This window comes from Dicentrarchus labrax, unplaced genomic scaffold (genome assembly GCF_905237075.1).
Source record: "Dicentrarchus labrax unplaced genomic scaffold, dlabrax2021, whole genome shotgun sequence".
Classification (NCBI taxonomy): Eukaryota; Metazoa; Chordata; class Actinopteri; family Moronidae; genus Dicentrarchus; species Dicentrarchus labrax.
Genome location: NW_026136718.1, coordinates 4,460,241 through 4,532,329, shown reverse-complemented (window position 1 = coordinate 4,532,329; position 72,089 = coordinate 4,460,241). Strand labels below are relative to the sequence as shown.

Genomic DNA, 72,089 nt, shown 5'->3' with positions numbered 1-72,089 from the left:
ATCTCTTCAGAAATAGATACCATACCATAAATTTATAATCTGTTTCCAAGCTATTTAAGACCTGTCCCAATCTTGCAGTTTGAAGGGTCTCTGTTCCCTGGCATTACCTCTTGTTCTCTTGGCATTTTTCCCTTCTGTTTTGATCAATATTTAATTTGGCCTGCGCTTTAGAGTTTCAAATGTTGAATTTGGCATTTTGTTACTTTCAGAGAGTAAATCTCTGTAAACAAAAAAAATGGTAATTCTTAAGATTACAGCCTACAATGTACATAGTGATTACTCAGGAGTTAACTACGTAATCTTTTGTACTAATTGTGTACCTTGTGTAATTGTGTGTATAGTAATACTAATGTTATGTAATAAGAGGGTAACAATTTGGGCTCTTACAAAGAATTTTTACTATTTTTTTAACTACTCAGTATTTATTTGATTACAGGGTATGTGTAACCATAAAACTGACCAGAAATCTGGATGTTTCATGACATTGGCATCACTAAATCTGATATGATTTTATTTATAATTTTGTGGTACAAAAATAACTATAGTTTACATTTGTGTGCTTACTTCAGAACTAAAGTTCTGGGGACAGTGTATAATGATGGATACTGTTGGATTCAATCAGATAAAAAGGTAAAATCTATGTCTCATACAAGAGGAAGGAAGAAGCTACAAGTATTTTTGGGTGGAAGCATAAATTTAGACCATCAATCTCAGACGATCAAAGGAATAAAAAGTCTTACTGGCTGTAAGAACAGCAGAGGCAGAAGAGTAGGTAATTTATTCACAACTGAATAAATCAACATCTTTTTATTTTCTATTCATAGCTATTTTCTATCACATTTCTATCACAAAAGTTCCCATTTTCTTTCAGCTAACAGGTCTTTTCAAGGCCACATTGGTTTTGTGGCACAACATCTTACTTCCTAGGAATAATGAAAACAGTCAGAAATGTCAGCAGGAAATATGTTAGGGCCCAGCAAATTGAATAAATGAAGAAAATGTTCTCTAATGAAATGATTAAAATCCTATCAGAATAATATGTCAAGTCAAAACATTACATTTTGTGTGTTTGATGCAATTTCTCTCATTTATTAATGCTTGAATATGATACGTGAAAAAGTCCTCTTACTAAACCACACTGGTCATTCTACTACATTCCCAAACTGCCAATGCCCCGTTGTCTTTTTGTTTAAACAGTCTTAACTGTTGGACTCCTAGACCTGCAGGGGTTACCCGAAAGAATTACAGGAACTATATGGCTCCAGAACAAATGGGGGGACTCAACCTGTGACACCCATGAAAGATGATACTTAGAGCAGCATATTTCTTCCAGACATTATAAGGGCGATGATGAATGAAAGGGGACACTGGACAGGGAGCATTTTCAGGGTATAGATGCCTGAACCTGATAGCCTTCAGGGCCAGCGGGGACATGTGGGAGTCCCATTATTTTATTCGCTGAAGATAGAGAGACACTCACCTCTCACTAACCTCTGGTGTCAAGGCCCCATGAAGAAGTGGGGGCTCACCTCGAGGGAAAGAGTTTATGATTTTGATAAAATGCCTCCAAACGGCAGCTCTTTTTCCAATATGGCTGCCATTATTATGTTTTAAGGGCACAAATGGCTGCATAGTTGTTTGAGATTCACCAAAATTTATAGACCAAAATAAAGGACTCTAAAGCATCCACATCCTCATTTTACATTATATTATGACATATATTGTATACCGGTAAATCTGTGGTGACCTCACATCTCTGAAAGGCCAGTTACAGACCACAATGCCAAAAAATGTCTGAACATTAAAATTCTTTACGGGTAATTGCTAAATTTAAAGGGTTCCTTTTTACGGTTTCATTAAAAAGCCATTAAAGCGGATATAGAAAGCACAACATTGGCATTGAGGTTAATTTCCATGGGGATTTTAAAGACAATCTCTCTCCGCACCAGAAGTCATTCAGTCATGTTGTAATGCCAGCTGGTAAAGGTCGATGTCGAAAGACCCGAGGACCCCAGTGCCAGAGAAAGAAAGATTAAGATCCAGGGTATTGATAAACTATCACTGACAATACAAACAACCTTCTGGGAGCTTGTGACATGTTTTCACTGACTGAAGTCTCTTTCACCATCCACAAGGGATGGCAGAGTTTAATTATAGCAAACAATGTGATAGTTGTGAGGCATGGATTTAGTCACACTGCTCTTTCCTTTTTTTTCTACCCTCTTTTATCTGGTAAAATACTTTAAAACATGCAGCGCTGTGACAGGTCAAGAGAGTCGTCCCTGTTTTCATTCTCTCCTCCTAATCAGTGTGTAACGATATACTGTATTGTCAATTGTTCTTGATCTTTGTAAACCCTGTCCAATAAAGTGACTACAAGTAGCAGTGTGTGTTTCTCAAAATAAAGATCACATTTCCTATAAACCTTGATTTCTGTCACAAAAGTATTGTGTCCTCCCAGTAAAATAAAAACAATTTGGCATGTGACAATACAATCATTTTGGTTTGGTTTAATTAAAAGGCTACATGGTTCACAGTTAGATATGTACAATAGTTCAATTCAGTTCAGTTTTATTTGTGTAGCACCAAATCATAGCAATAATTATCTCTAAATTCAATTATCTAAAGACAAACCAAAGATGTAGAAAACTAAAGTTGTATGTGCTTTCTTTATTAATAATAATAATAAAAAAATAATAATAATAATAATGTTTGTGTGAATAATACAGTGATTTTGGTAAATTCTTCAAGATTTAAAGGGAAACATACATTTTAAAGTTTTCTAGTCATGATGAGTGCTACTCAGCTGGTGGAAACAGTTGGGTAACATCCTCTGTGGCTCTGGAGAGCGCTTGCTGAAGTCTGTGAAAATAGCCCTTGATGATGTCATCAGGGGGTTATCTCACCTTGGGTTTGGACACCACACATCATAACCGAGACCCTGTGTTACAAACAAGGAACATGGAGTTTGTAAGATGATGATATTTCCCAGAACGGAGGATCATAGAAACACAGGCTACTGGTAGCATTATGGCAGTGCAATCCTTCATTCCTGGAGTACCTATTTTAATATGTACAATATACTTTAATGTTGTCAGTGTTGGCACAGCAAAAAGACCAAAAAAAAAATGCACATTAAATAGGATTTTTATTTTTTATTCTTAATTAACAACCTTCACACAGTGCTCGTACAGAAGAGTCTCTGAACACATAATGAGGACCAGTTCATTTTCTTCCCCGGTGTTTCATCTGTGCAGCCTTGGTTTGAATATCTGATTGTAGATCTGTTTTTTTTTTTTTTTGTTGTCCTTTGTTACATTTGATACTATCAAATGGTAGTGGTATTGAAAAAGTATCAAAGCACTGATACTTTTGACAACCGTAGTATACTTTTTGATGAACAGGCTGCATGGATAATGTCTCCTGTATTCTTACATCTTTTTCTCTGAAAGCATTTTGAAGATAAAGCCAACTGGCAGTTTGAAAAAATAAAAAAATAAATAAAAAAACTAAAAGGAAAGGACCTCATGAAGAGCAACAGAGAATAGGATCCAGCAAGACATATAGCAGTAACAGTAGGACTGGAGCCCACACAACCTCCTAGAGGACAGACTTTTCACCGAGAGGGAGAAGAGACAATGTGAGGCTGAGACTCCTGGAAGATGAAGATCCAAGTCAATGGCATCTGGAATAAGATGGTGTTGATCAACACTCACAGAGAGAGAAGGAGAGGCCCCAGAACAGCTGATGGTCCAGTAGTCATGCCTTGATACTGAAAAGAGAAGACAGGGGAGGAGACAGAAAGAGAGAAAGAGAGAGAGTGTTGTCATTCTGGTTATTTATTTACTATGTAAACCACTTTTACATAACTATATATAACACATTTTTATTTTATTACGCCTGCCTCTGCTCTCTTCTTAGGTTTAAGCATTGTGATTGTTGGCTTATATGTAACTGAGTGTCTGCTAGGTGCAACACTCGTTATCTTATATGGATGCAACTGTGTTTCTATACTGTTTAAGTGGTGTCTACACTGGGGTCATTTTGACACTGATGAAGGCTAAGGAGTATTTTTCAGCTTGGAAAAAAGTGACTTCTTATCATTGAGGTCAACCCTCGAAAGAAAACGACAACATCCATTGTTTGATTATCATATAGACTTTGGTGCTCTCTCTCTCCTTTCTTTCTCTCTTTCTCCCTCCCGGTCCGACTTGGTAATATGAAGTTCTCCTCTCTCCCAGCATCATTTGGCCCCTCAGAGCCCAAACACATTTGCGAGAACAACTTCATTACGCTGCTGTTAGTGTGACAACACATAAATCACAGTGAGGTTCAACTATCATCCTTAACACAAACACCCATACACAAAGACACAGACACACACCGCCGCCGCCATACAACAACTGTGATGGCGGGGGAGAGCTTCGCCTCTAAAGCTGGCTTAGCTCTAATAGAGGGGGAAAAAATCCTTAGGTCAGCTCTTTATGTCTTTGGGGACAATCAGGAGAGCAAAAAAGCAGATTGTTGCAGACAATTTGATCATCCGCTCCTGGGCATGGGCTCTCCATTACCTGACTGAAATAGGCCTCTCCCAGGAGGCCTCAGGCCTCATTGAACAGGAGAGGTGGGGACGGTAATTATATCTTGGGCCAACCCCAAATCGCTTCCCATTAGTCTGTTTCCAACATGTAGCCGCAGTATCCTCGATATGTCGCTCGCGCCCCCACCCTGGGCCATGTTGACATGCTGTTGCTGTTAACTGTGTCCTAATTTATTAGGGCCTTAATTGTGTGTTGCCATGTTGGTTTTGGCCCGTGCTCACTCAAACATCAGCCGTTGTGTGCTGAAATAGAGAGATGGTGCTGAAGTGATTCTTCTATCCCTCCCTCTTTTCTTTCCAAATACATCTCTCTCTCCGTCTGTTGGAGACCTACACCTGTCCCTCTTCCAATATTGTCCACATTTGTCTTGCTCTTATACTTGCATATTTTATGAAGACACAAATATTAAATCCAGCCAAGAAAAATTTTGTATAAAAGTAATTTACGACTCATAAATAAAAGACAGAGAGAAGAAAAGCAGACTGGGGAAGCCAAAGGCCTCTTTACAGCTCTCTTTGTAAAGGACACATTGGCAATGCAGGGGAGACTGGCCAATCAGAGAGGCTGCACTACAAATGAGGTCGAGGAAGCCTGGTTCCAGGTGTCGCACAAAATCCCAAGTCGTATTCCTAACGTCCTCCTGGGGGTGGAAGCATGCACATACACATGCACAGGACAACGCATATATGTACACACACTCACAAAGTGTTGCTCCCCACTGAAAGAGAGACACCTGCCTTCCCAGGGCAGTTGACCTGCAGGAGAACAAAGTGTCGGACTGAAACTCATCTGCTCAGCCAACCACGAACACCGTCCTCTTAGGGCAGCAATGCATGGTGGGACCTCTACACCTCTGGTGGATTGGCTTTATTCATTTATTCAATTACCTTGTAGCCTCGGCATGGGATGAAATTGAATGCGGAGAATGCTGACCACAATGAGCCTGTTCACAGGTGTTTTATCTGTAGCCTTAGCCTCATTTAACTCTGGCAAGAAAGCAAAGATTTGTATTTCCCAAAATAAATGGGTCATAAAATGTCTTTTATATGAATTTAACTGATGAAAACATAACTGTATATTATATTCCATTTCTTCCATATTCTGTAAATAGAGTTCCCTAAATTGTACTCACTGGACAGTCATTTAATTGTTTGATTTTATATAGATATTTATTTATTTATTTATTTATTGTGTTCAGTTTGCTCGCCTTGTAATTAAACTTTTATGAAAGCTGTAGAGAAAAAACCCCACACAACTGAATAAGGCCTGAGTTTTCTTTTTCGCTGCAATAACATGACATGTCACTGACTGAGGAACATTGAGTTAATGGTAGAACAGTGAAACACAGGTGATACAGTAAGGCGAGTGTCCCTTGTCCGTTGGCAGTAGAAGCATGTTCGAGCTCAGACTGACAGCTCCCGCACCATAGAGAAATAAAACTCATCCAGTATTGATGAGTCGGGCTCCGCAGTGCTCCAATGAAGGACGGCAGAACACTGAAATGAAAAAAATATGCAAGTGGCACACAGTATGTTCGTATCCTGTGTCCGCTTTTTTCTTTTTCTCTACCTCGGCTTCAGTTTCTCCCTTACTTATACTGCTTCTGCTTCTGTTTCCAACCTTCATATATACGTACCCCCCCAAGAATCATAGTAGGAAGTAGCTTTTTCACATCCCCCTTCAGTCAGTTTTTTTTACCAAAGCTTCCTCTCATATAATTGCTTTCCAATTGTCAGCACAGGAAGCATGAAAAAATCCTCCCACCCTCCACTCTTTCTCTTCGCTTCAATCCTGACAACCATCTGATGACTGCTCGACAGTAAAAGTTATCAATAATTGAAGCTGTGATCACTTTGGGGATGTTGTTTTTGCAGTTGAGATGACATGATTTTTTTTTTTTACTTCCATAGCAGCAGAAGTCAAAATGAGTAAAATAAGCTTGTTTATTGTCCCATTTTCATCTGACACCATTACAGTAAAGACAACGTGGATTACTAGATACATCATTGTGGAGACCTGCCAAGTATCGAGGGGCTGCACTGATCAAATAAACTCCGCTTGCTCCCTGTATTACCTCCCCCTCATGAGTAATGTGGATTCTGTATGAATACTGAATGAAGGATGTTACTCATCTGCATCCATACAAATTCAGCTGGAGTAAAGCAATGAAGAGATAAGATTCTGGTCCCCTCTCTGTGTGAGAGATGATTTGCTGTTTTGCCTCCCAACTAGAAGCACACCACAGGTCACAGGTGTGCTGAACGGGACCCATCTAATATTTGAAACCTGGGCCCCCGGACCCTTGCTGAACTGAGAAAAGCTAGACCTAAACCCAAACAGACCTGTTTTTGAAAGCTGGGACCCACCCATGCACAACTGAGAATTCTTGGACATAAACCCGGCTGGGGGACACAGACCTGTTTAGCAACGATTTTACAAAAAACAAGTTGAAAAAAAAAAAAAATGATGCACGTAATGCATCCTCCTTGCCATAAAGTTGGTAAAATAATTCCAGGTTTGCTGTTATTCCTCTCTTGCTGATTGAAACAGCATGACTAATGCTCATTATTTCAACTCATGAGTCCACTTGCTTTCATGGTGACAGATGACAAACACAGCTCGAATAGAATCAGCTTTGCACAGCGTTTCGTTTTTCTCGTCTTTGTTTAAAGTTTGCATGAAGGAGGCTCAGACAGAAGAGATACTCAAACTGTGCTCTGACGTCACTCAACTTGTTGTATCTCTGTGTTTTGTTTTTTTTCCAACTTATTTCCTGGCCCACATTTCTCATCCTAATTTTTAAAATGTACAATACACGCACAGACACACAGACACACACACACACACACACACACACACACACATACACACACACACACACACACACACACACACACACACACACACACACACACACACACACATACACACACACACAGCACTTCCATCCACTCATATTTATACATTATGTTAAAAGGATTGCCACCCATGATAATGGAACAGGACCTGTGTTCCAGGGTTTGGGTGGACCCATAAAGACCTCTACTCTCAAATGAAAGGACCAGTGTGTATGATTTAGCAGAAATGGAATGTTTATAATAATGTTTTTATTAGTGTGCAATCATCTGAAACTCAGAATTGCTGTGTTTCTATTAGTTTAGAATGAGCCTTTCATATCAAAATAGGGAGAGGGTCCTCTTCCATGGAGCCCATCATGTTGCACTGCCATGTTTCTACAGTTTGCAAGAACATACAAACCAAACACTAGCTCTTAGTTGCAATCTGCAACCTCACCATTGCACCATGCCAGTAAATCCTACACACTGGTCCTTTTAATTTGGCCCAGCGGGTCTATGTTTATGTTTGTGTGCATGCAGACTTTCATGATGTGTGATGCATCTGCATGTGTGTGTTTTGTGTATGGATATGCATTGTGTCTTCATGTATGCCTGTGTGTGTTTGTGTGTGTTGATGCTGCAGATGTACGGGCTACAGCAGGTGTGCTTGTGGTCTGAGTGCATTATTCAGACTCTGTGGGCAGGTGCAGCCTCTGACACCATCTCTCAGGACTCTCATTTTTCAGCCCCAGCTGCACTTTAACAACACTGATGGTCTTAACTGGAAAAATCACAACCTGGCTATTCAGCGTAGTGCTCAGCAATGCTGTTCTTCTCCTTTTTACTACACGTTCTCAATCTTTACTCTGCCAGCGCTGGGGAAAATTTTGCAAAACAGTCCCAGAAAAATCGCAGACAAAATTGAACAACCAAGTAGGTGAACTGGCTAAGTGATTAAAAAGGTCTAACAGATACACTCGTACACTCAATGAAAACCACATCCTTCACTCGTTTTAAGTCTGTGTAAAGTGTTGCTAAGATACAGGAATGTCTCATGGCCCTGGCTCCATTAATAACATGATCAGGGAAAGAAACACATGATAATACCTGTTGTGTCTTTCATGTCCGTTACTACGGCAACTATGGTAAACTGGAGCCCATGAGTACGCAGGTGAATGACAGGTAGCAAGTGTACAGAGTACATGCAGTGTGTGCACGTGCCTCTGTGTATGTGAGTGTGTGAGTCTGCAGGTGTGAATGTGTTTTGGGATCAGCTTGCAAAACCGGAGCAACAGAGGAAAGCTTTTACCGAGCTGGTCTCAGTGGAGGGCAGATTTGCACATACACTTTAGTTTTTAAAACCACAGTAAATGAAAGTAATTTAATCATTTCCCCTGAAAGAATGTGTAATTGCATTGGGCTCAGCTATGGCATAGCAGCTTTGTTGAAAATCTCAAAGTGTGAATTCTATGAATTCCTATACCTCCAGAGATGAGAGTAGATATCATTTGTTCTTGGCTAAGACGAGCGCACGGGCTCAACAGGCTTTTTAAATGATAATATTGTCATGCATCAGTGCCGTAAGATTGCAGTGGTTTTGGATCATTACAGGGTTGTTAAGGTGCAGTGGAGCCCCAATCACTCTATGTTCAAGGAGATATGCAATCAGAGAATGAATACTTTATTTCATGCAAGATTTAAGCAGGTTGTTCAGCTCATTTTCAAAAGTCGCGCACAATTGCGTCTTTTTTGTGCTTTAATTTTTAAGATTCATCATTGCTCAGTCAATCAAAAAGCAATCATGCATATTCAGAGCCAACCAACAGGCCTAGGCAGGGGGACATCGGTACACATTATTATTTTCAGCACAGAGTTTATTTCCCATAACACCTAACAATACATTGTAGGAAGCTGCTTTGATATAGATTTTCACAGATATTCTCTGAAGCAGATTTTTTAAAAGTGACTTCCAGAAATAACCCTGCTATGCAACGCAATAAATAAGACTGTCAGAGACTGTTACCTTCAGAGAAGTACATTAAAGGGAAGGGTGCCCAAGAGGTGCTGGTGATAGAGAATGAATGTTCATTATCATAATGACGCTCAACGCAAAATGCCACCATTCTATGACAACCTAAACCTCCCGCTTTTTGATATAGCCTCTCTTCATGCTGTTCTGTTCAGTTCTGACACCGCTGTGGAGGATAGCAGTGTGGGAGCTTTCAGCGAGCGTGTTTTTGACGTGAAAATTTTCCATCTCATTTGTCACTCTAAAGGAAAAGAGACACATCCAAATTGAGTATAGCACACGCACGAGATAAATTCAGCTCATAAGATAAATATGCTCATTTCATTCCACACAGGATGTCAGTGGTGGCAGGTGTGTTTGGAAGTATGCATCTCATTTTGAACCCTGCAGTATAGCAGCGAAGGAAGAGGGGGTAGGGATATACTGTAGGTTTAGGAGTCATGTGGTGCTTTGGGCTGTGGCAGCTGACATGAGAAGTCCAGTCTACTGGAGCAATGAACTTGAGCTGTGTAGCTGAATGTGACCTGGAGTGTCCAACCTTTAAACCTGTCCAGAGGGGGTCAGAGAGCAGGGAGCAGTGCTGACACATTATCGCCTGCCACAAGGGTGATGACGGCGAATTTACTCAGTCGAATCAGAAACCTGCAGATTCTTCACAAGGCAGATCTGCAATCTCGGGCAAAGGGAACAGATAACATTCAAAAAGATTTCATTAAATTGAACATAAACATGTACGTTATTTCCGTTGCGGTTGCCTTTGAATCATCCAGTTTCCACTGCACTGACTCCAAGGGCAACATGTAAATTAGACAGCAGGTTTGTGTGTAATCTATCCATGAGAATCCATTTTGCCTGTTGTTGCTGCCTCGTCTTGTTGTTTTCGCACTTTAAAGATCCAGTGTGTAACATTTAGGAGGATCTATTGGCAGACATGGAATATAATATTCATAGGTATGTTTGCATTTTGTATAGTCAATAAATGAAAATAAGAATTGAGCTTTCATTACCTTTGTTACTTTAGACTGAGCCGATTTTATCTACAGAGGGAGCGGGACAACCTTCCAAGGATGTGAAACGGCTCATGTGCAGTCCAGATTACCTCTATTGAGCTATTGGATCTCAGTGCCCCCTCAGTGCGTCTTAGAGCTCCAGGTATAAACAGGGCAAGATGACCACTGGCTTTTTAATGAATTTAACAATTAATTTTAATGAATTTCTAGTGGAAACCAAATTTCTTGCAGTACATTTTACAGACGTTATAGAATTGGAATCATCAAACAACAAAATGGATTTCAACCAGATTATGCAAACTGCGAATATTCGATTTCCTCACTTGGAGAAAGAAAGTGGTGGAACATTGTTCCGGTGCTGTCTGGCAGCACTTCACCTCTGGATAGCGATATCGGAAAGGCCTCCAATACAGCCTAAAATATGGATTAGGTCCGCCTTTATTTTCCCTGGCTGGCAGAGTCGACTCTGATTGGCTTACTATGATAAATAAATCCCAAACCAATCTCTCTCTATTCATGTCTAAACTTCAGTAACCCAAACCAACAAAGGCAATGAGTGCTAGCCAAGTAGGGCAGGTAATATGCACTGTGCTGCCACTGGGCACTGGCAACTATTATTTCTACTGCTAGTGCAACGTTAGCCAGAACTAGCTAAATGTCAGCAATTATACTGACTGTCAAACTACATAATAAAAATTCCATGGTATTCATTCTCTATGTATTTGTGCATGTTTAAACAGAGTTTAACCAGGCCATTCAACAGGTTAGTAGTAGGTTAGCAGTATACAGCTGTTAAAAAATAAATAATATATATATATATATATATATATTATGTATAATTTCAGCATCAGCAAATACACAAAGTTCAGGTATTGGCATCTATAAAAAAAATATTGTATTGGAACATCTATAGCAGTTGATAGACAACCGAATGTACATAAAAGCATGACAGAGGCTGGGGGAGGAGGCCAGCCTCTGCCAGAAGAGCAAGCATATTCCCTCCGGTAACTCCAGCGTTGTCTTGTTTACATACATTGTGTGTTCTTGGCTTGCTTGCCAACGTTAGTCACTGGTAAGCCTATATTCGTGAATCCCCAGGGTTTTGTTTAGTTGGTAGAGTGTGTGAGCCCTGTGTCTTTACTATATGGATCAGAATATAGTGCTGCAAACAGTCACTAAGCTAGCTGATGATGGTCAGTAAATAGAAATGGCTGAGTGTTGAACCATTAAGTCTCATTGCAGAAGTGGCATGTGTTAGGGCTTTGGAAATGGGCTGATCAATGGAAAGTAATGTAATGACTAATGTTACTAATTAGTTTTTTAGTCCAAAGAACATGTCAGACTTAACAATTTTACATTTGGTGAACTATGATATCTTAACAAAAAAGTTATGAATTTGTATTTAGAGGCCCTTTAAACAGAAAAACCTTTTCTTCATTTTTTTTCTTCTAAGTCTTTGCCAAACTAGTAGGAAAAGAGCAATTATTACACTTGTTAATCCTTTTAAAACTCAGCAGCAATGTTCTTGTGGTTGTCAGTCCAATTTGGTGCACTGCCACTTGATTTAAGAGCTTCAAATGCTTTTGAGTGATAGAAAAGATGATGAAATATTCTTGTTTTTCTGCTTGGTGTCAGCCGGTGGCATTCTCACAAAGCACATTTTGGAATCCATCACTCCATCAGTGCTATCTACTCTGATGGAAAGCGAGTGCCAAAAAGGATAAGGTCATACTTCTAGACAAATTGTCTCACTCTATCAACATAAGAAAACAACTTCCAAGTGTACAGCTGTGCGCATGAGGAGCTCCTAATCTTCCTCTCTTTCACCCACAGGGAGTGGTTTCTGGGCTGCTGCGCTCCCACTCCAAGGGATAAAGAGATGAAATTTATCGGGGGAGGGCATATATTCCAGACAGTGCAGAGTCAGGATATCATCCTGTTACAGCAGCAAGCACAATAACTTTATGCTGACAAAAAGTATCACCTCTTCCACTCATAAAACCCCTCACAAGGTCAGGAAAGGCTCACTCTTGCTATCTCCATGACTGCTTTGACCAATTCTATGGCCTGTATCCTTATGAAATGTTTCTCTTTGAGGCTCAAGTCATCATGGCATTGTCAGCTTAATAAGTATTATGGCCTGTCTAAAGTGACAGTGCAATGGTTTGAAGTGATGGGGAATTTGCCCTTACATTTTGGACTTGAGTGGCTTTTAGGTTTTGTTAGCCTGTGCTCTTTCTAATCTACACAAGACACTTGTGGTACTGAAAAAGGCAATAGCATTAAATTCCCAAAGCAAATAACAAATGTCAGGCTGTGCTTGGAAAACGTTTCAAAAGAATTCAGCAGGACGGGCTTGTTGAAAGCAGCCTAGGGCTTGTGAGAGAGACGCGATGAAGTCAGTGGCTAAATGCAATGAAATAACCTTTTCTGTTGCTCTAGTGCTCTGTCGACCTTGGGAAGTGTGTGCTGCCAATCTGTGTTGAAGTTACTGGGGTCATTGTCTTTCCCTGGGATATGCTACAACTGCCTTCTCAGCTGTCAGAGAAGATCGAGGTTCCAAGTCACTTTAGGTCATTATGAATCATACATTAAGATGCAATGAGCCAGGCAACCATGTTAGTTATCTCATTAATATTCTCTTGTCTTCCTTAGCCAAACATTCCCATGATGGGTGTACATACTTCAAAATGTACTAAAAGTTCTGGTAGGTTGGATGTGTGATTGAATTTAAATGTACTGTCTGCGAATTATGTGGTCACTTCTCTAATATGCTCTGATGGTTTAATGGGATTCTTTAGCCCCCTATGGAAGCACTCGCCTGGTTAAGTTGTTCTCGACACCAGATTGAAATTTCATTTTATTCCATTTATATGGTGGAAAGGTCTTTTTTTAATTCATGATTTACATAGTTTAGAATGTTTTACTTGTGAAGTTATTTATTGGTTGTGGAGTTTCCCAGTGTTGAGATGTGGTCCAGTCAACAGTAGCTTTAAAAACAGAGGAGAAATAAGATATATTGGTATAGTTTTGATAATCTGTTCAATTTCTTTGATTCTTTTTAGTATTTTTTTTTTTTTTGTCATCAACCTACCCTTACCTGACTTAAAGTAAACAGAACAGGGTTACAAGCAAGAAAAATCTCCTGGCTAGGTACAGTATGTTTACATCTTGTTTTACTTTTGTGATAAAGATATATACAGATATTTATCTGGGACGTGCTGAAACTTAATGTAACAGTAGAACAAGAAGAAAAGAGCAAAACCCCTGAGCACACTGAACTGAGCAGCATTTTATTCCTTTTGAATTTACTTTTATGAAAGAAATAATATGTTGTTTCTTCTTTCAAAAAATACATAGTCACACCTTAGGTTGTATATAGTTATTCATATAGTGCGAGAAAGTCAAGCGACCTTTTAGCCAAGTATTGAATGGTAAATTGAAGAAGCTGTATAGAAGCTTCCAATACCATTAAAGGTCCAGTGTGTAACATTTAGGAGGATCTATTGGCAGAATTGGAATATAATATACATGGGTATGTTTTCATTAGTGTAAAATCGTTGCATTTCCGTTTCCTTAGAATGCACAATTTATTTCTACAGATGCTGTGGTCGCCTTCCATGGAGTCCACCATGTTGACCGCCATGTTACTACAGTAGCCCAGAACGGACCAACCAAACACGGCCATAGTTCCTCCTACACACTTTATAGCCCGTTCTCATTCCCAGGTTGCCGAATACAGACGCTAGCGTTGTTCAGTTAGTTGCAATCTGCACCCCTAGATACCACTTAATCTTACATACTGGCCATTTAAGTGTGCTGGAAAAAATATTGTTTATGTAATTAAAAAAGAATAATAATAATGACAATGGTCCTAGCATTGAATGCTGTAGTAGCACTTTATTTAGAACAAAGATGCTGACACCGTCACAACAGATAGTTTGTGCTCTGCATGAAACCAGCTCTGAGAAAGACCATCCAATTCCAAACACTAAATGGTTACGTAAAATTGAAAGCCTATTTGTAACACATGAGGCATTTTTTAAAGTTCATTTTCAAAGTTCAGAACATAATTTTCTTTTATTCAATTCCCCTTGCAACCATTTATGTGTCAGCCTCTCTCCTTTTTTCTCTTCCTTCTTTCCCTGCATGGTTCCCATCCCTTCTCACAGCTCAGAGTGGTGCACTAATGGCTTTTTGGAAGAGTGAAAAAGGACATTGTCCCTGCTACTACTCTCTTCGGTTTTGTTCAGTACTAATAAATCCCTTGGCAGGGGTTGTTTATTATGTCTCTCTGATGCAACTTTCATAATGGGGCAATTTTACAGTGCATGTGCTCTCGATCTCACAGTTCAGCTGCTCTGCAATCCTGATTTCTCCTCTGTGCTAATTTACCGGACTAAGATCTAATGGAGTATGCCAGTGAGGTAAATCAAGCAACATTATTTTTTATCTTGCTGCCGTTATAGTGTGGCAGATGTATAATGATCCATTATAAAAATACATTTTGTATTTTTATTACATGGAGACACCATCAGCTCAGCAGTGTCTGCAGGACGCAATGTTTCTGAGATACAAAAACAAAAAGCTTTTGTGGAAGAAAAGAAAAAGAATAACCCCCATAAACAATGATAGTGGCTTCTCTGCACAGATCTGTGCTCTTGGTGTCTTTGTCGCTGGCCATTTATTGTCATGTCATTGGTGAGGAAATCAATGATAACAATGTGACCCTGTGAAGTCCTCTCCTTATGCAGTGATTGAGCCGTTGCGATGACAGTGGTTGGAAATAATGATGGAAACAAACTTTAAAGTCCTTCTAGAAATAGCTTCGGGTCAACTCGGCGCAAATGGAAAGCATTCTTGCATGCCCCGCACAGCAGACAAAAGAGGGACACATTTCCGTATCTTCATCCATATGCACAGCATGTTATGATATCCAACTGATAGCTCTGTTTTCCATGAGTTATTCAGTGATCCGTCTCTGCATCTGATATGATAATCTATTCTTTAATCCTTATGTAAATCACTGTCAAAAGAAATGCTTTGGAATAGCTCATCGAAAACAACTGAAACACACAATCTATCAGGTAGGCTACAAGCAAATTAAGGGCATTAATCACAGAGGACAAAAGGACACCTGGTCATTTACGCGGTGTCACGCAATCACAGGCAACACTGGAGAGTCTGCTGGTTTATCTCCAAGGTCAACCATCCTTGAGCTGACATTGGTCATTTTGTATTTTCTGTGTTAAGTGGTAAACTAACTATAGAGTGTTGCAGCCAAGACATGTTTGCGTCGTGTGTATGTGTGTCTTTTCAGGGGCTGCTAGCTAGAAAAGATTCTGTTGTCGTTCTATGAGATACTTCTACGGTCTCTACCCTTTGGCAAAGTGACAGATTTATTAAAATGGCACTGCCTGCTTTTATGACATCCATTATCAAAGCTAATCCAATCGTGTTCCTGTCTGAAATCTTGAATATTTTACAGCCAGCCGTTGAAAGACAGATCCTCGTGTTATCGATAGCCAGCACAACTGCACGGCATCGTCAGCGGGAAGAAATATATTTTAAGTTTGATTTATATTTGTTTTCTGCCTCTAAATGGAGCAGACACAGTGTTAGTGAGATATTCAAGGGCACCTGATTGTCATTACAGCACCATCAAACTCTGAATCATAGCACAAACACCTAATGGCTTATTACAGGAACGTATGCTAAATTAAACATTACTGCATCAATAAATGTTGCATGACATTAACCTGACAGTGCTTCATAAATATTGTGCATTTTCCCTCCAACCCTCCACCCCCTTCACCCCCGACTTCCTCTGTTTCCTTCACTCCTACATGCACAATAGCATCCAATAACATACAGCACATTCTCGTCCTGTTTTTCCTAATGCGCTGGAATTACATAAATGAGCATTAAATCATTTTCAATTCCCCAAATAATCTTTCAAGTATTTTAATTAGCAAGCACTTTGCAACATTGCTCACCTTCAGCAGATGGGTGCTCATGTCAGCCAATTTAAGCAACGAGCAATTAGACATTGCACATTAGCATTACTATTTTCATCACCGAAAACCCTTCATTCCTCCACTCAAACCCATCTCACTTGCTTGGTTTTTCGCATTTATTCCACAGAGGGTTTGACTTACAGGTGGTGGAAAGGGCTTACTGTGGATGTGGAGCCAATTTCTGAGCTAAAGTGGCTCTCCTTGAAAGGTTAAAACATCAAAGGGATATTCCCAAAACAGATTTAATGGTTGACACTATTTCAATGACTGCAAAATATTACATAATGACAGCTCAACCATACAACAATCAGTATTAATTAGAGCACAACGTAAAATAACATTTACCACATGGACTTAACTACTGTATGTAAATTACCTTGGGGATTACAGTCAACACTAATTGGATTTCTACATGCACAGTCATTATTTCGTTGTTGCTGTGATCAAATATGACAAGCGTCCTTTTCTCAAGAATTGGTGACTAGCTCTTGTATCTCCTATGGTTACTAGGAAGCAGTGTAGGCAAACCTTTTCATTGCCAGTCTACAATATGTTCTTTATGTATAATTATTGTGTAAACCACTTTTCACTTACTGCCACTCCTACTCCTTTTAGACATTACTGTTGCAAATAATACAGTAAGACTTTTAATATTGGACTATTATATATAATGTTTGTCCAATGCCAGTGCAGGAAGTAATGCACTTTATATGCCTTAGATGCCCTGACAACCTATTTCCTCAGTCATCTTCTTAGCCATGGGGTCCTATTTGGAATTATTTGAAAACAAAATGATCTGCTAAAGTTAAAACAATTTTTCACTTCAAGAGATATTTCTGTATCTGTGTTTTGTCTTTGTTTTTCTCAGTGCTTTCGATAGATGTGGGCTGGAAAATGGGGATGTCACATATTCCCTTGCATCAATGAAGATTTTGCAACATTTGTATCAAAATCTGATGACAGTTGTGTGGTTGTTTGCCAGACCACACTGTCAATCACATCTGTTCAAACCCCCCACACACAATCCCACACAATCCTGATGAAGCAGATTTTTTGAGTGTTAAACTCTCAATAAAAATGTTTATTTACTAAACTTAAATCGTTGCTTTTTTTAGTGATTTAATGTGATGCTGTTGAGAAAAATGTTTAACCAAGTTTTCCGGGGCTGTAAGAGTAGAGCAGCATCAGCTGGCAAGAGTATTTCAAAATGTATATATGTACACTACTATGAACTACTGTCATCTGTAATGTTTCTTTTTCTGTTTCCTCCCAGGGGACTACAGATGTGAATTAGCATTTTTGCTAACTCCAGCATGTTTACATCCTTTAGTCTTATACTGATGACCATGTTAACTAACATCAGTGTCCCTATCAAATAAACAAATATAATAAATAACTGGCAAAACACAAGTTCACTTTTATTATGTAGTTACAAGAAATGCAATGTTTTTGTGCCAGTGATCTTGACATTGTTCACCAAAAATGCATCGACAATAGGCATTATGACATCAGTTTGAAATAATGCAGGGAGAAACGGTACAAGAAGAAGCAGCCACAGTGAGCTGTTAGATGAAGAACGGCAGGAGACAGGCTGCACAATACCAACTTCTCAGACAGGTAACAAACCACGTTCACTTTTTCGTAGAACATAGACTGTATACTTAAAAATGGACATTCTCTCCATGACATCACCCACATGTTTCTGGAGAACTGTTGTAAAGCTCAGTGTGATCCGCTCTGGCCGTCACCATCTTGGCAGTCCTAACTCTGTCAACTCATAATTCCAAAAGAGCGTGGGTGTAACTATGGTGGACTGAATGAATACTGGTTGCTGGAAACAACCTGTGACGGCTCCGGTTACCTTAAGTGACCCTTCCTTTCATTATACATAACTTTAAGCCTGGATTTAAGAAAGATTTTCCCCCTTTACAGTTTTTTGTACCAGGCTGTAAACATGTTTATGTCTGCTGTAAAGTTGGGGATTTTAATATGGGGCCTTATAGAGATTGATTAACTATTGTAGTCAGGCTGAAGTGGCTGTTTCAATAAGTTTTTGTTAACTTGTGCTGGCTTCATTGTCAGACATGTAGGATACAGCAGAATGATTTAAAAAAAAAGGTCAATTATTGCCTGACTTCTTTATTAAACAACAATAGTTTATTTTGATGCCGACAGAATTCCGGGGAAAACAAATGGGCAGCGTGAGGATTTGAACATCTGAAGGCTGGCCCGTGTGGTCCGATCCAACAGACGAGCTACTGTAGCTCAAATTGCTTAAAACAGTTAATGCTGGTTCTAACAGAAAGGTGTCAGAACACACAGTGCAGAGCATTCTGTTGTCTGCTGTATGGGGCTGCATATCATCATGACCACCAGGGCGCCCAGGTGCTCATAATGCCATGGCTGATTGGTGTATATGAGGATGACCGAACAGATAAAACTGTCTTTCTCTGCAATTCCCTGCAGGCCTGCCATTCTTCACCTGTCCACCAGTCGCTCGCAGTGTGTTCAGCTCATTAACTGACTTTACTCCTGCCTGAACACCTGCCCCTCGTCCCCTCATTAGCTCCAGAACACAGCCACCTTAGCATTCCCCTTTGCCAGATGATCTTTGTTGCATGGTGCAAGGTGATCCTTTTGTCTCTCTGTTTCTCTGTCAGTTTTGGAATCACACCACTAGATGCATTTGTTAGTTACCATGCACTTTAAGCCTGAACAAGCATTAAGTAAAGATGATTGTTTTCTCCTTGTCTGTAATTGTCTGTTGAGTCTTACTTTGGCTACCCATCTTACTTAAGTTTAAAAAAGGGTTATAATAAAAACATTTGATTCATGAAGGCATTAATTATTTTACTTGTATACCCCACTTTAGAAGAACCCCCATGCAAAATAAACTCAGTAACGCCAATAAGTTGAAACAAGAACTCCCATGTCCAGCTTCACATGTCCTCTTTTCCCTCTGCAGAAAAAAAAGTCAAATACGTGGGGTCATGACAGCTGCTCAGGCATTCATCCAGTACCCCGAAGCCCTGCCACCACTCTAACTGACTTTTGAGTCCAGGCCAGAAACATTCACCAGTCTGGAGACAAGCAACCCACCAGTGCTCATTATGTGTGGAGATGCTGTGTTCTTGGGCAGCCATGACAGTCCTCCAGCCCCCGTGGTCTGTGTGCTCGGGTCATGACTGTGAATTAGGTGGCACTGCTGTCCTGCAAGCTACAACTCCACCACAGTCATCAGTGTCAACATACTGTCCGCTCAGATCTGTCAGCCCCTTATTGACCAGCCGGCTCGGAAGTGACAGGCATTTCTTCACTTAATTGCTCCATCAAGCAAAGCATGTAAAGGCAAACTGACACAGACAGTGTCACCTCTCAGAAATTGTGAAACTGTAATAATGAAAGGCTTGAAAACAAGGTCTGAAAGGTTGGGAGAGGCTGAATTATAGTTTCACTAAGTTTTATCTTATTTCTGCGCTGACATCCCAGGATGAAATCCAGCTTTTAGCAAATGATATAATATAGCAATAGCACCCAAGAGGCAGTTCACTACAAGATGATGGGAATGCTGGTGATCCGGTAGGTATGAGGTACAGCTGAGCAGTGTCAGCAGCACTGAAGTGCCCATAATCGCATCCTCAAGTGTACTGTCGCTTTCATATAAAAGCTATAAATATTTGTGGGCTGACTGGAGTCTTGGTATACATTCATAACAATGACTGAGAAAATTAGAAAATAATAAAGATTGCTACCTAGCTCCTCAGTTAGCATTACAACTCATAAAGAATGTGTGGACACTGTTGCAACCAGAGCCTGACTATCAGCAAGTCAATATTACTGGCCAATATTAGAGTAACTTTTATATATTATTGTTTTTCACTTCACTTCACAGACTTAATGACACGCAGATTATGTTTTCTATCGGCATATCAACAGTCAGAATTTGTTTTCCCAACAATATTTGCTCCATAGAAACTACAGCACTATTTAGTTATGATTATGTTTTAGGGAAATAAAAAAGTTTTTTTATTGTGTTTTTGGTTTTGGTTAAATATTGAAATTTTATATTTACTTGGTGAACATAATTTTTTATTGCAAATTAATTGTATATGAATGTATTTTAAACAAGACAAAGTTGATCACATATATAGCTATACACTTGTTCTGAACATATATGATAAATGGTTATAAAGTAAAATTTGGTGAAAAAAATTTCTGAAGAATTTCAGCAATCTGAGCATTCTGAACAAATCACCCTTCAACATATGTGAACATTAAATCTTAGTTAAGTTAACAGTAGTGACAATTGCCAGCTTATATCAGCCCAGTTGTGCACCTGATTGAATATGATTGAATGTTGCTTGTTAGCTGGTAACCAAACAGCTTATGATGAGTCACTGATGATACCAACAATCTAATGCAAACCTAATGTCATTTCCAGAATACAGTAATTTTACGTTCTACTTGTTAAAAAACTTTAAATAATGTAAAAACATCACTGTTACATATGTGTATTAAAAGTTTGATTTATATTGAACTATGTTTTGTATGTCAGCGACTGGTACAGCATACAAAATCCTCACCATGCGTTTCTGGAGTTAACAAACATGGCATTCTGTTTTTCTGTCCTGTAATAATTTTTTTTTTTTTAAAGAAAGAGAGAGAAAGAAAAAAGAAACTGGAGCCAGTTCCGATTGTTCACGTAAAGGAGCTGACTCATAGAGCCAACTTGTTCATGAATGACACATCACTACTTTATAGTTGTTATTCATAATTATAAGTACTAAAATGTATGGAGCAAGTGTAAAATTACTTTCATTGTCACAACTGCTCACTTCTCCAAATTTAAAGGGTCAGTGCCAAAAATGTTGTGAATGAAACTGCATGGAGAAACATTTTTTCTTCTGTAAAACACTGATATTATATCAGCCTCAAAAATCCTATATTTGTTTGGCTCTAGTTAGAATGTGTCTTTCCCACTTATATAATTGCTTCACTGAAACTACTGTCACCTTGGTGATTATATTATATTATCTGGTCAATCGTTCCTGATCTTTGTCACTATAGGTGATACTGTGACATTGTCTTTTGTCATTGACAGATGTTCTAGATCAACCTTATCAGCTAAATATGTTATACTGTGCGGAAAAACTCTAATCTCCCCAGATCTTAATCCAATTTACTTGTGTACCAAACACGGTTGAAAGGAAGTTAAATATGCGTAATATACTGTATGCTTAGCTGAAGATAACAGATGGCTTGATCAGCATACTATGTTACCACCATATCTGTCATGGGGCGTCATTTGAGATGGTGAATGATAATGCAATATTAAAAAATAAAACTGGTTGACTTGATGTAATCCCTACAATGACAGACTGTAATTACAACTGTCTTTAGATGTTCCTTGTAGTACATTAGAGGCAGTCAGGAGAGAATATGGGAGAGATTTGTTCCTGATTTATCTAATGAATGCATATGGTTGTGTTCTGTAATGTTTTTTACATTGTCCTATAATGTTATACATTTATCTCCAACAATTATAGTAAAAATATAGTAATAGTTGTTTATGGGACAAGCATAAGTGCTTCAACGAACCACAGTGGGTCTGTCAAGATTCATTAATTTCAATATAGTCAAGAACCCAGCACCACTCCCCAACCACAATCCTCTTAACAATACTTCCTCATCAAATATTAAAGGTTAACCTACAGCTGTATGTTATCATGCATATTTATTCATTTCATCCTTACTTGCATCTGTGCAAAGCCTGATCTAAAGAAAGGTTAGACCTCCACCACTGCAGATAGGGAAGGGTGAGAGTATCCTTGCATCTTTCCAAGGCCTTGTTTAGTTTATGCAAAGCCGCTGAGAGCTCCTCCTTTGTCCAGTGTTTGTGCCCCCTTTATCTCCCTTCCTTTTACGTGCTCATTTGTTGATTCCTATCAAGGACAAGATGAAGAGATAAAGGTTTTTTTTCCTTAGTGATAACATATTTTTTGTGCAGTTTGTCCACTTTTATATTCTATATGGCGAGCCTGCAATCCAATACAAAGAAATGCATTGCTTTTTTACCAGGCAATAATGGGAAACATGTTCCCAGAAAATAGAGATATTGCCTTTTGACATTCCAATACCATTTTTGGTTGGATTTAAATATCTTTATATACCAATAGATCTCTCCATATATTTTTTGCACAACGATATATGTGTGTATAAGATATGCGTGCAAAAGAGAACTACCTTTAATATGTAGCCTATTGAATCTTCATGGAACACACTTCTTACTTGTAAAAAAAAAAAAGCTGGAAGCAATTACTCGCAGTGCCCTTGCCTAGTTGTCTTCAAATACTTGAGAGCCATTTTTATAGCTGATGGCAGGAAATAGTCTTATTAACATCCCATGTGGGAATGGCAATTCTGTGTGTGATGTTAAAGCTGTGATGATGTGCATCAATTGCTGTTGCCCCCTCCATTTTAAAACTAGGAGCCAGAGAGTCGGTTTTTGCATAATTGCTTGAAAGCAGAGTTACTAGACTGTTATTTTCAAGTAGACACTGACTATATTGCTTTGCCCTCTGTCTGTTTTCAGGTCACTGCAGTAACATGGGAGACAGCAAAGCCAAGAAGCGAAAGAAGACTTTTGAGACACAGCCTGTGCTTGATTTACTTCACGTGGAGAGGCATCCAGAGGCCCCAGGTTGATTGGCGTTGTTTGTTTTGCGCTGGCTTCGACTGAGGCCCTGGTGTGTTGTACCAGCCAGCTGTGCAGCCACAACCACCGCCTCAGTAAAATATGCAATCATCAGCCATATCTCTGCCCCCCCGAGCCCTCATTTGATGGTAGCCTTTTAATGAGGAACAAGCCAAACGACTTACACCCGTTGCGTCCTTGCCGCTAACCTTTATGCAGAATAGATGCACTCCTGACATACAGTGTGACTGGGGGACACAAAGACACAAGCCATTGTGGGAGGTGTGCTCCCTTATGAGGAGTGTTTAAACACCAACAGGGTTTGGTCTCACATGGACAGAAGGCATAGCAGGTGGAGGAAGCAAACCTTTTGACCAGTCAGCACCCCTGTCGTCCTCCCTTCATCATTCTCAACCTTTCTCTCCCTTTCAGAGGCTTTTTCTGTCTTCCCCCTCTGCATTTCTTCCTCTCTTATCCCTCACATATAGCTGTAAAAAGCTCATTTGGCATACATTAAAGTTCTGCGGATAAGCTTGAACACTCGACACAGTGAGTGACAAGGACAGATTGCCACCTATTGGTAACAAACTGTCATTGGTGGCAAAGCAGTAAATGTAAAGGTGACATACTTCCAAACAAACTTGAGATCACTTGCATCTGTAAAGTTGTGTGTATGTGTGTGCATAAGATTTTAGTACCAACAAATTTGCTGTTTCACTTTGTAATTTAGCGACCTATCTCAGCTGAGACCACACAAAACACAAATTAGCATAACAAATCATTTCTCTCCAAATTGATCTCTTTGTTTGCAAGCATAGCAGACAGACACCATCGCTCACAACTCGCTGAAATGTCATTATATTTCTATATTAGGATTCTCCTCTACTACAACAGCTCTCTCTTCTCTTCTTACACTTTCAGAAAGTATAGAAATTAAAAACTTAACGGCTCTCCATTTAGCTGTCCTATTTCTCATGGGGACCTTGAACTAATCTGTAGCCTGGGTGGATTTTTCTACCCTGGAGGAGTGTGTCATTGGACTCTCATTTGAATAATATTACAGTGGATAAAGAAGTGCCATTATGAGCAAAGAGAGCCTTAATAGCACACCACAATCAAATCACAACATTGCAGGAGGCCACAGTTGGCACCGTGGTGCCTGGACTCATTTAGCAGGCCTTTTAACTCGGCTTCTCTCCAGCTTGCCCGCCGTAACCTGCTAAGCCCGTCCGTCCTGCAAATCCTTACTGTATTTCACACATAGTTGTGTTTTGCTGTTTTGCCATTTTAGCTGGTGAACTCAAAACACAATGTCACCTAGCTCCCAGAGTTCCTGTTACCGTTTTAATCCTGTCTCACCAAATCATTGACTACAAACAGCTTTACAGTGCGTATCTACCACCAGTTCTTACTGTATATGTGACACTGCAGTTCATTCTTTACTGTGTTATTGTGCACACAATATGTCAAATTGAAGCATAGGATTTCAGATAGTAAATAACTACTTCATGGAAAAATAATCCAGGTTTTAACTTGACTCTAAAAACAATTGCAAAACATACATTTTCACACATTCAAAGCCTTGCATTTTCCATGAGTACTTTTTGTAATATTGTTAGTGGTGCAAAGTACTTATTTTCTCAAATAGTTCCTATGTTTGATGTAGGTGTACTTCTACATTTCTTCTACTCATAATATGTGAATATTGTACCTTTCTTGTTGTAGAAGCTCTTTGACTTGCCTTGATTTTGAAAGAGGCTATTGAAATGAACCTGCCTTTTCTTTTTATTAGTAGTTTGAATTAGCTCCACGTTGAAATGCTGCTATGCTATCAGTAATAATGTAACTCTTTGAAGATAATTAAATAAATTGTAAATTTCCTTTTTTCCCAAGCGTTTGAGTTTTCATCCATTTTGACTTCAAAGGTCAATCTTTGAAGTAAACCTTTCAAAAATAGTTTTACCACAAGCTCCCTGGTAGCTGTTCAGTTCTATCAGATGTGAACGCAATCTTCATGTGATCATTGAATGAAGATCATGTGATATGATTAAAAGCTCACAGAGCTACTAAAGAGACCTTGCAGTGAGATTGTTTCCAAATTGCTTTGCTGAGTCAAGATTGACCTTTGAAGTCAAAATGGACAAAATGGCCTTAAAATGTTCAAGGAAAATTGAAATTTGAAATTGTTCTTTCTCAATTGCTGCTTCCAGGGCTAGACTGAACTTTATACCTCAGGTTTAACCATTGTGGATTTTGTGATAGAGCAATTGTCCATTAATGGCAGGATTGCTGGTTTGATTGCCAACTCCTCTTGGTCACCAGTCCAAGTGTCTTGAGCGAGGTACTAAACCTCAAATTGCTCTAGATGTGTGTAAGGGACACATGTAAGTTAAAATATTTGCCATTTTACTGTAATTTAATGTTACTACTTTTACTTAAAGTAAATCAGTACTGAATACTATTTCACCACCACTAGATGGTTAATACAAGAAATATGCATCAGCTGCCCTCTTCTAAATATCCTCACATCTGACATGATGTTAAATTGCTGTAAAATGATCCCCGGAGTGCTGTCACACTTTCAGAAATATAGTCCGGACAAATGAAAGAGAGACTGAAAGCAAGACAGAGAGAGAGAGAAAATGTCAAGGATACGTGCCACACATAGTCCAAACAATCAAGCCACAAGAGGCAATATGCAGGGCAGATTGCAGCACCAGTTTGAAACAGCATTAACAGCAAGAGCCCCCCATGTTCCAACATCACATCAGACTGTGGCATATTTACAGCTGTTTGTGCATGTGAATGTGCAAGAGACAGAAGATAGAAAACAACAAAAAGAGAGGCTTGCAATTGACACTCTGGTGAACATACTGAACAACCCAAATGGAATTAAAGAGATTGTTTATTCTATGCTGTGATTTGAACTGAAAATATGATCAATTTTGTGTTAAGAGTCCTTGTAAGTTATTGAGCTAATATCTAACATCAAGCATGGTAAAACACCAAACTCTATACTATAGCTATAACTATAACCTAACTATATGGTTGATGGCAAAACCTGCTGTTGCCAGGAGATATATGCTAAAACTCTAAGGCCTGTATAACCATCATTGGGGGGAGGTTGGGGGTGGTGGATCATTAATGACTCTCCCATGCTCGCTCACTAAACACACGTCTCTTTGGTATTTAATAGTAAATAGGGAAAAAAAGGCATGCAGGTTGGCCTGTGGGAAATTGGTGTCACTCCCTGAAATTAGCCGGTGCTTTGTGAATATGAATAGAATAATTTGTGGTTGATCACTTCTGCCAGCAGGTTTGTTCTTTGCATAATTTCCTCCCATCTTAGGACACTACGCCGGAGTCATTTGACATTTCTGGGTCACGTCTTGCTGCTGAGGCATTTTTTAGGGTTCAGTGGGAAATTGATACATGAGGACGACATGTTTGCATTTGCTACATAATAGCTCCATGGTTCCCGGGCTGGAAAGATGGAGCAATGTTGAATTCAGCATCACAGTGTGGAGGCAATAGGAGGATGCCCCAGGGCAGTGTCCCCACTCTTCTGTCTCTATTTGTTTTCCATCTTTTTAAAAATACACACAGAGACACCACACACCAAACACAACAGACAACCCTGTATCGTCTTTGCTTTATTAAAAATGCAGACAGGACTTTCTCTCAAAGCCTACCTTCCAGTCAAGGATATTCACTGCAAATCTCATTCAAGGAAACAACAGACGCCACACAGATACACAAACCTTTCTCTAATGTGAAGACAGTAAGGCTTTATGGCAAAATTATCTCAGTATCACAGATACTTTAGCTAGTGGTGTAGGGGGAATGGTTGAGATGTGGTAGAAGAGAAAGGCAGATCAAGCGGTTGTAGAGAGAAGAGGAAAGGTCAGTCCGTCTCCAAATTGCTCTTTTCTTTCTCCACAGCAGCAGGTAATCAAATTGCCATTGAAATATTTCATTGGAAGGAAAGAAACAAGTACAGTAAAAGCCTTTTTCTTAGGGTCAGAAGTGATCTAACACTGAGACCTTTACTCAGTGAGTTGCTGTGTGATATAAAATCAGAGTAGTGTGAGTCGGCTATACACAGTAGTATGAGGTCTTGTAAGACTTTACTTTTCCTTTCCCTTAAGAGAGAAAACTTCAAAGTAGCACATTACAATTTCAGACATACTGGCAGTAGCCCAAAGGTTAGACAAAGCGTGTTTGTGACCACAAAACTGTCATTTAAATCCCCAAGAATGGCTGGGAAACGTCTGGACCACTGTAGAACCATTGAACAAGGCATTTAATTCCAAAGTTTTACTGGGGCTGCTGGATGGAAAACCGGAAAACATAATTCCGCCAACAACTTTTTGACTTTTTTCACATATTCTTGTGTTGAAAAATACACAAATGTAAAAGTATGATCTCATAGAATTGTTGTTATTAAATGGGCTGTGTGGATATAATGTGAATAATAGCAGTAAGGGGATATTCTTGGTAGCACTATGTCCCAATACACAGTGAGTCAGAAATCTCCCATCCCCTATTTTCAGCCTGACTACACAAACTTACGGAGGCTGCTGCCGGTGCATCTTCCTGCTGTCCATTTTGGTGAAGACAAGACTAGTCCCAGACCATGCTGTGGATGGTTTACATGACTGTTCAAAAAAATTGTCTAATTTTCTTTTAGCCACGTGAGTAGAAATGTTTGAGGAAAGGTGACTTCCACCTCTGTTCATAAGCATAAAAGAATCACTCTGTTATAGAGAGGGATGAGATCATGGTTTGCCAATAAAACACAGAAGATGAAAATGCTGGCGTGCTACATTCAAACATTAATGTCTCTAAAGGATGTGCCATTGTCCTCACTATCATCAATTTAAAGGGTAAGTTAGGTATATTCCAGCTGTATTTCCTTGTGTTTTTGTGTCAAAGTGACAAATGGGGAAAACAATTTTTGAATTTGGTCCAGTATTGAGTGAGAGCACTGCAGCCTGTAGTGTAATACTTTTGGGAAATTGCACACCGTCAAAAAAACGTCCAATGAAAGTGCTTGGTTTTGCCACTGACTGACTTAGATTGGTAGTATAAGTGTCTGACAACATTAAGGAAAGGACCCTAGAGAGAAATTAAACATTTTCTGTACCTTTTGCTTACTCACTTTGACCCAAAAACATGTTAAAATAAGGTTGAAAAATACAAAAGTTGGCCTTTAACACTATTCTGTTTTGATTTCCAAACACAAAGTGCAAACAAAGGTGAGCCTTTCATGAAATTACTATAAACATACAGCAGATAAAATAGTGTCATATATCTGCCATTATTATAGAAGTCGATGATAGATCATTATTGTGTAAACACTGCCAACAGTTGTTGAAATTAAAACCGGCAAGTAAATTGTGATGTTAGTTTTATTGTGGCTTTTTCATTATTTTGTCTATTTTTTTTTTTTTTTTGTGTGCTGAAGGATGGATACTGCAGTAGACGGTTTAGATTCAAAAAGGTAAAAAGTGGAAAATTCACATAAAGCATTTTTGCTCAGGGCTATATTCACTGACATTGATGTGATCTGTCAATAAGCACAATACCAGAAGTGAAAAGAATGAACACACAGCAGAATCTTCCCTCTATGGTGTGTATCTGCAGGAGCCTGGTAGATAGAGTCAAGTCATCAAGTAGATTCAGTTCACCTGATTATCTGCTACTTAAGGTGGTGACAGTCAGTCAATCTCTGTTCCTTACTGATTGTTTGTTTGTCTCTGGTTACACAGACAAAACTGCTGTTGCATAGAGCCATCCCTTTACATTATTTTCTTTTTCAATTTCAGGTAGACAAAGAAGTAATGTTTTAGTTACATTTTGTGTGTGGTCTTGATACAAACCTGTCTGCAATAAAAAAAAAAAAACAGGCGTGCTTAGGTGTAAAAGCTGAGTTTTGAATGTTACAGAATGTCCAAATCCATCCTTAATCTCCCCCGCCTCCCCTTCCATGTTTAACAATATTCACTTTAAAGCAAGCCGTGTTAAGGGTTATTTGTTAAATTACATGATAAGAAATATAAGTAAATATAATATGCTTGTTGAACTATTAAAACTTCAAAATTAATTTTGACACACTTTACAACATCTCTTCCTATGAGACTACGAGCATAAATTGGTTTGTTTTAGATAGAAAATGACCAAAGTTAGCCACTTGCCAATTGTGAGGTTTTGCACTGTTGCTTCGTTATTCAGAAGCTGGCAGCAATTTTTATTCAATTTCACATTTAAAATAATGCTTAGCATTTTATTAAAACATAATTTGTAAAACAGATTTAAAGCTGGAGTGCAGGGCTTTTACATATAAATGAACGTCCATTACATGCAATCCCTCGCCAAATGAGCTCACCAAATGCTGATTATCACCGCCAGGCAAATCTCTCTGTATTTCCCAGTATACCAGAAGTTTTATTTCAATCAGCAATGACTGGTTTGCCAGTGCTGAAGGGGTACAAAGAATAGCGTCGGAGTAGGCTATATCAACTAGGAGTATGCTGGAAAAGAAGCGTCCGAGAAATGTTTCTGATGGTCCAGATAAAAAATAAACTCAGAGCAAGGATTGTAGTCAAGATAACTTTTAAACACAATCCTGGGATTTTCACCTGTAAGCGTAAGCACAAGTCAACAGTGTTGTGTAATTACTCCCACTGCCATAAGGGGGAGACAAACGTTTCACAATGCAGGTTTAAATGCTAATCTGGTACCAAAAGTCCATGTATGATTTTATTCATTTATTTCACACCATCTGGCTACTATTCATCTGGACAACTACAACTTGAGGCAGCCATCAACACAATTTCACATAAATAAAAAGAAAATTAATATGTGTAAATGACTTTAATTTACATGAGCACATCTCACCCAAAGTGATTTAATGTCTGTGTTGCAGTGTGAATGATCAGCATTTTAATTTGATGGCTTTTGAAAGTCTGGAATTTTAAATCATCAGAATATTAACTTCATGAAAAGAACTTAATTTTAATGATTATGAATCAGGCAAACCTATTCATTCAGATTAATGTCTTTTATTGCAGTATTATTCTTTTCTTCCTTGCTGTTTCCTCTCAAGAGCCAGTTCTCTGCATTTCTTCAAAATACTATTTTAATTTTAATTTATTTCTACTCCCCTCTCACATCACAAAACCAAAATTAAATTAAATTGCTTAAGTCTAAGAGAAGCATCGGTGGTATGTGTGCATCTGTGTGATACGAGTCAAAGAGAATCATCTATAGTATTTTCAGCTTTCTCTATGTACAGTATTCAGAGCGAGTGGAACAGACAAAGGGTAGTTTCAGTAAAAATACATTCCCTTTCACTAACATGATGCCAAAAGTACACTGTCTATACGCTATTCAGCCAGTACTTGGCTTAGGTCTTCGTTTTCTGCCTTTTCATTACAGAGCCCCTGCATAGTCTAGAAATAGAAAAAAATATTTCAGAGACCTGCTATATTTTGTACTTTACAATGTTGAGCAGTGATGTTGATAAATGATGTTGATGATGAACAGGCTAAGCAAAAGGGGGAAGAATGTACTGCTCTCATGTATTTACATGCTTGTGTCAGTGCTGCACATCATCAGGGGTTCACAGCAGGGTTCTAGTTTTTGTTAATACACTTTAAAACACTTGCTCTGCTTGGGCTGAATAATGGAGTACTTTTGGTTCACGCTACCCTGCTATCTGATGGAAAAATTTATCAATTTAAAAGCTGCTATACTCGTAGAATAGTAGAACTATCACCCACGCCTGGTAATCCATCAACAGGTGAGTGTAAAACATTCTTATAGTTCTGTCAAATTTACTTTATTTCTGTGAAAATGAATCCAACATATGATGGTGTTGTGATGGGGTGAAATATAAGACAAGATGAATTGATATGGCTGAACAAGCTGATTTTATTATTCATAACCAATTAGAAGTGAATTATTATTTTCATAACTGTGCCCATAATTGTTTCTTGTTTAGATTTTGTTTCATGGAAACATAGACTGGATAATGGATAAAAAAATAAAAAATACACTCAACACCTTTAGAAAGTTGTCAACAATAATAGGATTGATATCAATAATTTAAGTTCAACTTATCACATTCGTGGCTATTTCTGGCCTTTTTCTTAGAGTAAATCGGTAAGTACCACTTTTCAAAACTGGCCACATTTGTTTTAATCTGGGGTTTTTTCGGGTTTGTGGCTGAAAAAAATCATTGTGTGATGTCTGATTGGGTCTGAGCCAGATTGTTCAAACTGACTGGATGATTAGAAGATTTTGACAATGGTAACGGCTGCACGTCAGATGCTGCGACAGGAAGGCTAGCTACTACCGGGAAACTACTGGGAAACAAAGTGTCAGGGCTGGTGTTAGGACCGGACCCAGGAGCAGACACCCAGACAGTATGGAAGGTTTAAAGGGGGTTTTATTCCACGCACACACACATACACAGGGGGAATGAGGGGCGGCCACAGCAGGAACGGGTGGGTGAGATGGCGGAAGAGACCGGAGACACAGAGGCACAGGTGAGCAGACACAGGAAGCCAAACTGCACAAAGGGACCCTGGGGCACGGGAGAGAAATGGTTAACCGGGGGACAGGCACAGGGAAAACACAAGAGGGCTTGAAGTTGCCTAACTTAATACTGAAGAGCCACGAGAGTTACCAGCACATAGGCTGAAACAATCTGGCAATGAATGGGAGGAAGACCGGGGTTCTTGAAGACTGAGGCATGATGAATGATTGAGAGCAGGTGAAACAGCAGGCAGCAGGTGAGGAGAATGGAGGCCGCACCCTCAGACACACAAGGAAGGGGGAGGAGCAAAGGGAGCAGGAGGGGAGCAGAGCCATGACACAAAGTTCCCAGTAGTTTTCTGTAGCTCAACCATTTCCTGCAGTAATGGGCAATTTAGTTAACTGCATTCTTAGAGTCATATTGAGCAATTACAAAACTACATGCAATTAAACTGTAATTAATAATTACATCTTGTCCCTCCTGAAAGTTGTGATGTCGCGATCGCAATAACACATTTTCTTTCATCCTGACTGCTGTGATGGCATGCTCATGCAATGCGTTTGTCAGGCAGCCACCACCACACACTTGACCTTTGTGCAGTGCTTGTGCAAAAGGGCGGGTGTTGTGCTTACAGACAGACAGCATCATCATGGCTAAACCTCCTAAATCCCAGCCTTAGAATACATGACCCTAGCTCTACCAAGACCTACATTTAATTTGTAAGCTATGCTTGCACCTGTGAACAAGTTAGCACATTTTTTTTTTTAGATTTATTCTAAAGTAGCTTTAGTTAACTAAACTAGATTTCTCTCTAGGGTGGCTTTGCTTTAGTTCAATTATTCCAGTGTGAAGTAATAGGGAAGCTACTTTGAAAACATAGCTTTGCAAGAAACCAAACACCGGTGGGTGTAACTGTGTGTGTGTGTGTGCGTGTGTGGGTGCTTTATGCCAAAGGCTGCTGAAATTACTACATTTTCCTTTTGACTGCTGTGTGGATGGAGGCAATTCTATCTAAGAACACCAGAGTGGGTTGAATTGAGATATTAAAAGAGCTCCAACCCTCACGAGGTATGAGTTCAAACTGGAAGCTGGGCCACACTGGACCCATGTCTAATAGAGTGGCAAAATAAAAGTGCTGCCGAGCGTCATTACAAATCTACTTCCTCGTTGTGTCTTTGTCAGGTGAATCGACCAGGGCAGCGCTTCTTATACTTCACACAAATATGGCAATGGCCTCTAAGTGCTTGTTAAGAATTATTGCAACTCGTGCAGCTCTATCTCCGTTAGATCTATAAATAGTATCTCCTGACAAATTGAGGTTGCTCTTATCAGAAAATTGAGATTTCACAGCTTTGAGGGTGAGATGTGAAGTGACACATCAAAGGGCTTTTGGGCTGGGTTGAGCTGGGCAGGGGGGATGATGGCAAAAGGGGTAGCACGTCTTGCTCAGAAAAAGGAGAGTCAGATGAATATTGAGCCCAGGATGCACTGCTCAGCATCAGCTGGTAACATGTGATGATAGAATAAATATGAGAAGTTGTCAGGAGGGGGAAAGATTCATTTTAGAGCATAAATTATAATACATTAATGTTACCAGATGGAGTCCAAGTCAGATATTTTATCAGCTACCATTGCAGTTATAAATTATAAATGAGCCTGCTTTTCTGATAATATAACCTTTCCTGTTATACTCAAACTACTGCCATCTGCTCTTGATTTATAGAATATAGAATCCAGTCATTGTATTGTTTGTTTTTCACTTAATGATGGGACCAAAAACTGTGGTACCTGTTACATAGCAGGATTACGAAATAAGCTAAAAATCCAAAAAGCATACTTGTATTTAGCTAGGAATGCAGGTTTTGCTCAGCACAGTTAATAAGATAATGCAGTAATCCTGCTTCATGAGGCAACCCACTGTTAACAGACAGATGACATCTTGTCAGCTTGGCACTTGTCGAGGATGTGGTGACGATTCTGTCCTCAGCACTCTTGAGACTGTCCTCATGTACCTCTCAACCTGCTAAAAAGATGGCAAAGACGAACAGAACTTCCATCTCTGATGGCAAATGTCAAGCCTCCGATACAGACTGCAGGACTCCTTGTGGCCCCCTTACAGAAACAGCCATTACCTCTTACCTTAGAGTATGTAGTATGGCATGTAAATCCATCTCGTCGTTGTTGTTGGTTTTTTGTTATTAATTCAGTCCTAACCAAAGGTGGTGCAGTCCTGCAGCAATGGCATGGCTAAGAATACTTCTTGTATATTTTGTGATGCATGTATAGAACAATGTGTCCACAGAACTCTTTTTGTAATATGCATAATACCTGTTATCTGCTGCTCCATTTGACTTAGACAGATAAGAGCTGGAAGTCTATACCTATGTCAACAGAGGTCCGGTATATCTTTGCTCTATTCTATTCACAGTGGCCAGTAGCTATACCCTCTACACTCTGCTGATAGTGGAACAATCTTCAGCCTTCATCTCTCCTGCTCTGTTGGCCAATCCACCCCGCTGTATTAAAAACTGCTCAAGCAAAATAGAATCCAAGGCAAGCAGTTGTCAGTAGCCTTAAGCATGTGAGATGTATGATTATACTAACATGTACAGCAGACACATCTGGAAAGTTTGTGTTCAACAGAAAAATGATCAAAATGTTCTATATCTTTTATGTGTTCTGAATTATGTATGAAGGAAGGCAGGCTATACTGTACCATCACAGATAACATTCATGCACAGAGATACTACAAGTGTCATCTAGCTACTAATTTCAAATGAGCTTAGTTGGCTAACTAGCACTTTGATGAAATGGGATCCCTGTGGGTGGTGTACTCTTACAACTAATGAGAGCATACAGCGGACAAGACAAGTTTTCGGTGGACTATACATTAGTTTGCAATCAAAGGCATGTACATGTAAGAGGCTTTTACATGTGGCTTCTGTATAATGTGCTCATATTCATCTACAGTACTGTGTTAGGTTCACATCCTCATTTTAACAGCCCACTAGATAGTGGGCCATCTAAAAATACTTCCATTTTGGCTAAACCTTGGATTACATTTTTCACTGCCGATGTTCATTTCCAAGAATATCTACGCAAGGATATATTGTGTGTTTTTTTTGTTGCTTATAGGTCAGTAACCTGACTTGGGCCCCCACAGGATCATCAGGTTTGACAAATGTATCTGAACTAACCCACAAAGTATACAGTGTTAATGGTGAATTTCAGCCTATGGTTTTGGCTACCCTGTTGTGTATCAGTAGAAAATGTATTCCATGAAAATAATGCAGAAAGAATAAAGCATAAGCTTTTCTGTTTACTTATTCTTTTGTTTATTTTTGTTATATCTCATACTGTAGACACAAGTACTGTATAATAATTTAAACTTTATTTTTATTTCAAGAAATATATTATTTTCATTGTTGGGTCAGATTGCACTGGGCATAAAATATGTCTTAAATAGTTAATGCTATTTGTTTTGTTTTGTTTTGAACTTTATTTATTCAGGGAGGGGGGTCCACTGAGAGCAATGCTCTCTTTTTCACACAGTTACACATTGACCCCTGGATGCTGCCCACTATAACCACAGCCTGATCTGCTGGCCACTGAACAGCTCCACTGGAGCAGTTGGGGTTAAGGGCCTTGCTCAAGTGTACCTCAGTGGTGGTAATGAGGAAGGGCCACCACTGCCCTTATTACTAGGCAGTGGCGTGCACAGACTTTTTGAAGGGCAGGGGCGGAAAGAAAAAAAAGGGCACATATAGCGCGTCCTCACCACTGTAGAGAGCATTTTAGCACGCGTTTTTGCCTCCCAATAGGGCACTTTAGCGCACGTTTTGGCTCCCAAAAGGCCACTTGAGGACAGTTTAGCACACGTTTTGGCTCCCAAGAGGACACTTTAGCACGCATTTTGGCTCCCAAGAGGGCACTTGAGGACAGTTTAGCACACATTTTGGCTCCCAAGAGAGCACTTTAGCACGCGTTTTTCAACAATTGGGCCACATGCCCCCCCCCCGTGCACGCCACTGTTACTAGGACAGACTGAGACAGCTTCAGACAAGTTAAATAGTAGGCCAGCATGTATGTCTACTGTAACATCTACTAGTGCACTAATGTTTGCATGTTCTTACTTTTACTTCTTTATTAGAACTGTAGATGTGTGCTTCCCCACATGACTATCTTTAGTGCCAATGAGCATGTAAAACCAGAGGGAGAAAGAAAAGCACAGTGAGGGAGGAACCTGAAAAAACTTTACCTTAATCAATCCTTAAACATCATGGAATTGTTTTAATTTCAAAAACAGCAAGGTCCTGTCCGCCACGCTGATTCAGTCTGTACCAAGTGACCAGATCATGTGATTGTGTTACTCTTCAGCTAGACTGTTTTCAAATTTGAAACATGGATGTTAATCTGAACTCTATTATTATTCTCTGTTTGAGCTGTTGTAGCTTAGGGACCCCTGGTATCTTAGCTGATTTAGAAACAGAGATATCTAACAAATCAAAGACTCATCTTCCAGCTTACAGGAGGACACTTAATAATGATGGAAAGTACAGTTAATAACACGTCACTTCGGGTTTTTAAATATGAAGGTATGAAGGCAGGGCTTTGTCCACATCCGACTCCGAAAAAAAGTAATGACTTGATGATGAATTTTCTCCAGTGATTTGATTGGTTAGTGCTCACCTACTAACTTCTAACTAATGAGCATGATTTCATAAATTCCACTGAACTTAATAACTTTATATGTTACAATGTCCATATATTGAAAAAAAATATTTCAACAGAAACCCTGTTATGCATGACAAAGAAATCAGCGTTCACCAGGACCAGTCTAGCCTGGGAAATTAGGTTTCTCTAATCCGGTGTCCCAATTACCAAAACCGTGTTTTTTGTTTGCATGACATTTACAAAATCGGACTGATTACCTGTTTCTGCCTTCGGTTTTTTGATTGCTTCACCTGTCCTGCCTCTGAGTACACATCGGTGTGCAGAACAATTGCATGTCCCACTCGGTTCAAGCTGATCCAGTGAGTACAGATCAAACATGAGAGCTCCAAGCATCAGACAGGCTGGAAAATATGCACACAAACACACGTTTGTGTTGTGTCATTATCACTGTTCTCAGGCACTACCTCAATGCTGTAATTCAGACATTAAAATGCATAGAGTCACTAAATGATCAGCATCTTTGGCGGGGTAGATAATGTCCTGTAGAGTCATTGGTGCTCAGCAGCAATCAAAGAGACATGGACTCAAGCCAGACAGGCAGGCAGCTCATGCTGATCAGAATCAGCTTAGACCTCGTTGAAATGGACAGATTAATAATTGCAGGAGAAAATGGACTGGCACTACTCTATAAAAGAACTGAATATTAAAGCAGATGTAGCAAAATATCCCCTCTCTCTGCCCTTCTGCTCAACTCCAAACTAGTGCCTCCCTCATAACTGGCTTCATTAGCAGCTGGTGAGAAGCAACATTAGTACTGCCCCTTCCCTCTAACACTAATAAATGTTCACCACGTCTGGATTAACACTTCTCTCCCTGCCCTTCTCATCATCTTACAGTATTTTACATCGTTTTCCGAAAGCCTCAAATAGGGTCACGCTGTCTAGTCCCTGTGAACGACCATTTCACGCCCACCTCACATTACCAGAAAAAGTGGCGTTGCCATAAACCTACGGCCGTATTCATCATAGTTATGATTCTGTGACAGGGTCGTCTCCCCTGCCTGAGATGCCGGGCTTGTAAAGACTGCCTTGCTGCCAGCAGGCCTCCTGTTATGGAGCCTGTAATTGGCTGATTGGCGGTGAGGAGAATGCACTGCTGTCTTGTGAATAGATGACCAATAAGACGCAAGTGTGGTCCCTGGGGCAGGCAGGTACCTATTAAGGGCTCCTTTCCAGCTCAACGCCTCATTGTCATTGTTATACACATCGAACCTTTGCACACTATTCTTTTTTTCCCCTCTGAGTGCCTTTGCCTCTGCCATAGACCAGTAAACTATAACTTCTAAATCGTCTGTTGTTCAAAGAAAGTACATCCTGGCCCAGTTTTCTCTGCTGTGGGGTGTTTGATTGCCCGGCTCGGCTGTATCACTTTTCCTGCGAGTAGTTAGACAATGGTCCTCGAAATTGCCTGTGTCCTTAAAAACGTCAGTGTCAAACGGTGGTAATTAAATTCCAGACTCTCTCCATAGTGGATAATTCACCTCACCATTCATTTTGTCCATGCATGTCATCTCTATCCGCACAGACTGTACTTGGCAGCAGATGTTTGGCTTTCTGAGGCACAATAGCTCAAAGACCATTAAGCAGAGTTGTATGTAATATTTACAAAGGCTGGTATTTTTAATCAGTCTTTATACACCGCAAGAGCTTTTCCCTCCATTACCATGCAGAATGCTGTGCAGAGGTAGAGGGTAAGGAGGGTAAATACTCTGTCTTCATGTCAAGATTATCTATGCACCTTTTAGGCAGTGCTGGAAACTGCTTTTGTTTAATAAAGGGCTGATTAATGAATGGAGCAACAGAGGGAGATGGGAAGATAGAGAAAGAGAGAAAAAAAAAGAGAAACACTCCAGAGACTGAGCCATCTCAACCCCCTGCATACACATATGTGCAAGGTTCCTGTCTGCTTTTGTCTGAATTAAAGCCTATTTTTCCCTATCTGTTTTTTCTGACAGGAGCAGGCTTCTCAACATTGCATCATTCAGCCACACCTAAGGTGCTTTTTTTCAAAAAAGCATCAAAGGAACCTGGAGCTTTGAGAAGGGCTTTTTAATCAGAGGAAAATGTGAATGGGGGAATTGTTGCTCTGTATAGGACCAGTCATCTGTATCCTTTCAATATGTTTTAAACCCATGTGATCAAAGCTGAGCATTCACTGCAAGACAAAAGCCTACCCCAGACAACTCCTCAAGAAAGTTTTTTTTTTAAGCTCACTAATTAATAACACACTAACCGCTAACATCGTTGTGCTCTGAAGGGGATGTGAGAATTAATGTACTCCAAGAATAACTGCAACTTGTGACTTTTCAGCCCCTATATTCGCAGCTTGCGTGTTGGCCCAAAGGCAACAAGCTTTATTACACTAAATTTCCTAATCAGATTTTGTTATTCATTCGCTGCAGTTTATATCCCCAAATCTCCCTTACACAACTGTAATACATTTGGCATGTTTTTGTTACTGTGCCAATACACTAACCATTGATCCAGAGTGAATATACAGTACCACTGAAAAGAGTGGATTCTGTTGAATCTTGATAAAAATAGACCCTCAGAAATGACAGATAGCAGTGCCCAGCTTCCATCCACTTTGCGGTTTAACAGCCCATAATTTCACTCACTGTATTCTGCTGCCAGTTAATTACCCTGTAATTATGAAAATATGAGATCTGTGATTAAAATGCTTACCAACATATCATGATGATGGCACTGTGATTCCAGACTATGTAGGCCTTTTGGGAAAGCTCACACTGGTAATGAAACAATGTTTAGCAGATAAAACATAATACTATAAGAATATACATCTTCTTACATCTGTGATATACATGTTAGTGTGGTGGGTGGGAGGGTTCTTGCTGTGTGTGTGTGTGTTTATGTTGCATGTATGTGTACGATGTGTCTGTTGAGATAGAAGGGGAACCTTTAAGTTTAACAATTAAAGGCTGTCCATGTGGAGGCAGCATCCAGAGACAGAGGTCGGGGCAAATTAGACAGCCTTATTGCAGACCGTGCGTGTGTGTGTCTGAGAAAGAGAGCAGTGCTTTACTGGTTGTCCTGGCAACGTCTTCCTTCCCTCACCCAAGAGCCAGGAATCAATTATTCATCACATTGTGTTATTTCATATAATCTGACTCCTGTCTGCCCTTTACAGTACGAAAGCATGGCTAAATGTTCATGAGTAAAATTTGCATTGCTATGGAAACTCTTCATGGATTTTCACCACATGTGAAATTCGATGCAATAATAAAAATGTGCACATCGTGCTGGTCAATAAGGCTTCATGAGGCAGTTAAAGTGGCTCTGACAGCTCATTAGAAGAGCTTGTGGACAATTTATAAATGGGATATACAAATGGTATGTTAATGATTTAATGTGTGCATGTTTATTTTGAAAATCTATGCCAGCGCTGATGGGAATCCAGCTTCAGCATGGACTGTATGGGGGTTTGCATATGCCTTCTCACCATTTAGAGCAACAAAATCAATTAACATAACATGTAGGTGCAAACAAATAACTGTTGGATTCCTCAGAGAGTGGGATCACGCTGTCTCTTGAGCACATAGCCCTGCGGTACAGTCAGCGCTGTGGTGGACGGCAAATGCCATTTACTTATCTTTTTTATAATAGTTTACTCACTGTCATTGCGCAGTTTTTAAAAGTTTGAGTCCAATTCAACTCCATTGTTTACTGAGCATTATATGACAGTACAGAACCCAACCTGCCCCCTCCTCTCTCCTCCTCCTCACCCTCTCCTTAGTGGACAGCGTGGCCTCTGTGCTTGCAGGCTACAGAAATCAAAGTGCTGCAGTATGCATGCACACCCACCGGCAAAGACCTGTTAGTCTTTCACACATCCTCCAAAACCCACAGCTAGAGGTTGCAAATAGGTAACCAGTGGTTGCTTGTTTATCAGTTAATAAGAATAACACATGAACATGCCCAACACTATAGTTGTTATTATCAAGTGTAATGAGCTTGATGTGCAACACTATTATTATCAAGTGTGATGAGCTTGATGTGCTCAATTAGGTTATCCAATTACAAGATACCGGTAGCTGGCTAAAGTTATTCCGCGTTAATCCAGGCAACCTATATGAATGCTAAGGTTAACATTTGGAACTCTTTTCCAGTTATACTGGGTGGATATTAACTTAATCATTGTCATAAATGCACTTTGTATATATCTATATCTATATCTATAGATATAGATATAGATATATACATAAATTCTAAACAATTGAATATTTATTTTTGATTATTTAACCATAATGACTTGTACCCCACGCCAGTACACCACTGTTTCACCATTACAGCCCTGGGTACAGTGACTGTTACTGCGAGTAATTTCTTTATTTACAGAAAACGGCCATGGACCAAGTGTTTCTTCCGGACCCTTGTCTGCGGCTGTGCAGCTGAGATAAAGGGATAAGAAGCAGAGACTATCTCTCTCTCAAGTCAGCCTCCATGAAGATCCATTGATTGTTGGTCAGCTATTATTTATAAGGTCTCCCAAATTCTTAAACCCACTGGATGCAGCCTCTTAGTCTTGGTAGTCCAGTAGATTACTGAATATTTTATATACTGTCTACAGCTGGTGCAGTCATTTGCACGTTGCATAGCGAGTGCGTAATTTTGGTAATAAAGCGGTGCGTGTATACATTTTACATTGAATACATCTCAGCACAAAAGGTTGCACGAAAGATCAAAACCCATGTAATCATTGCACTGAATTAGAGCACTAACATTTCATTAGAGCATAAATTTCTATTTTATTGCTTGATCTTTATTCGAATATCAAATTTCCATTTTTTTCAGAGCACTTCACGTCCATGTTGGTGTATCAAGGTTCATTCTTGACCTCACAAACAGCAGTTGACAGAACAACCTCACCACAAGGTCCATTAGCTGTTCTAGAGATATCGATCATATCACATGATCTTCATCTGCAGAGGATTTTGTTGGGGTTATTTTTTTAATACAAATACATTGTCAATATTTGTTGTGATATTGTAGTTAGAGGAGAGAGTACACAACAGACTTAAGCTCTCAGACTTTATTAGATTGAAAAGGAGACATTTTGAGCCTCACGCTTTTTAATGAGGCTAATAGCTAACACGACAAGTTGCAAGGTGTGTGTGTATGTTGGAACAAAACTGGTGACATCGAGTTGATGTCATGATCAAACAATAACCATAGAAATAATAAAAATCATCATAAAAAAGGATACATCAAAAACATAGAACGGGCCAATTATCATAACACAACCATACTGTAGCGACTGCATAGACCCCAGTCACCAGTAAATGGCGAAGTGATAAGAATCACCAAACAACTGAGGTCAAGTATGCTACATGGTAAGATAACAAAAAGACAACAATTCTTATTTTCAGGTGATTCTACCCTAAATGTAAACCAACCTAATAACATTATATTCAATTTCTGCCGGTAGATCCTCATAAATACACACTTGGAAGTAAAATCTTGCGTAATGCCCTACTAGTATTGGGCATTATTATAAACAACACTGCATTATATTTGTAGCTGTGTATATCATTTTCTTAAAGGAGCATGTGCCTGTTTTTACTGATGTTGGTTCAAAACTGTCTCCAAAGCTCTTCATGATTGTATGATTAATTAATTCTGTTATCCCCATAAGGACATCCATTCACAGTGTAGGCACATAAAGAAGCATTCATATATCCAAACAAATTAATAATGCCAATTACAAGCACAGGGCGTTGCCAACACATGATTAATACCAATATCATTGACACATCACAAAAAAACAATACAGAAATGAATAATTCATTTTGTCATGCAACAGGATAAGTAAAGAAATCCTAGAGAATCCACTGCCGGTGCTGGAACACCTGGCTGGCCTCCTCAGCAATCATCCTAATACACCAGACAGTGTGTTCTTAACAATTTAGCCCTCGGGACATTCAGTTTGAACTTAAAGTAAAGCCAGGTTCTTTGACCCTGTGATCCTCCGGTAGTGAACAGGACCTGGGGGGAATCTGAGTGCTGCTCGACTTGCTGAGCTAAATCGCAGCCTGTGGCCAAACAGGCTCAGAGGAGGGTCGAAGGAAGGTCACGTACACCATGGAGAGCCGACAAGACAACAACGTTCGACCCAGTCCCGCATGTTTGACTTGAGTAAACAACAGCAGATGAACATAAACAAGATGGATGTCAACATGATCGAAACTGCACAAGAGAGGTATGTCCGCAGGTCAACCAAAACTAAACTAAACAAACCCAAACAAAGTGTTTGAGATTTTATCAGCTGCATCTCTGTGATTTCTCTTTAATTTGGTCACCCACGCCTCCCCACTGCTGCCTCACCCCCGACTTCCTCCTATTTGCTTGCTGGGTTTTCTGGCCACTGTGCCATCAGGATGTCGCTCATATAGAGAGACAGAGCAATTCCAGGGCGACTGGTGTGAAAATAGGGAGTTTAACCAGAGGGGGTTGGAGAAAATGGCTTGTTCTGTCCTGTCTCGTTTACTCTGGCCGAGGCGGGCACTCGGCCACACTTGGCCTCTCTGGCCTGACCGATCACATAAATACACACACAAAGAGCTTGTCATTGCTGGTGAGTAGAACTGCTACGTATTGTCATTCTCTGGTAGAGTCAATTGCTGCCTGTGGATGGTCACACATCACGACACAACCTAAAGTGAGGGGCTGTTTCTGTGTCACAGACAGAGAAACACAGCCCAGTGCACATTTGTGATACTGTATATGCCATGCAGGAGGTGGTGAAGTCCAGCATCGACCTAAGCTGGACATGCTCACACTGTCAGTGTCCATCATCACCCTAACCCTCTGTGGTGCATTGTGGGCTTGTATAACTGAACTTTATGAGTGCTAATCTGAATTTTTGTGTTAATCTGATGTTTGAGCTCTGTCTGATGAAGACAGACATTAATGTCAGACGGTAACAGTGTGCGTCCAGCCGGCTGCTGACAGCCTCTCACAGTGGACGCAGTAGAGGATGTTGGACCGCCGTCCAGACAACATGTATGAATACCTCAGGAACAACGAACAGTGTGTGGTAGAGGACTGCTGACTGCTGGACAGCCAACGCCACACTGAATTACAAAGGGGAATATTATTAATAATGTGTGGAAGGGCTGGCGCTGTACTGAAGCACTGGCTTTAATTTCATTCTAGAAAAGTCTATATAGTCAAATACATGTGCTCAAGATCTTAAATATTAGATTTGAATTTAGTTTAAAGTCTGTTAATTTTCAGCTGTGTGTTGCCATGGTGACGGTACCTGCCCTTTAGCTGAGGGGCAGCTCTCCTGTTTATGTTTCTACTGCAAGGACCATCCCACCACCAGTGGGGATATCGACACTGGCTGCTTCTGCTTCACTCCTGAAACCTCCTCTTCCGTTGATAATGGAGGTTAATGAGGCAGCTGGTCGGCGCTCCTCATGTCAGTGACCACATTTTGATGTAAAATCACGTTCATGGAGTGAACGTCGTGAGTGAGAGCGAGTTGAAGACAAACATTTTTAGATGATTTTAAATATTTTGCTGGCTCTGAACAATCCATACTAATGGAGCAAGTTATGAAAAAGCTGAATTAATGCCAAAAAGTCCTTCTTGTTGTTTGTGTGTGAATGTATGAATTTGTGTAGGTGTGGGAGGAGGAGGAAGAGGAGTGGGTTTGAAGGCTTTTCTAAGCATGTTATTCACAAAATGATGATGATGAAAAAAATATAAAGGCACCATTAAACAAACAGTTTAAACTTCCTACAAAACTGGATCTTTTAAGGTGACCTCAGCCTGTGACACAAGATGTGAACATAAAATGGAACCACAAAGTCTTCACAAGTTTTCTTCTCTCACTAAAGTTGGATTTATGCTTCTGTGATGATACACATAAATGTCTCTGGGAACCTATGCAGACAAGGATGTTGTAGGTAACAGTAGGTTGCAGAGAAGCTGCTTATAAGTGCAAAAGAAGCCGGGAGAAGCATAATTCAATTTGACCCTCTTTTCAAATCGCCTTTCCTTCCTTAACTGATATTAGATTAGAATGATTTCTCACTTGTGTGGGTTGACATCCCACATCAACATCCTGTTTCAAAAGGCATTGCATCATTTTAAGGAAGTAAAGAGCCTATTTTATGAGGGAAGGCAAGATTTTCACCAGCTTTGCAAGCTTCTGCTACTGTAAAAAGTAATCAGTGATAATATAGAATGGACAATACATAATGAAATAGACAATGTAATGGCTCTAAAATATAAAATGTATTAAAACAGTTTTGCTCAATTTGATCAAATGATCTTGCGAAGACTCTTTTCAAGGTGTCTTTAGGAATAATCTGGAAACATCTTCAGACCAAATAAGGAATTGTATAGAAATACATATGATACAGGTAACAAATCAACCAATGTGCACTGGCTCAACTTTCACAAGTTTTAAAAGACAGCTGCAGGCAGATACATTACATTTGTAAGAAGGGAGAATGAACCAGAGGGAGGGAGACAGTCAGTGAAATGCTCCGCAAGAGTTTTGGCTACAAGGGACTGGAAAGTGAAGGAAAGCCAGAGTTCAGAGACTGCAAAGTTAGTTAACTGGCAGACTGAGAAGATGGCACAGATATGAAGGTTGGAAGCCTGAGGGTGCACAATGTCAAAAGGGGGAAGCAGAAACCTTCTGAGCACAGAGGGCCGTTAGACACTCAGATTTAATCAGAGCATCTGTCTTGCAAGTCTATAAAACTTTATGCAAGCACTTCTAATTTCAGGCATGCATTCATTAACCAAACGGAGTACACTCTGTAGAGAAAAAATAAAAGATATGCCTATGGAGATGGATGCATGAGCAGGACAGCATTTAACTTGCACTATGTTGAATCAAAGGCCTTTATCCCCATTAATTAATCAGATATCTGCACAGTAAAGTAATAATAATATGGTTAGGGTTTGACACCTAAGGATAGGCAGCTAACAATGGTTAAGGGATTTAGTTTAGGGCAAGATTGTGATTATGGCACATAAACTGGTTAAGGTATTTGAATAAGCAAAGGGATTGTGGTTTCTAGAGATTTGTGGTTATGTAATTTCCATTTTGTAAGCTAATATGGCACCATTCAAATGCAAATCAGTGAATGATTGAAGCATTGATCAAACCATAGACCGTGGAACCGGGGGGGCATGGCCCGGGTAACTTTTGTACTCTGACAAACTATTTTATATGAATGAAAGCCTAAGTTGTGTCTGTGTTTTTACGAGCCAAACAATACCTTCACTCACTCTCACCAACTGATAAAACACAAACACACACTGACTGCTGCATTTTGATTTGAAATGAGTGTGCATTGTTTATCAACTGCAACTGCATTACCTGCGAAAATGAAGCGACAGAAGTCAATATCCGATTTTTTTTTACAAATAAACAGGCATAACGAATGAGCAAACTACTCCAGCTTCCACCGTGGCCTCAACAACAGACCCGGAGCGTCCATCTCCACCACGGACTCCGACGACCTGCCAAGCCGTGGCTAGCTGCTCTCCTCGGGCTTCAAGCCAAGCTACCGAGAGCCACTGTAAAAGTGAGTGCTGCGGGGGGGATCTCACAAAGCCTAATCAACCTCACGACCCTGCTAAGATCATATAATGTATTAGCATTATGCTTAAATGGTCAGCAGCAGATTATAAAATGAGAGCAACACATCACATACCAAAAGATCCCAGTCTGTGAGGGCTGCTGCACCTCGGTGAGCTAAAATTCACACCAGGTAATTGTAGCCTCATATGTTTAAATGTAATTCAGTTAGTTGAGTCTGGTGCAATTTCCTGCCTTATAGCTTACTGCCTCACTCTCTCGCTCTCTCACACATACATACACACACTGCCCAATGCTCACTCCAAACTTATCTCCACATTCCAATGAGCACACACTAATTCACTTAGGACTGACAAATCTTACAGCCGTATGCAGCACAAACAGTCAGCTCAGCTCAGCTCCTTTGACCACTGCTGCGTCATTTCCCCACAAGTTCATCAGTTCACTACTCTAAGGGGACCAAACCTCCCCCGTGCATTATGTATGCCCTCGTAGACCTAATTGAAACTGAAAATGTTATGTTCCACTCCGGTGCTCTCCTAATAGGCTGGCTCTCAGTAACCAGACTTGTGAGGCAATTACAAACCAGAGCCATGAGTCTAGATGAATCTTAAAGTGGGGGGTGGGCATAGTGGGTGTGAGCGACTGTGTGTGTTTTATACTGGGGGTCTCGGCCAGCTGAGAGCATTGCTGAGGTGAAGCCTAACTGACTCACTAATTATAGATGTCTTTTTTGGCTTTGCCTTTATGTTTCACACTGTTCTGTCTGGATGAGGGAACAGAGCCCTGGCAGATCAAACGGGACGCTCCGCTTCGTTGGCTCAGCTCGAAGGCCTCCAATCAGAAACAACTGGGCGCCAAGTGAGAGCAGCCAAGGTGGCATCCTTATCCAACAGTTTAAGGGGATGAAATTTAAGGCGCTTTCAGGCTGGCAGTTTCATCTGAATCTGCAAGAGATTGCCTAAAACACTGGTTAATATAAACACTTTTTCTGGAACAAGGTAGCACAAGATCGGTTCCAGACGAGCCACGGTATGCTTCATCCATACTCCTGCAGGAGATGAAGTCAAGATGTCTGTATTTCTCAAACTAAATTAAAAAGTACTTGCATACTGATAGCATGTTCCCAGTTCTTTGTAATTCTTCATGGACTTAAGGAAGTTTCAACCACATTTGTGATTTCCGCTCCTCAAATCTTGGTCTTTTATCCATTCTCCACTTGCTAAACAAAAGGTTACTGCGCCTTTGCTGTTGTCACCCCAACCATCTGGAATCATCTTCTCCAATCGCTTAGATTTGCTGAATCTTTGGACTGTTCTGGCTTCTTAAAACCCATCTCTCTGGGCAAGCCTTTAGATCTCCTTCCCTGTCTTTGTTTTTGTGTATTTCTGTTTGGTCTGTCTTGTTCTGTGTTTCATTTTGTAATGTTTTCTTATTGTTTCACTCATTTATATATATTTTTTTGTCTTTGTAATTTTGTATCTTAAAAAAGATGTACTTATCAATCTTAAGTAAATCTTACTTATCGTATCTACTTCCTCAGGTAAACCTGATTATGTGAACAACTTTGCAGACGAAATGTGATGTGTCTATGCTGATTGTGTTCACGTGTATATTGCCAATTTGTACAAAGTGGCTGATTACCTCTCTACTGAGTGGAACATAAAAAAATTAGATGCACACACACAAAAAAGCTAAAACAAACTATTGAAGTGAATTGCAAAAAATGTTACACATATACATACATACATACTGTATACATAGATACATTTTGACAAAAAAGGACATATACATTTCATGACAATATTTTCAATGGTATTCATAACAAGAAAATGGGATACGTTAAAAAGAGTGTAAGCTAAACTTGATACCATTGCTTTTTCCCCCCAAAGAGGATAGTGGAAAAGTAGCACTTTTTTACGTACTTTCATTTCTTGAAAACGCAAAATATGTCCTAAGAGGCAACTTAATCAGACATATTGACAACAGAGCATGCAAACAATTTGACCAGACTAAAGGAATTACTACTCCTGCAACACCTTTACAATGTCAGAACTGTCTTAATCCTTCACACAACTACTCTTAATTTTCAGCTGTACATGCAAACGAGTGCAACACTAAGACACTGTCCAAAGCCATTCAGAGCACTTTTGGATTTAGACATGGCCAAAGAATGCTTTGTAAAAACTAGTTATTTTCAAACATATCCCAGCTTTAACTGGGGTGTCGTTTCATGGGAGAACTAAGTTTTGTTTAACTTGGTTATTAACTTTTGGTTGTGCAAGAGTGGTGTTCATATGGCTTCGCCTGCCAAAACGGGCACCGATCAAAATTCTAGGCAACAGTGCTACACAGCTGCCCTTTATTGGCAAAAGGAGCCAAGCAGATCACCCGATCAGAACAAAGTAAAGAAGTCAGAAAGCAGACCAGCAGGGTTAAAGGTAGGGGTGACAATCGAACTCTGGACTCTGGAAAACCGAAAATGGCCCTACAGTGAGCTTCAGACTTCCTATACTGTTCTCCATCCCCGTGACCTGGGACAGTTCTTTTTGTATAGGCGAACATCTGTTACTGTCTCCTGTAGCCTGAAACAAGAGAGCAGAGTTGGTCCAGCCCCCGCAGGTGTGAGGCTCCACAGAGAATTAATTAGAAAAGATGGAAAAGGTGGCCGAGGAAGAGCACAGGGTATGGGTCTGTATTCTGGTTCAGAGCTGTTAGCGCTGCTGTAAGTGGTGCACAAGTTTAAACCAACATTTTACAAGTTCACAAAGTTCATACCTACTTCCTCTCTTTGCCAAAAGAGCACCTCAGTGTTGACAGCTGCGCAGATGCTCATGTTCGCAAGTCAAGAAATCCCAGAGACGTGGCATAATGTGGACTTTTAAAGTGAGTTGTGTGTCTCTTTAATGGAGCAGTGAAGGTATATACACACATTAAACTGGCTTTAGTATCTCTTCTCTGTATGAAAAGAACTTAAAAAAGTTAGAGTAAAGGGGACAATTGACAGGCGGCAAAGCACTGTCAACTTCTGTTGTGCACTACTGACTGGAGCACATCATACTCTCCTACAAATGCTGATTTTGCCCCCATTTTTAACAAGCCCATAGCTTTAGCTGTCTGTCCCCCAGCAGCATTCAGCATTTCAGAGGACCCATTGCTCTGCTGAGTTTGTGTTCAACTTGAACAGTGAATGTTTCTGATTCCCACTAGATGTTACTTTTGTTGTATTTCTTTTGCTGAATTATTGGAAGCTCACACGCTGAGTGTTGTGTTTGCCCGACATTATAAAAAGGGGGAGGTCTAACTACAACTGTGGTTGCCCCTCTTTCATGGGTCGAATTGTGCTGATGGCAAATGTCCAGACTGTTAAAACCCACAGCAACGAGTTTAGTGCTCTATGCGTTATGCCATGATTTAAATCATGACACAAAGTAACATGCAGAGTCATGGAGTAACATAGCGCTCAAATGACTCACAGATCGGATTAAGCAACAGCTAACTATGTCAGCCCCCCCCCGAAGCTGGTTATCTGCCTGTGTGGTGGAATTGATACTGATATTACAAACTATTTTTAGTCCACACAGATATTGCACCAATCAAATTACCAGCACAGACTTTGTTATTTTGAACCAAAAATTCAAGCCCCAGAGGAAAAACAAATGTAGTGAGTGCTATCACTGCAGAAAAAATTGGATAATTATAATTTTCCTTACAAAATCTACATACATACACACAGTATACAAGTCAAAAGAAATCCTGGAAATCTATATATATATACACTAGTGTTTTATTTCATTAAATAAACTTCTGCTTAATTGATGTTAAAATGCAATCTTAAATAGAAAATTAGTTCTATGATTCAACAATTCTTATATCCTATGTGTGTGTGTGTGTGTGTGTGCGTGTGTGTGTGTGTGTGTGTGTGTGTGTGTGTGTTGATTACTCACTGCAATTCCTAGAGAATTACTAGACTGTTTGCCAACAATACAGTACAAACTCATAATGAGGCAATCTCATTAAGAGAGAGCACCAACATAAGGGTAACTCGATCGGCAAGGTCATTAGAAAGTAGCATTTGGCACAGCAACTGTCTCAAATGGACATATTAAAACCACAGAGTATGACTTCCAATATCAAATGTATCTGCAGGTAGCTCAGTTTGACCTTAAAGTGGATTTCCTGCTTTCATTAGAATAATTAATGCCTAAATCAAGTGTGGTTGATTGTCTTCCCTGGACTTTTCCTTCTCTTTCTTCTTTAATGTTTCCCATTAACATATAAGGCTTAATGGGAATGGCTGCAAATTGCACTGCAGATTAATAGAAAAGAATCAAAGCCGGCACATTTACTGGGAACATTGCCTAGAGGTTAAAATTAACAATCCATGTTTCTAGAGACATCTAGTGTTATTAGGATCTGTTTGGTCTTTGAGTATTTGAAAAGGTCACAAACTGATTACCTTGCCCTCTTCAATCTATCTATCTATCTATCTATCTATCTATCTATCTATTGTCTGGCATTAGGTAGGTCAAGTGCCCCAAATATTAGCTTTTGGAATTATCTCAATTATTGCTGGAATTCAAATCCTGCCTGAGCTTTTACGGCTCTTAGATCTCTGCCCAAATGACGAGCACTAAATACTGTTTCCTGTTCGGATGTGAGCCAAAAATAGAGAGTCTCACAAAAGACAGCACTGTAAAGAATATGATTAGTTGATTGCGGAAGGAAGCACCCTGAAGGATCTGGATAAGAGCTGTCAAACGGAAGGCTGAGTGGTGCTCGGAACCAAAAATGCAGCACACCAAATAACTGTTAAGATAATCTCCTCCTCCTCCTCCGTCTTATACTCCTCTTCCTCCTTCTCCTCGTCGTCCTCTGCCATGAATACCCCCACAAATCTGGATCTATTACTTTAAGCAAGATGTAGAGAGAATAAAGACAGTATGGGAAGACAGAAACAGGAAGAATGGAGATAAAGAGAAAGAGGTACTGGTAAAGGAGTACTGAAAGTATAAAATATTGCATGCACACACATTCACGCACGCTTGCACACCCCAACACAGGGAGCTAATGAAAGGCAGTCTCTTCACAGCTAGCCTGAGCAGCCTATAGGAATGAGAACTAGACAGAGAGGGAAGGAAAAAGAGAACAAGAGGTTCTGGATATTGGTTTGGGGCAAAAGAGGACAACTTTGACGAGATGCGGAGAGGGTGCTGATATGTCAGCTTTTATTTCCTTCCTTCTCCTGCAGCTCTTTCTGTCAGAACAGGATTCGTCTGCGTAGAGGGGAAGGAGGGGAGCCCAGTGAGGGGAACACAAGCCCCCCAGCACTCACCAGAAGCCGCTGACACTCATCAGTCTAAGAGCCCTCCAGCAATGGCATGGCATCATCTTAGCAGTGACCTTGATTGATTGGTGCCAAAGACCTCCCATCCTTTCCAAACGAGCCCTAATGAGTTTTAATGCATGGCTTCTAATAGATATTTTCTAACTGGCGTGAATATTGCCATATTGAGTCGTTTTTTTCAATTCATTTATCTGGTTAGAACTTGTTAAAGCGGTATGAAGTCATCTGTGACCTTTGTGAGACCAGTAGAAATTGCTCCACGAACTTCAAAACGGACCTCTTCCTTCACAAGGCTCTCACCACGCTCATTGTCTGGAACTCTGGTAGCCTGGAAGATAGATCAACAACTCTGTGACATTGCACACAGCCGGGCCATTATTTAGCAAACTTTGCTTCCCTGGTTTTTCCTTCAGGTTTTGCAGCCAAACTTCAACTAAATTGAACTTTTACCCACACATAGAGTAACTAATGGGGCTGTTCTTTCCACTAATGCCATCATGTGGTCAAATTTCTTATTCGTCCAATACTTTGGTTTATGATCACATACCTGAAAACTATATTTAATGCTAATTAGCAGATGTTAGCATGCTAACACACTAAACTAAGAACACGGAAAAACATTATAGTACTTGCCAAACAACAGCATGTTAGCCTCGCAGGGCTGGTAGCATGCAACTGCTTAGTCTTGTTTACATTCGGATGTCATCCTTCCTAGTGAACTGCTTTTGCTTTTATGACTTAATACAATTTTGCTTTAGTAAACCTTTCCATTGTACTCTCTATTCCTGGTGTAAAAGATGTTGGTTGCCTGGTTACAGAAAACAGACTCCTGTGACGACACCAACCTGTCACATAAAGCGGCTATCCCCTTAGTTATGCATAACTTTAAACTTTAATATAATTTAAACAGGTGACTTATATAAAAATTCAATCTCCACACAGTTGTTATGAATGGGGAATTTAGCTGTAGACACAATAGCGTTTTTGTACCAGGCTGTGAACATCTTTATTCCTGCTGTGTGAAGTATGTGGGGGCTTATAGAGATTGACTCACTACTGTAGGCAGCCTCAAGTGGCAATTTGAGGAATTGTAGTTTAGTTTTTACTTCCATGTTGGCTTTATTTGCCAGCCACAAAGGTTGCAGCCTGGTAGTGCAGGACGCTCACACTGCTGACACCGACTGTCAAGAGAGGTAACACATTTGTGATTGGCCCTGGTGCAAATATTTTTACCCTGCGCCTCAAAAAGCACACTCATGTACACAGAGACATGTAGACTCAATTGCAAACCTTTGATCACCACCACGGACAATAGACAAAGTGCCAAACCTAATTACTTGCAAAAACAATTCATTAATCATCATTCATCATCAATGGCACAGTGGCCAAATGTTATGACAGACATAGATTACATTAAATGGGCATTTTCTAACATTTGAGAGGTAATTTAAATCCCGGATCCCACTCCATAACAAAGAAACCTGTACTCGCCCATTAAAAGTTCATCCTACGGGCCTTTCGCTCAGCTAAGTCATTAACAACACTGCTCAAGTCCAAATTCCTTGCTCTGCTGTTCTCTACTGAGAGTATAGCCAATCCACTGAGTCTTTCTTGTCCCATGCTGCTTGCACTACTAGTCACTGCTGAAGGCGCAAAAGGGTCCAACCACGGACACTAGGCAATTGTCACTGTCCCTTGTGAGACCTTATAATAAGCTGGGCCCACACTAGTGGTACTTACACCACTGTTTGGTGGGCAGCTCAAGGTGTTTCCTTGCCTTGCCACCACCCTGCCACTGAAGTCTAACATAGGCTTCAGCCGCTATGATGATGGGTAGAATCACTGAGTAAACCAAATGAATGAATGGGCTTCTGTTGAAAGAAACATAACAAGTATGGCCAAGAGAGTTGAGTTCTGAATGCCAGAAATTCTGCTATCATCTCTGTCACACACACCTGGAGATATTACTGTCATTTTGTGCGATGGGGCAGTGAAAATCTTTCTTGTTTCCCCTTTTAAATGTCACAGGGTTGGGTTCAATGCTGACAGCCATAGGTCCTCTTGGCTCAAATGTGAAGTGTTGATCGGAAGCAGCTTCTTCTAGGCTTTACAGTACCTTTGACGTATTGATATTCAGTGACATTTGAATTCCACAAGTTTACCTCTTCTGTTCTTTTTTTTTTTTTTAACCATATTCATAGGGGTGGATTCGGGCGACATTATTTTTTTATTTTTGATAAGGGGAAGCCAGAGTCATTGGCATGGCAGTGTTTACAGTGGAAACCGAGATCACCTATTTATGCATGTCATATGAAAACATTTGTTATTCAGCAGGCCTGCCAAAACTAAGGCTAGAATGCATGATGAAAATGGTTATTTTACATTTTTCATCTGATTGACAGTGAAAAACAGGAACTTGCCCCTGTGACAAATTTGTTCTACTGTATGAATCATATCTTTTCTGGTATTGATCACAGCAGCGATGACCAGACGTTCAGAGGTGTCCATCTTATTATAGATTCTGGTCAGTATTGGGAGGATAAAGCATGTTTTTTTTCCACATTACTGTAGGTGAATACTACATCCTGTGAAATCCCGGATCTTTACAAAATTTCTCAGTGTCAGGAAATGTTGCCCCATGGTTGAGTGAACAAAATGTCAAAGGAGCTTAGCTGTAAGCCAACAACGCAGCTCTTTATATGATTCTGTGGACCAAGTTATATCTTCACCACAAGCATGTCAATAGATCATAGCTGTTGTCAGTTATACAGTTATGATCTATTGACTGCTTGTACTGCCAGTGCTTACTAATTCCGCTACATCTATTGCTACTGTATAGAAACACTAAAAAGCCTAAAGATAATTTAAAACATATGGGAAATATTTAGCAATCAAGCCCACATTCCAATCAAAGCACTCATCATCCAATTAGACAGGAAGTGGCAGATGGCCGTGGACGAGGACAGCTGGTTTTGAGGTTTTCACTGTTTGTCTGTCCATCAATGTGTCAATCATTTGCTGCTCTTCCTTTAGCTCTCACAAGTTTGAAGCTGAGACTGTCAAAATCATCAGGAATGTGTCATGAGCACCCTGCTTCACAGAGATGAGGAGTGGTGTTGCGGGTGTGTGATGAAGCAAGAGCTCCATCTAGTGTTATGGGGTTGTTCATTATGACCAGCTTTTAGTGTGTCTGGCCCGGAGGTTTCCTTTAAAACTTAAGATGGATGATTACAGCATGATGTTTTAATACTCTCAATCTTACCACCAGACACTCAAAAAGGTCTGTTGGTGCAGTAGAGATTCGGATATATACCAATTCAGTCCAGTATATTGGAATGAAATGCACTCTTAAATAAGGACTCACTCTATTAAGACAGTCCAGTCCTGGTATTCAACTTACTATAGCTATAGTGTGTCTCTAAGAGTCTCATTTGGTAGACTTCAATGAAATGTAGTTCATGGTGTGTGACTATATTTCAGTATTCGACCTAGGTTTTAAATGTGGTGGAATTTACCAGCTGAACAACATGGACTGTCCCAGGGCTCCATATTCCAAGGGGGCACCAAAAAAACGAATTTGCTTGTGCTAATTGTAAATTTGTCAGGGACTTTGCAACTCTATAGTACAATATCAACTGAGGTAGGTCACGTATTATAGCCAGACTCTAATCTTAACACTTATTACTGTGTTATAGTTTATATAATGTTCACGTAGTAGATATTCATAAATAAGTTGGTGTGGAGATGTTATAGGGGCCCATCAGCAAATGTTTACCCCAGAACACTCTTTGCTGTAACACTTTTGTTGACAGCTATATCAAAATTGCACTATTCAAATTAAGTACATGTAAATTCTCAACATTTGCGTGTAAGAGGTGGTGGATTATATTGTGTTTGTCTTCATTGTCTAAACCAGAAACGTGCTTCAGCCACCTTTTATTATAAGTACAAGTCATTGTCCAGTGAAATCAACAAGAGTCATAATGGAAGGGTGGGGAAAAAAAACCACATCGAACTTCCACGTCTTATCAGCTCGACACAGTGGGAGTTCTGCTTTGCAGCCAAACCACTGCACACATGCTTATCTGAGCCTCACAAACACCTCAATACCCCCGCCCCCACCCCCAACAACTACACACACTCACTGTTTGTTTCAAAGTCAAGCTCCTGACTGCAGCAGCCTCATATGATTTGCCAGCAAGGAAGGAAAAAAAAGGAGATTGTGGGAAGAAGGGTTTGGTCTGTGAAGCGTTAGAATCAATGCATCTGGGTTGCCTTTGAACACTCAGTATGCCAGCTGCTGCAATTCAGAATTAATGAGGAAGAAGGGATATAGGAAGGAAGAGGTTAATTGGAATATTAAGCGACAGGAAACTAAATTTAAAAAAAAAAAAAAAACTAAAACTAAAAAGTCTAATAATGTTGAGATCAAATATTGAGCAAAAGATTTCCCTTTACAAGAAATCTCACCTTTGTCAAACGAGGCTCTCGTGTTATAACGTTGCTGTGCTGTTACAGTGAGGTGTTTGGAAAGGGTTGGTTGTGGGGCCAAACTCTGAACAAACTCCTCGTTCACAGCAGGGTCAACCAGAGAATTTCAGACCTTACTCGACAAAGTGTCAAATCTGAGTCTGAGTTCACCCAAAATCAAATTCCACACAATTTCTTCTAAGGATTTTTTTCTGAGCTGGTGGAGGCGACACCTAGCAATATGGTGCCATGAGCCTTTTGATGTCCTTCACCATGCTGAGCTCCATTTGGCCCGACTGCGCGCAGCAGGCAATTGCAGACATTTACCTGCCATTGCCTCCCTCAGTCCCCACTCTGTTCAAGCTATCATAAGACTGTCTATCTTTACTTTGCCCATGAACTTACAGATGGAAAGGAATGGAACTGGAAGATAGATACTTTTGATCATCACTTCAAGTCTCAGAACAGACTGGAGAATATTACAGGAAAGAGAAAAATGAAAATGAGGTCTTCTCTGTCTGTTGTAAATTAATAGAAATGAGACTGCAGGTCAGAGATGACTAAGAGTGTAATGAGTCCAGAGAGTAGGATGAGTTTAAGATCTGGTGATCTTGGCACAACATATTGCAGTCATTTTTGTGTTAATGTTGTTTTTATGTCTGGAGTTATAATGGATTTAGCTATATTGTATAAAGTTGATGTCTTATTTTAATATGAGGAAGACAAAAAGAGTGTCCAGGAAGGAGAACTGTTTGGCATCTAAAGTTTCTAAACTAAATTGTATGAGAAACATAAATTGAGTGTTCTGGATTGATGGGCATTAGCTTTGAGTTGAACAGAGGCTGTTAAATACCTCAGCAACATTAAGCACATTAAAGAAAACAAAGGTATGCTGCTGCCTTGTAGATGAATGTGACGATCATCTGACCTTTTCCATTACTGGTTCTACAACATGTTTACACAATGTGACACCCCTGGATAGAATAGAATAGAACAAAATATTAGCAAGACTACATTATGATCTTACTTTGACAGTGTAAAGGTCAAATTGAGTATTTCTGTATCCTATGCCTCCAGCCATAGTCACTGAACATCACATACTGCAACATTAAACTAGAAATGGCAAATATATGAATAATATTTTCGTTGCTGGTGACCTTGATCTTGAGAATTAAGTCGGGGAGACAGTCTGACAGTTTGAGCTGAGGCAGAGCTTTCTGTTGACACCACTGGTGAGTCATAATTCGCCGTTGGATATTTTAAATTACAGACTACGGTAATTCTCATCTCAGGAATGATTGCCTTGCTTATTTCTTTCCCTAAGTATAGAAGAATTCACTGCCGAGGCCACCCACCAAACTCCAAAACTGACTTTAACATTATGAACTTGTTAATTATGACAGTCACAAAAGACAATACTCTGGAAAATTGAGTTCAAGAGTTTAATTTAATTTAGAACTGAGTTTTGTGGATGTCCAAGTTTCTACACTTTTTTTAGTCAGCAGCATCAAGTATTTGGGAAAATTATCATTTTTATTATTTATTTGACCAACACAGTACAAAACAGTAGGCTATATGTACCACTCACATTGTTTTTGACTCCACTAGCTATTGGTGGCAGAAGCTAAACAGGCACACAGTGTGTACACACTTTGTGTGTGGGGCAGCATGATGGTGTGTACACCTGCACTCAGACACACACTCATACATATTCCTCTGCTTGACTTCCACCCCTTCCTCAATATCTGCAGGAATGAGGGTGTTTTGTATAAAGACAGAGGAGGAGACCGTATTTATTATAACCTGCTGGAGCCCCAGGGGCTCACCACCTCATATTTCATCTTAATGTATCTTCACTCACAGCCTCACATATTTTTCCTCTCTTGCCGTAGCCAGGAAAACTTCAGAAGAGAGAAACAACAATGGCAAAGCAGGTGACTTGGTGTTCACAGTCAGTCTCACCTTGGCCTTATCTGAAGCTTCCATATCTCAACAGATTAAACTGCCTAAATTAGACTGTGCTCTCGCCGGACGCGGTGAGACATCCCCAGGGACCCGCAGAGGAACGATGGGTTTTTGCTGGAGCGGGGAGTGTGGCAACAGGCCTTGCTGGGCAGGCCATTATGTGCCCTGCCGTGCTGGTTGGGTGGGCCCCACTGTGCTGCTCTGCATCTATGGTTTCTGCTCCATGATGAGGCCCATAGAGCCCTTCCTGACAGAGTTCCTCACAGGAACTTACAAGAATCTCACCACCGAGCAGGTGAGGTACTGAGCTATGAAATTAGATATGTGACTGCTGTACAGTGATGGAAGCCTTAGGTTATTAGATTTGCTCTTTTTATTTTAATATACATCATATAAATAATGTAGATACATGTGAACAAAGTTATGTAAATAGGAAGTATGAATAACAAAATAATGGATGTTCAAAGTAAAAGCTGGAATTCATAAATTAATATATTTGTTCATCTATACTCAGAACTACAGTAACTAGTTGTGTTAATGTAATACATTTCAAATAACTGGTTACAAATTCAATATATAAGTAAATAAAATGTATCTAAATTGAACATTGAACTCATTTAAAGTGATTAGAAACCATTATCCATCCCATTATGACTTATTAATACACATGTTTATCGCTTCAGTGACCTTCAGATGGTTATGCCTCTAATAAATTGTTTGTTTGAATTGGAGATGAGCTTTTCAGGCTTTCTTTATGTCTTTCTTCTGAACTATGAGAGTTTACTACATGTAACAACTATGTTGGTGATTTTGTAAAGATTTTGCTATTCTTGTAGAGTTTATTCTTCACTGAGCTACATGAAAGTAAATGTGCACAGGGTCAACATTGGCTTGTTTTGATTATACTTATATCCTTACTAAACAATTTTTGGTATAGTATTTACTTATTTCTTCTATTCTGCTTCAAATCAACCTCCTGGCAGGAGTTGAATAAGTTTGCTTGACTGTTCAGAACCAAATGATGCATTGTTGAGAATGTGGAGGTGTGTCCATCAGCTTCTCTGCGAGGTTGTGCAACCTGTGGTTACCCATGACACACTTTGCAGTGAAACCATAAAGAGACATTTACATTTAGTACTTGGAAAAGGTAACAGTGGGTGCCAAAATATTGCACATATACAGTCTAGAGTCGTCAGCATAATTATGCAGCTATTGTAGAATAAGGACACAGCTGTTGTCTTTCTCCTTGAATAACATCTTGGCTGAGGAAACTTTGACTTGATGGTAGCAATAAAATAAAGTTCAGAATGCCACTAAAATAAGTAGGATTCCTTCTCCAGTGGCCAAATATATACAAGTAAAATTTCTGAGTAATCTGGCCAGTTGTTAAAAAAAAACAAAAATTTTTTGGAGAAAAAAAAAAAAAAAAAAAAAAAAAAAAAAACCCAAAAAAAAAAAAAAAAAATTTTTTTTTTTGTAAAGGGGGGGGGAACAGGAGCGCCTCTACAGTATCACACCTCACATGGTGGCATTAAGAAGAAACTAAATGGGGTCCTCCGCAGCTCTGCAATGACAATCACTTTGTGATGCATAAGGCAAGAAGGGAGCTGCTTTGTTCACACAAATTATTGTCGGTACTCTCAAGGTGTACTCATCTGATGCTCCACCGTATATGATGCAAATTACCTTTACGTCTTGTGGTCCTAAGTGGCTTTTGAGATTTATAGGAAGTTATAGAAATTAACTAAGTTTGTGAACCCTACAGGCCCTACAAATTAAATTTCCTGCTCCAATCATACCAACAAAGCCCATTTGATACCAGATTGACAAAAAAATACCAAGATATGGTCAAAGTGTAGTGTAGTCGTTTCATGGAGGATTACTATCAACCTGATATATTCCTGTTTTCCCTTAAGAACCCTGAGGTCTTAAGGTGCATTTAGACTGAACACTCACCAGCATACATTTACTGCCTTACATTCTCTGTCTTGACTGCCCAGACTTTAGCTGTACCTGTTAGCTTGCTAGACCCTAACTGATCTCTAAACATACCCAGTAGTCCATCTCTGTGTTATTTCCCCCCAATTTCTCTCCTACTTGCTCAAATTGAAACATGTTTAGCTTGTAAGGACGCATCTCAGTTTGGTGCTCTATGTCTGTTTGTGTTACTTAATATTCGCATTTGTTTAGCTGTTGTGAAAAATGTTGTGTTAATAGACCAGTGTGTAGGATTTAGTGCCATCAAGTGGTATAGCTGCAGATTACAACCCCCTCATGTCAACCTCCTGTTTCAAGCATGTAGAAGAAACTACAGTGGCTGCGAAACTGGCGAAAAAAAGGCCCTATCTAAGCCAGTGCTTGGTTGGTCTGTTCTGGGCTACTGTAGAAACACGGCAGTTCAACATGGCGGTGTCTGCAGAAGATGACACACTCCCTGTGTAGATAAAATGGCAAATTATTCATTATTATTTCATTATACACTAATGAAAACATACCCATGAATATTATATTACATTTTTGCCAATAGATCCTCCCAAATGTTACACACTGGACCTTTTAACTGTTTCTAGGAACTGCTACACCAGCTTCTGGGTCCAATAAAAAGGGCTGTTGTTACTGGTTGGTAAAGACAAAACAGAAAAAAGTAACTACCCCTGCAGTACCAAAGTGATGGTGAAGAGGAAAGTTAGACCTCATTGTAGTAAAAAGAAATCAGGGGGACACCAATGTAATTAGGATTTATTCTCAGGGGACAAATGAGTTCATATCAAACCATTATTTAAATGTAATTTTTAAGATTTCGGTCCTGGTTGAATTGTAGACACCTGTGGTTTTCATGGTAACAGCAAGGGCTAGGGCAAGTTAAATACTAGAGCAACTACTACTACTTTGTCAGGAAATACAACAGAGAAGCAACTGACGTGTCTGTTTACAATGCGGCCAAACAAACTCACTTTAATAAAGAAGTCTGTCAATAATAATTGCAACCGCAATCTGATTTCATGCTGCACATGGCATGGAACGCCAACAACCGGGACCTCTCATCCACATACATTGTTTTGTTAATCAGGAGTTGATGGTTTGCAGATCCCCTCGAGACATGTATTAAGACACATATACAAATAATTTGCATGGAACAATAGTGTATGTTTTTTCCACAAAAGACTATAATTCCCACATTAAAATCTTTAAAAAGTCATCTACTTCTTCTACTTGTTTCAACATCACAATTGTATAAGTTGCAAATTGGACTAGGATCGACTTACAAACTATTTGTGATGTCACAAATTATGCTTTTAGGCCCCGCCCCTTAAAATCAGATTTTCAATGAGCAAGAGAAAAGAGCAAAAAATGTGAACAAAACAATTCTACTGTCAAACTCTGTCAAATGCACATCCAATTGTTAGAACAGCAAGAGAACATTTATTTTTTTATATTTTTGAGTGGAGGGGGACTTTAAATCAAGCCACTGCCATAAAAACCCATCTTTGAATATTATTTCGAGGCCAAAGTGGAACACAAAAAACAACTTTAATGAGAACTTAATTTAAGAACCATATTTTGCTTAATTGCAGCTGCCTTTAAAGCTGCAGCTATTGTGTTTATTTGCATAATATTAAAATTTGTCAACATGTTGCTTAATGAGCCTCATTCGTATTGCTTCCTGTTCTGTCATGTGAATGGAGAAGTCATTTTTCACTGACAATGAGTAGAGGTGGAATTGCGTCTGGTGTGCTACTGTCATTGTGGATACTCCTGCAATCAGCAGTAAAGGGATCATTTTCTAAAAAATAATAATTAGGTCTTTGTTTGCCTTCCTCCATATCCAGGTGACTAGACAGGTGTATCCTGTGTGGACTTACTCCAGCCTGGTTCTCCTCATCCCAGTCCTCCTGGTGACAGACTTCCTCAGGTACAAGCCTGTAATCATCCTCCAGGGGCTCACCTATGTCACAGCGTTTCTGCTGGTACTGTTTGGCTCGGGGGTCCACTCGGCTCAGTTGGCCTTCTTCTGCTACAGCATTGCCACGGCAGCAGATGTGGCCTATTTCTCCTACATTTACAGCATAGTTCCGCCCAGCTATTATCAGAGAGTGACCAGTTATGTCAGAGGGGCCATACTGCTGGGCTATGCTGTGGGTGCCCTGCTGGCCCAACTGCTTCTGTCTTTGGGCAGGGTGTCCTTGTACTGCTTAGGTTTTATAACTCTCATTTCTGTTTCCGTAGCACTGATAACCTCCTTTTTCCTTCCCATGCCTAAGACTAGTTTATTTCTTAAGGGTACATATTCTGCACAACAGGAAAACTCAGATGAGGACACTCACAGCTCTGAAAGCCAGGACTTCTTTATCTGGGTGAAGAGTGTGACAGCTGCCAAGCATGTTGGAACGATGTTCAGAGGGCTTATATTGGACTGTAAGAAATGCTATTCCTCTGTGGCTGTGCTCTTCTTCTGCATATGGGCAGCTACAGGGAGATGCGGCTTTTACCAGGTTACAGGTTATGTCCAGCTCCTCTGGGTATATATGCAGCCCAACAACTTCACAGCCTACAATGGAGGGGTGGATGCCATCAGCACATTGACAGGTAACTACTGCACCACTGATTTGTTTTTGTTTCCTCAATACAGTAATTTGTTTTTCATACAGCAACAGAAAAGTTACTGTGTAAAAAGAATTACTACATTTAATATGAAAGAGGTCTCTAGCAGTGATAAACCCAGAGCGTATTATCCCCCCCACACCCTTTCGGTGTGGACTCAGTCAAGCTTGCCAACTTGGACTTTAACACCAATCACTCTTGACTTTACTTGGCTTGAGCCTCTTTTCTGGTGAATACGTGATACCTTCCCCAAGCCCAAAGATTAAAAAGAATGTTTTTTGAAAGTCCTCAATTCATTCCCTTAAACAGCTAATGTTAAAGCTATTAATTCCCAGCAAGTCGACACTTATTTCCCCAGATCCACTTTGTATGAACTGGTCCAGCACCATCCAATGAAGTTGCAGGAGAGAAACATGAAGAACTAACGTTACGTTACTCACTGTACAAACTACACTGTGGGTTTTGGGGGAGCTCATTCTTGATTAGGGAATAATGACGATTCGGCATGCAGACTGAATGGGACTAAGAAAGTTATTTTTTTCCAAAAGTTAAAGTGAATGAGGTTTAGGTAGATTTAGATATTGCATCACCACACTTGGTTGGTGATGGCAAGAATGTTAATCAAAGTAAATAATTAATGGGGGCCCAGTTAGCTCAGTAGGTAGAGCTGGCAACCCATGTACAAAGGCTGAATCCTGAATCCTTGCTACAGCGGCCCACGGTTCGAGTCCGACCTGCAGCCCTTTGCTGCGTATCATACCCTCTCTCTCTGCCCCACTTTCCCGTCTACCTTCGGCTGTCTCTATCAATTAAAGGCAATAAAAAGCCCCAAAAAATACTTAAAAAAAATAAAAATAAAAAGTAAATAATTGATGAATCACCCTTATGCATGAATCATACATCAATCATAGCTATGTATGGCAAAAATAGCTTATTATTTCACAATTCATGTTTTCAGGGAGCTTATGTCATGCCAAGCTCCCCCTGGCTCCCGTATAGTTCACACCCTGATGTTACTGAGAGCCAGTCAGAATAAATAATACCAAAGATAATTTTGCTTTGTTCATTGTGTTGTTAAAATGGCATTGCATTAGGTTTAGACTTGACTCCAAGAACATGAGACTTGTGACTTGCAATACAATGACTTGGTCCCACAGCTGTCTCTTAGCTCATTGTTTCAAATTTAATGACTTGGTTAAGTCTCAGCGCTCTCATCAACATTGTGTCCAACAAGCAGAGAGCTTTGATATCTCCATTGTGTGCTACTTGCCCAGCACCAAACAGCAGATAAAGTTAGCAACTAGCTAGTAAACATAGGGGAGCATTTAGCTACTAATCCATTGCATTTTGTAAAAAAAAATATTGTAATTTTTACTGAACTATTTCAATTTGACAGTTATAGATGCTGGTTATTTTTCAGAATGATTTTACATAAAAAAAACCTATGATCATTATATAAACTATAATGTACATATAGTAATTAAAATTAGCTGCCAGCTACAACAATATAATGCTTCTTTCATGGTAATGCATCACTAATTATCCAATAAAATTATAATGAACAAAATCAGTCTCCACTGGTCGCCTGGGAGCTGAAGGTGACTTCAGGAAGTTAAGACTCCTGGCTAAGAAATAGCCTGGCTTATAACGCTCTGTAAAACTTAAACCTGACGTTTTTACTCTTCGGTCTTTGTATGGATTAAGCAAACAAGATGTGTTAATTAACAAGCTTTAGAGCTGTTGGTAGGAGGATTTTGTTACTTTTGGATAGAGCCAGGCTAGCTGTTTTCCCTTGTTTCCAGTCTTTATGTTGAGTTAAGATAACCAGGTGCAGGCGATACCCATATACGTATTTACCAGACAGGTACAAGAGTGGTATCGATCTTCTCAATTAACACTTGGAGGGAAAGCGAATATGCATCCCAAATGTTGAATTATCACTCTGAATACTGCCTTCACTGATTGTCATTGGTATTAAGTTAAAAAAAAATTGGAAAAACTTTGCAACCTCCCACACTTGCTTCCCACACAGTTTGATTCTCCACTGTCACTCCCAACCTAAGATGAATTGTTGAAAACTGATTAATTCTGAATTGCAACTGTAGCAAATCCAGCTTAACAGAACAGGTTTAGTTTCTTGTAAAAACAAGTCCAAACATTTTCTTTAAAGCTTATGGGTGTTGCACACATTCTGCTACAAAAAAATAATTGAATAAATAGACAGAAAGACAGAAAGAAAACACAATCCCTTTCTAGTATCAGTATTTCACAACCCCCAAAGCACGGCAGACAATGGGAGCAGCATTAATTAGACTATTTAATTGCCTACTCTCATCCCCAGATGGGTAAAGCAGCTGCTGCCATCCAGCCAGTGCACTTTTATTGATTATAGTACTGATACATCCCTGTATTCCCCAGAAACCAAAGGCAATTACTCTGTGTAAACCACATCCAGCTGTATGCCTTTCACTTGTAAATGGTTCTGCACAACACGCAGTCAAGCTGTAGGGCCCATGTCTGATATTTCCCCAAAGATTCCTGTTGTATTTTCTCTGTTCCACACTTAGAAAACATCCCTGAGGAAAAAACCTGGTGGAAACCGATAGGGAAAATATGAATATGGATTACTAACATGATAAAATATGGTAGAAAAGCACAACATAATTTACTATTTTCATATTCAGCATATTAATAACTATATGTCCTGGAGGTTGAAAACAATATTTTTTAGAAGCTCATTAGTATTAAGATAAAACCAAATGTTTATGCAGAACAAAATGAGTTGTGTTCAGTTATATTGTTTTTTACAGTATGATTTTCAAGGAGAAGGAGTTACAGGGCACCACAGCCCATCAATTAGTTTCTCGTCTAAAAGCAGTAATTACAAGTTATTTACACTTCAAACATTTAAGTCAATGGATAATGTATTCAGAACACAGCTTCAGTCAGGACATTACCTTCCCCAGGTCAGGCATGTCCAAGGTTTTGCATTTCAATTGGCATGAACCTGCATGCTGAATATATTTCCGTTTAGATTTAGGCCACACACCAGCGCTCACAGTGTGCAAATTCACATTTTTCTCCCCCACATACAACACACATGCAGTGTGATGTTATCTAACCAGCGTGAAAAGCTGAACACAACATGAGCTCACATGTTTTTCCCCATCTGTGCCACACACGTCACAAAACGGTTTAGTGTGACCTGCATGCAGCTTGTGTTTGAGCCACATTAAAACTAATGATGCCACAGTGAATCGGGTGATGCCATCAGGGTTGACTCAATTTGAACTTGAAGACTACAAATACTTAAGGGGAAGCCTGTGTAACCGGGGGGCATGGAGTGCGCATTTAGTTTATGTCTTGAGAAAGTACTAGACTATATGATTAAAAAATGGACGTAGCCTCCATGACATGGCGGCTCTTCAGAATGCCATGCCCTGATTTAAACATAACTTTAAGCTCCAATCAGAGGTTTTGCAGAATTTCCAAATAGTTATGTTCTTGTCTGGCGGGAGGATTGTAAGGTTAGGTAAAGATCATGGTCTCAGCTAAATATTTAAAAAGTCACCAGTGACTTAAAGTTAGAAACGGGGCATCTTTACTTATTCAGAATTTAACCCACACCACAACAGTATCTTTTCCTAACCTTACTATGTAAGTGTTTTTGTAGCTTAAATCTGGCCACAGAGGACAGGAAGCCTGGTCTCCCACTACAGTATCTGCCCCAGTCACCTCCCTACAACAAAAATGTACAAGTTCCTGGAAACATCCTTGCCACTGGACATATTCCAGGGAGAACTTACCTTTTCTCCAAAATGTATTTTGCATAACAGTGTGATAGGATATAAATGTATTTTTTAGATGACAGGATGTTTATGTTATAATCCAAGATCTCTTTAATGTCCTCTTGCTGTCAGATGTAAAATGGGTTTAATTACATTTATCCAATTAAACTGAGATACGAGCACCGATTTGGCATTTAACATTAACTCCTGCTGTTTGACCATACTGAGAGCCCAGCTGCATTATTGATCTCTGTCCATGAAGCTGTACAGCTGGCTTCAGCTGACCCTGCTAAGCCTCCAATTGACACTGCTGTGGAAACTGGTCTGATTATTCAGTCTCTATGAGACCCCCCTCTGCTAATCAGAGCCAGGGGGATTGATTAAGAACATGTTAAATACACGGACGGCCCTGGCGGTGTTCATGTTTGACTATTAGCACTGATTGACCACAAATGGACAAGGAATCAAAGGAAATGTACACATTCAAAAGAGAGAGGCAATTATACTCAGCCTCTCTTTATATTCTAGTGGATAAAAAGCTTTGCAGGAATGGATCCATGTCTCTGGGGATGCAAGGGTTTCGAACTCACCTCACTGAATGAGACAGGTTCAGTTTTTATTTAACCTTCACCAATTACAAGAAAGTTTTGACAAGGCAGCAGTAGTAATGGAGAACATGTGATGCATTATGTAGCAAGTGAGTTAAGGTAATGTGAGAGGAAGAGGTGGAGAATGAGGGGAAGAAAAGGGGAGACAAGACTGTCTTAAAATAATCAATACTCCAAAGATTCACTATCTGGAGTCCCTGATTTTATATCCATCCACAGGGATAAAGGCCTCATAACTCTGTCACATTTGGTAAAAGAAGCCTTGTGATGCATCAGGGCTGCACTGTGCCACCTTGTGGCTGAAACGAGAAACACTGTTTTCCAAAATGATTGTTGGAAAGCTCAGAGTTCAACTATTAGAGGATTTTAATGTTGGATATCAGTGTCTGAGAGGAATTATATCTATAATATGTTTTCCTGCTACTTAAAATTGTCAATGTTGCATGCATTAATGATTGAACCCTCCCTTTAAAAACGGACTCTTTGAGAGACTATATGAGTGATGAACCATGAAACAAAATTAAATTAATTTAATGATGAATGAATGGATTATACTTTTTTTATGTCTCGCACACAATAAGCAGCAGACCATGAGATGTGCCACAAAACATAACCTAAACACATTAATATCCATCACACACAATGTATAAAACAACCATAAGGGGCATTTCTTTCTTCCTAAATCAAATCATATAGTCCATGTGTACAATACCAAAGCTCTTTCTCGTTGATGCCTGCTCCATTGCTGGTTAGCTTATACACTCTTTAAGCCACCTATGAGTAATATTAAAGTCATTTTTCTGTATTTTCCAGTTCATTCATATTGTTTTTGTTTTTTTTTTACTTCAAGCAGTAAGTCTATGTGAAATGAAAAGTTGAATTCTCATTATTATTAATTGAAACTGTTTTTGAATTGCGAATTTCTAGCAAAATTACTGAAAGAATAAGAATAAGAAGGAACGGGGAGAGATATTGGTTTTGACTGTTTGTAGGAGATTATTTTTTCCCACAATGTGCCTAAAAATCTGACCAACAATTAGACATGATCCCTGAGGTCTCTCTTTGGCATTTTTTGCTACTCCTCAGTTACGTTATGGTAATGTACTGACTCACAGAGTAATCGTGTTCTCCTTTAGGAGCTGCAGCCTCTGTTGCTGTGGGACACATGTCTCTGGAGTGGTCTGTGTGGGGGGAGCTGGTCCTGGGAGGTTTCACATTCCTGATCGCTGGAGCCATATTCCTGATGGATCTGACTGACAACATCTGGATCAACTACACATGCTTTTCCCTCTTCAAAACAATTTACTTACAGCTCGCCACCATCTGCACGTAAGAATTCATGTCAGCAGCACATGGAGACTGCAGCTGAATCCACAAATAGCGATCCACAAATACTATGTATCAATGTGAATGAATCTACTGGGGAGAATTTAAATATGTGATGCCAAAAATGCACCACAAGATTTTTTTAAACAAGTTTAATGTTGCTGTAGCACAGTTATTGACAAATTTGCTTTTCTGAACCTTTGAGCAGGTTGGTTTAGCTTTTTATTTGGGCCTCCTCATGTAATTTGGGCTCTAGCACTGCTTCACACTCAGATCATGTAAAGGTTTCCACCTTGAGCATGACATAAATACATCCACTACTAACACCAAAAGTCCGCCTGAGATATCGTCCTTCATTATAAATCATTGTGACACATCTATGATCCATCCACCACTTCGGAAAATCTGAAGTCAAACTGAAAAATATCTCTACAATTGTTAGATAGGTTGCTGTCATGATCACCAGAGGAAGACTTTATTAATCCCCTGATGTTTCCTTTATAGGCACCAAAAAGTGCCTAAAGTTTTTACTTTTTTATCTTTGAAATATCTTAACATCTAATTAATTAATGGACACCAAATTTAATAAATACATCCAAGGTTCAAGACAATGTATTCTAGATGTTGACTTTTCCTCTAGTGCCACCATGAGTTTGAAATTTGTGGTTTTGAGTGAAATGGCTCTTTGGGATGAACTGACAAGAAATGTGGGGCAGAAGTTCATGGCAAACTCAGGATGAAGTGCAATAACTTTGGTGTTTCTCTAATGTTTCATTTGCATTTGATCATCAGGTCAAAAATTTACATTTTGTCCAATATTATTGCCTATGACCAAATTTCTCCAAACCTAATGCAATTTCCATCAGCCTCAGTTCTACTTAAGTACTATACTTAACTTGTTTAATGCCAGTTAGCAAATGTTAGCATGCTAATACCCTAAACTTAGATGGTGAATATGCTTAAGATTACCTGTTTACACATTAACATATTAGCATTATCATTAGAGCTGCAACAATTAGCTGATTAAGCAATTCAAGGATTCACTTAATCATCGACAACTATTGATAGATTTGAGAATTTCAGAAAAAAAATGTCCAAATTGTCCGATTTCAGCTTCACAAATGTGATTATTTTCTGATTTCTTTGGACCTCTGGGACAGTAAACTGAATATCTTTGAGTTGTGGACAAGACTAGATTTGGAAACAGTGATCAACATTTTTCACCATTTTCTTTTGGCCCGTAAGACTAATTGATGATTGACAGATTAATTTATAATTAAAATAATAATTAGTTGCAATAAAATTGTCATTTTGAACAGAATGCCATGTTGATGTTAGCATTTAGCTCAAAGAGCTATTGTGCCTTTAAGCACAACCAGAGCTCTTAGCATAGCTGTAGACTCTTATTCTTGTTATAATTAAAACAGTATATATATATATCCTATTCTAATTGATCCTTTTTTTGCCATATTTGATTGTCTTTTGTGATAGGTTCTTAACATAAACCCCTTGATATTAATATTAGTAAAAATAATTTAATTTTACTGTGTGGCATGTCATATATGTCTATCCAAGTTTTCAGATAGCCAAGATGTTGAACAGGAGGCGCTATGCGTTGGTATTCGGCATAAATAGTTTTGTGGGCACAGTCCTCCAGAGTGTCCTCACTGCCATTGTCATCAACACCCAGTCTCTACAGCTCACCATCACCTCACAGGTACTGCAGTACACACAGACCATACACTGAGTTCAGGAGATTTAAACTTATTTATATGTCCATGTACTTAACATGCACATATACTTTATTTTAAGAACAAGAATAAGTAACGTGAACTTTTTTAAACTGGGGTTATAAAGAGTTTTTACAGTAAGTTACAAATTGAGGAATATTACTACAGAGGAAAATAAAATAAACTGCGTTTGAATATATAAAGAAAATAAAGAAAATTAAGAGAACCGATAAAAAGCCTCAGAACAAAGTTATGCTGTTTGGAGGGCATTTGATGAACATACAGTAGGGAGACAGACCACAAGAGATGAAAAGGAATAACTGGATGAATTCATTAATTTATAAGTCACCATACACGGTGCAAGTAATCCTCTCATTTCTTTTCAGTTTCTTATCTACGCCTCATACTTTGCTGCTATTTCCCTGCTGTTCACAGTCAGAGGTGTGTATACTGTGCTCCACATGAAATGTCCTGCTGGAGGCAACCATGCAGAGAGAGACACCAGCCTGCCACAGGGTTCAAGTCTGTGAAGACTCTCTGAGACACCAAAGGATATGAGGATTTTTATCATAACTGTCATCATCTATTACAGCAGCAACAGAATAAAAAGTATTTGTAGACACTGTACATTCATGTACATCAACATATTCAATCAATCAAAGAGTGGTTATTTATCAGTCTGTCGTCAGCAGGATTCAACTAATTGATTCTACAGATGTGCTATGACTCAAATAGTGAAAGTGCAATATCTACACTCAGCCACTAGAGGACGCTATCTGCACAATATAAAACAAGAATAAGTCAACTATTACATATTTTGGATATTCAAAGCTATGATTCTTAGTCTAATTATTTTGAAATGTTAAGATTTATATTGTTTCCAATATGCAATGGATTTGTTTGTTTGTATGTATTTGAAATAGCAGTTTCATGGTGTGACTTGTCAAATTCACATAATCAATGGCCATACATCATGGGGTTACATGGACAAATAGGCTCACAAACTATATTTCTGATGTTTTGTTTTTTTTGAGCACTTGTCATTGAGTTTCATGGTTGTGAAGTTCAGTGTAACTTATGAGCAACATTTGGTAACATACAGACTTATAAGCTCAATTAAAATCAGGACAGCAAAAATATTGTGGTTCCAGTAGAATAATTACACAGACACTTCTCGGAATATCATTTATAATAAAAAAAACAAAAAAAAAACATGTATTCATATAAGATTATATTGTTAAATAATGTATGAGAAACAATATAACATTCTATAATATTACTATCATTATGTTCTTCCTTTTCTCAGTAATTGTGTTCACTTATGTGTAAATATGCCTCACCCACAATGAGTCTAATGTCTGCTTCTTGTGATTGCTGGTTGATTGATTAAAAAAAAAAAAATCTACAAACACAATCAATACCGAAGGCGCAATCATGTTTAAACTGATACTTATCAGGCTGGCATGATCATTTATGTAAGCTCTGAGTAGGGGAGCTTGTGCAGGATTGGTAACAAACAGCCTGCTCTCATTATATTCAGTGAGTGTGATTCCTGGTCTTTCTAGAAAACACGTTCTCTACAGCTACTTAAAGAGATACTTCCTGGTTTTATTCTTGCTGTTGATGTTTTGATACTCAATCAACAATAATCTAGGGGTAAATGTGTGAGTGAGGGGCACTGTTAGGTGCAATAACACAGTGATGGAGCATATCTTAAAGTAACATGTTGTTGCCAGGTAACAGATGTGTTTCTTTTTAGGGCATAGAGACTCATTCAAAAAGCTCTGACTTTGTCAGCCGTAGCTGATATTTGTGTTTGTATAAAAGCGAAGCATCAGGGGGCATGCCTACACGAATGTATATTTCCAGTAATTAAATCTACAGTACTAAACATGTGCAATAATCATCATCCTCTTTGGAAGAGCGACCTTGTTAAAATCAGTTCAGTGCTGTGATTCTCAGCAGGTGGTGGGAAAACCTGATGCTCTAATTCTGCATGTTTATATTAGCCTATTAGAAATTTGTGCCTTCATTCATAAACACTGTACAGCATTCAGGCAGACAGAGAAGAAATGGAAATGACACAAGTGGTCAGATAATGCATGTGTAGTCACGTCTGACCTATAATTCATAATTAAACAGTAAGATAATTAAGGTTCTAAGATGGATAACAGGGGCAGCTATTAGCAGGAATGAGCTGGCATATT

The 72,089-nt window shown here is 39.5% G+C and overlaps 1 protein-coding gene across 1 annotated transcript; it reads left to right on the top strand.

The window, feature by feature from the left end:
- The first annotated feature begins 45,893 nt into the window (after window positions 1–45,893).
- On the top strand, window positions 45,894–71,216 carry LOC127350690 (thiamine transporter 1-like). The gene is made up of 7 exons (XM_051377521.1): window positions 45,894–46,032; window positions 57,860–58,123; window positions 61,659–61,741; window positions 62,296–62,415; window positions 67,963–68,155; window positions 69,728–69,869; window positions 70,269–71,216. The coding sequence occupies exons 4-7, from the start codon at window positions 62,355–62,357 to the stop codon at window positions 70,410–70,412; spliced, it is 540 nt and encodes a 179-aa protein (XP_051233481.1). The 5' UTR covers window positions 45,894–46,032; window positions 57,860–58,123; window positions 61,659–61,741; window positions 62,296–62,354; the 3' UTR covers window positions 70,413–71,216.
- Window positions 71,217–72,089: the final 873 nt, after the last annotated feature.

Excerpts from the sequence above, each read along its gene's own strand:
- LOC127350690 (XM_051377521.1), top strand. The coding sequence starts at position 62,355 with ATGCAGCCCAACAACTTCACAGCCTACAATGGAGGGGTGGATGCCATC. Across the intron at positions 62,416-67,962 it reads TGCCATCAGCACATTGACAG|GAGCTGCAGCCTCTGTTGCT; the intron begins GTAACTACTGCA and ends GTTCTCCTTTAG. Across the intron at positions 68,156-69,727 it reads CAGCTCGCCACCATCTGCAC|TTTTCAGATAGCCAAGATGT; the intron begins GTAAGAATTCAT and ends TGTCTATCCAAG.